We start from the raw sequence: 72,089 nt of genomic DNA on the forward strand, positions 1-72,089 counted from the left end.
AGGTATACATGGCTAACCTCTCTCTTGAAATTTGCATGGTTTTAGATTATTTCTGTTGGCCTCATTTTGGCAATTATGTGTAATTGATTTGGTTCTTTTCACCTCACTATTTTATTAGTGGGACATGATTTTGTGATCACGTCTTCTCTACTTTAATGTTGGGGGTTTACAGTTAGAAACTGTCTAAAACTATATGGGAAAAATGCTTAGAGATAATTTAATGCATGTGTTAATTCCCACGTTTTCATGTTATCCCTTGGTTCTGTGTTTCTTATTCCCTTGAGCATCCCTTGTTGCTCAGTGTTAAGTCCCACAATTATGAATGTTTTAATTTTCACAAGCACTATCTATCCCCTACAATTTACTAACTTAGTAGCTAAAGTAGAGAAGGAAATGGATACACATTTACTTGATTAAGGAAACTAAAGAAGGTTAATGTGTAGTGATTGTAGGTAATGTTGAGATGTGAGACACTAGGTTTGAGAAAAATTCAATTGGAATATGTGAAGGCTTTTAACCTAGAAATTGTCTTGACTAGACATCAACAGCACTCAAAATGACCCAATTTTTTGTTAATGGGGTCATCAACACCAAAGTAGGTAGATGCATAATGGTCCTGTACAATTCTTCATTCTCAAGTACTAGTTTCTGTTAGATTGATGTAATCATGGGCATTGATGTATCATAGTTTTTGCATTGTAAATTGCCATGAGATATACAATTTACAATTCAAAACTATGATAACAGTATCAAAGCAATTTTGTTTGCATCTACAACGAATGCATAAAAGCTTGCTTCTAAGTTACTGCATGTGTTATTATTGGAAACCAGTAGTTGATTTTTCTTACATTTTTTTAATTTAAATTTGCATCAGTTATATGGTACATTTTTTTTCCTGTTGGTTTATTTTTTAATCAATACATTTTCAAATGGACCAAGTATATAGTGCAATAACATTACCAGTTTTAAAATGTTACTAACAATTACTTGTCACTGAAGGTTGTGTTTATGTGCTATTGCATCTTTTTGTTCATTGTAGTGGCCTCTCTATTTGATAGGGGAATCTTAAATTGATTCCACATAATTATGATGATCTCAATTCAGACTAGGAACTATTGCATAATTTGGACTGCGATGTGTGCACCACAGTGTTCAATTGGATTCTTCCTGTATTAGCTTTTCCAATTCATGTGCATAATGTAGTTGTCATTTTTTTGTATATATAGGTTTCATGTTATAAAAAAAAGAAACAGATGGAAACACATGATTATGAGAAGTGGAAATCTTCTGTCCTTGCATCCAATAAACAAGATAAGAAAGGTATTGAGACAGTTCTTGCATTTTTCTTAATCCATATTCGAGCTAAAGACAGACAGTTAACCTTGTTTTTGCTTTATCTCTCTGTAGTGCATAGTAAGAAACCAATACAGACAAGCCTCAACTTTGTCAAGGAAGCTCCTGAGACCCAGAAGTTGGAGGTGTTGTGAGATGGTATTGTTTTTACTGTGGTGAAAGAAGATTACCTGGGAAGTTCGGTACTGTATAAATTAAAGAATGAAAGTAACAGAGAAGTTGTCTAGTTGTGACTATTTTTACATATAAGCTTCTCAGATTTGTTGAAGTTGTCTTTTGGGGAATTTCGGAAGCATTAAATTATAGCAAGAACTGTGTACATACTATCATTTTTTTAAAAACTTTCCTGATATTTGGCTTCAAAATGTGTCACATAGAGGTTCATTTACCTGTACAAGACAGTAATTCTGGGAATCAGGGTGTCTGCAATTTTCTTTGTATTCATACATTTCTATCTATTTAATCAGACCTTACTTGAATGAAACTGTTGGTCCTTACCATTGTAGTTTTTTTTTTGTTTTTGATGAAGTGTAGTTTTCTTGGTAGAAGGATTTAGTTTATAAATTGATTTGGAGAAGGCTTACTATTAAGAAGATCCTAAAAGTCTCACATTGGTTGGAGATAGAGCATTGAAAGAGTATATATAGAGAGACACTCCTCACTTTACTAACCGGTTTTATAAGGATGAGTTAGGTCAAACTCTAATATGGTATCAGAGGCTATCGATCGGACCATGGCCCGCCAATAAAAAGAGTAATGGGTGTGAGGGGGTTTATTAGGAAGATCCTAAACGGGACATCTTCAACAATTTGGGTTCCCTCCTATCATTGTACATCTTATCATGCATTGTGTTTCATCCTCTACCTTGTCTCTTATTTGGAATGGTCATGGTTTTCGTCTTTCTCCCATACCTTGCCCTTGCCAAGGGACCCCCTTTCCCCTATCTTTTTGTTATGTGCATGGAATTTTTATCTCATGCTATTATGAAAGCAATTTATAACAATCAAGGGAAGCCTGGGTATTTCAAAGAAGACCCTTCCCTTTCCCACCTTTTTTTTCCTCTAAAGTTATTGCCACACAAACAACTACTCCCTCCGTTCCTTTTAAGTGTCGTTTTAGAAGAATTTTTTTGTTCCTATTTAAGTGTCGTTTTATAATTTTAATGTTATAATTTGTCATTTATACCTTTATTTTCTCAATAACTCCACCTTAAATTTTTCAATTAGTTATTGGAAAAAGAGAATGTATGATTGAATTTATTTGGAAAGAGAAAATTAAATAAGGGTATAGTAGGAAAATTAACTCTAATAATCCACTATCTTGGTTGAAGAGCTTTTTGCTAAAACGACACTTAAAAAGGAACGGAGGGAGTATTATTGAAGGTGTTTTGTTAGATTTGTTAGCAAGTCTGGTCTTAAGGTGAATGTAAGTCTAGAGCCTTTTTCTCTACTACCACTAGAAGAAGTAAGATTGCTTCTATTAGAAATATTAGACACTACATATCTAAAGAAATACTTGGGTTTCCCTAAGATCCACAGGAGACTTGGTCCTCTGGATTTTGAATTTTTTGTTGACAAGATCCATCACAAGCTCAATTCTTGAAAAAGTAAGATTTTAAGCAAAACATGTAAAGTAACTTTGGCTAAGTATATTTTGACATTGATCTCCACTTATTACATGCACTTGTCCTGGTTGTCCAAAACTATGTGCGTCCTTAACTGAGCATCCTTAATATATATATGCGTTAATAACTTGACCCAAAGCTTATCAGAGTTATAATAAATATCCCAAACCAGTTTTTCAAACATAACTATATTAAATTCCCTAACCATATAGATACCCAAACCACCACCCTTCTTAGGCTTAGTTATTTTATCTTGTCCCATTCCAACTGAAAACATGAAAGCAAATGCAATGTTGAAAGATGATTGAGTTTCGGCTAGGCAACAATTCCTCTTTGCTTTGGTATGCACCTTGGTTTAGCATTTGCAAGTTGAAAAATTAGGTTTGGTGTGTGGACATTCATGATACCTATAATTCCATAATTGATATTGTTTGAAATGACAAATGTGATTTTTCTTAGTTATACCCACAACATTCTTCTAATGTCCTCCAATCCTTATCTAGTTTTCTAGTTTGCCTATATGATAGTGTCCATGATGACTTTTCTTGGAAAGGTAACTCAAGCGATACTTATTCGGCTAAGGCTGGTTATCTTTGGTTAATAAGATTGATGGCTCTCGCGGAAGGAGGTGGTGTCTACTCCTCTTAGAATTGGATTTGGTGTATTCAAACGGTAGCAACAATAAAGTTTGTTTGGGCTGCTTGATATGACTCGTTACCAACAAGACATATGCTGCACAAAAAGGGGATGCTTTAGATGACTATTTGTCCTAGATGTTTGGCTTTATGTTGGTTTTGATGACGTTAGTTTTCCGTCTTTAATAACTTGGTGGAATGACTTCAAAAGGAAATTTAGTCTGTCAGGCCTCACATGTTCATGGCTATTAGTTGGTGGATTTGGAGGGCGAGGAAACAAATTTGTATGGAGAGTGAGAATGTATGTATGTATCTATCTATCATCTTAACATGCAGATTTTCAAGTTTGCGAAGACTCTACTGGATGTATTTCCCTCTCGAGAGGTTGTAGTAGTGAATAACAAATGGGTTTCTTAGCATGCAGTGGTGAGAAAACTATGGTTCTCAATGTAGATGGCAGTAATCAGGGGAACCAAAGTCCATTTGGGTTGAGGGGTGTGATTAGGCAGTCAGCTGATTCTTGGTTAATTGGTTTTGCTGATAGTGTAGGTGGTTCCTACAATCTTTCATGTAGAACTCTTTGCTTTATACCATGAACTCACAATTGTAACACCCCAACTTTAGTTATCTAATTTTAATTGAAATTTATATTAGCTTATTTTATTTAGTTTAATTAGAGATATTTTAGAGTTGGAAGAAAATATATTTTTATTTAAAATTAGAGAGATATGAGTGTTTTGAGTAAATAACTAAGGGTGGGGTGAGAAGTAGTGAAATAATAGAATTATTATTGAATTAACTTTATTAGAATAATTAGATAATTATTTAATTGGAGCATTATTTAATTAAAATAAAATAAATATTTTACAGTTTTATTTATTTAATTGAATAATAGAATTTAAATAGAAAATAGGGTTTTTAGTGAGGGTGTGAGGATAGTTTCGGGGTGGAATAAGTAATTGAAACTTTTAGGTTAAATAAATAGATAATTTAAAAGAGACTTTTAGTCGAAACGTGAATTTGTGGGAAAGAGCTAGCGGAAGAAAAATCTAAGGAGAGCGGTCATATGAAGGAAGAGAGAGGTAGATCCTAAAGGCAAGAAAGTTCAACAAGCTTGATAAGTGCAAATTGTATCTATTTTTGTGTATAAGTTTTATTGCACTTATCTATTCTTTTTGACGATATCGTTTGAATAAACGTCGATTTGTTGGTAAATACGTTTACTTTACGAATAATTGTATTTTAGTGTATTTGTGTACCGTTTGATAGTTTTAATGTCTTTTTGTAGGTATTCTTGCATATTTGGAGTCTCGAGTAATAAAGTGCCGAAGGCACGGCTCCAGATGCACGTTTCAAAGAAATAAAGGACAAAAGTTCTATCAAGCTCGCTAAGCCAAAGTTCTAGCACACTGTGACCCATATTTCTGATCTCTGGAAGTAGCTGAAGCTTCGCAGGCTCGCTTAGCGAGATCATTTCTATTGTTCCAGATATTTTCCTCCAGAGGCGGTTTAGCTAATAAATGAAAGCTAAGGCAGAATTGTATTTATGTTGTAAAATCACAGTTTGTTAGTTTTTATCATCTCTTCGTTGACAAAGTTGAGCTCTGATCCATTCTTTGTAGTTCAGAGGTTCAAGCAACATCTTTGGGTGGCTCATCATGTCGATTGAGCGCGGGTGGTCTTCGATTGTGCCGACAACACGAGAAGTTTCTGCTTGTCCTTCTTCTTCCCTATGACCCATTCCAATGATGGGTGTTGTATGTATATTTTTCTCTTCTTATATGTATATTTGTTGATCTTGGGATGGTATATATATATATATATATATATATATATATATATATATATATATATATATATATTTGCTTTACAAATCATCATTGATGTTGTTCTTGATCTTTTTGCTTAAATGCTTCGGATTTGTGTTGTTGTAGAAATAGACATCATAGATCTTGATTAAGGATGATATCTATTAGTTTCTAAACTGTAGACATAGATTTAGGGCTAATAATCTTTACAAGTATCAGATTTTAATGCCTCTGTGTTGTTTCGATCGGTTGAGACATCGTCGAAAGAGCAATATGGTTGAACTCTCGTCGGTGTTGCAGAAATAAATAAACACTTTTATTAAAATGAATAATAGTTTAATAACGATATATATTTTTAAAATTGATAAACATGAATTTTCATATAATAATATGAATAATATTATATAAATATGTATCATACCCCAATTATTGACCCTAAGATCATACATCATTTGCGTTTCAATCATTAATCAAGATCACAATCTTGAGATTTCATTTTTTTTGGTGTTACGCTCACTTCGCCTCTGAGGGGAACCATCAGGCACTTATAGCTTTTAAATTTGTTTTATACTAACCAAAATCCAAAAATATGCATTTTGTTTCTTTTGTTTTTGTTTTACAGGTAAGAGATCGAGCAAGAATCAAAACAGTGCAAGAAAAAGAATTTTTGAAAATTTTACTATGGAAATCGATTTACCCATATAAGAAATCGATTTCCTAGGACGAAATTTGAAAAAAAAGAGGGAAGCATGACATCATTTTGGCACCAAACACATTTTTCTTGATTATTCTTTGTCATTTACCAATATTCCACCTCACCACAAATTAATTTCTCTCATTAACCTCATTTTAACCCCATTTTACCAGTTAAACACAAATTAATTACCAAATGCACAATGACCAAATTGCCCACACCTCCACCTCCAATTCTATAAATAGAGGCCTTCACCTCTTCATTTTGCAAGCTTGAATAGCCAAATAAACTCTTGCAATTTCTCTCCTCATCCCTATCAAATTCACTCAAAGCTCTCTTTTCTTTCATAAAGTTAGTGAGTTACATCTTGAACCTCACTAACTTTGAGCTAAACCATCACCCATCTCTCTTTTTTTCTTCAATTGTTGAGAGATCAAGACTTGTGTTGGTGTGTTCTTGAAGTAGATCCAAGTTTTGTTCAAGATTTGGTAAATTTCTATATCCTTTTTTTATATTCCACAATGTAATTCTTTTGTGCTTGTGTGTGATGCATCTTTGATGCTATGTTGGTGATATTTGGTGAAGATTTGATGAAAAATTCGTGCACATTGATATATGAGATCATAAGGTGTTTGTGTTTTTGCTTAAACAAAGTTTTATGCTTCCTAATGCTGTTTTTTTGAAAACTGCGCACAGGAAATCGATTTCCTACAGAGGGAAATTGATTTCCACTCTGTTTTTTGCGCCAGATGTGAAAACTGCACTCAGGAAATCGATTTCCTACAGAGGTAAATCGATTTCCACACCCAGGAAATTGATTTCCTGCAGAGGTAAATCAATTTCCTGGCAGCTTTTGTTTTTTTTTTTTTTTCATTTTAAACTTGTTTTTGGTTTTAACTCTTCTTCTACTCCATTCTTTTGATATTTTCTTTGAATCACAAATTAGAGGCCTAATTCCTCTCTAATATCAATGGACTTAGGGCGTCGATAGGATGAAAATCCGAATCCGTAATATTAAGTGATTGAGCTTAGAGATTGAAGGAGCTTTTGAGTGTGGTTCCATATTTTACCTTTTTTATTTTGATCAATGAAAGTCTTTGATACCTTGAAAATTCTTATGGATTCTTGGTAAAGACGAGATCGCTATCTATTTTCTTTTCGTGCGGTATTGCTTTCGGAGAGTGATCTATATATCGTTTCTCTCGCATGCATTAGCACACAAAGTTTTGACCGGTCTCGTTGTAGGGTGATTTCTACATAAATCACTTGGCGATCTGCTTAACATAGCGCAATATTTTGTGTCCAGAATAAAAAGATCAAACATGAAAGAGAATTATATGCGGTTGATTTAAGAATTACAGAATTTTATCGTGTAGTCGCTATGATTTTATCAAGCTTCTGATAAATTTCCATTGAATTTAAATCCGAAAACTTCCTTCACTCACCATCGATCTTCATTACTAGCTTTTATAACATACTTGACAAGTTTCAAGATGGTTATCTTTAACATCTAACAATTGACTTTAATTTCCGCACTTTATTATATTGCTCTTTATATTTCGCTTTACGCTTTATTTTTATCATTTCATCATGTTTATGTTTCCGCCATTTTCTCTTTGTCCATTTGGACGTTTATATTCGGCCATTTTCTATTTGTCCATTTGGACGCTTTGTTTATGTTTCCGCTATTTTCCTTTTACCCACTTGGACCATACTCTATTTTTGCGCTAAAACATTAATAAACAAATTGAAATCTAAAAAACACATAAGGCTCCCTATGGATTATAGGTTACTATCCCGAGCATTTTGGAGACATGGACTTGTTGGACTTAGTACCTCTGGACCCTGTTATTCTGTTGTTACTCTGGTGTTATTCTGTCTTTCTGGCATTGGATTGTTGTCTGTTTGTATGTGCAGGTATTTCCTCTAAAGTCCTTGATGGTTAATTCCAAGGCGTCATGATAAGGATTTTACCCGAAAACAGCTGTTACTCTGCCCGGTTTTTGTCAGAATTTTAATGTGCTTAATGCAAAGTTGTGCTAAAATCAATAAGTTCATCTGGATCCCCAAGTGGTAATGTGTTGGATTAGTGTCGATAGTCCAAAGGATGGGAAATCTACCTTGACTCTTAATGTCAAGCGTTGGCTTCTTTTTGGTTAGATCGTTCTTTCCTTAGCTTTTATTTTATGCACTAGGATAGCCTCTTCATCTCCTCCCCTTCTTAGATTTTCAAAATCTTCTCCCTTTTTCAAAATCTTTTTATGTTTGCAACCTTTTTAAAACCTTTTATTTAAAAAATATCTTTTGCCCTTAGTGGCTTTTCGTCAAAAGTTTAGATACAATTAATTGTTGTAGTGAGTTGCGATACCCCACGATTTTGAAATTGATTGATATAATGGAATCTTTTCCACGTGAGAGAGCTAGTGGCATACTCGTTGATTTTATCCGAGTTGGAGTCCTTCTTTCATTTGTGATGCAAAGAATCCATTTGTTCTCATGATCAAGATCAATGGTTGAGTATTCTCTCCGACGATGATAAAGTGTTTATTCCTTTTAAAAAAACCTTTTCCCTTTTAAGCGGAACTACATTAGCTCTGACTTCTCCATTGCACCGAGGAGGTATATAGGCACAAGGCTTAACGTCTTTCCGAGCTTTGTTTTAAAACAAACCTTTCTTTTGCGCACAATGTCGTTTAATAAACACAGATTTTCAAAAAGGTTCATGTGGAGTACCACAGATATGAGGGGTGCTTAAAACCTCCCCCTTGTATAATCAACACCCGTACCTATGATCTCTTTCTTGTTTTAAACTTTGGCTTTTATTTCGTTCTTTTCCCATTTCCTTTGGAAACAATAAATCGCGGTGGCGACTTTCATTGAAATATTGAGTCGAGTCAACTAATGGCTTCGATATCAGATTTTCCCCGCTACAGAAAAAATGGCGACTTCACTGGGGAACCAGTTTTAAGTTTGTTAAGCCTATTTTTGTTTATCTGTGTGTTTTTATCTGTATATATTATTGTGTGCTTTGTTTGTTTTTTCTTTTCTTTTTGGTGCTCGATGGTTCCTCTGTGATGAGATAAATTCCTAACCCGGACTTTTGTGAGTAACTTGAGATAGGAGGTGGTAAGACCAATAGTTGCATGTCAGGAGCAATCCTTAACATGAGCATCATATGGTGGAGCCCCAATCAGTGGAGGCCTCATGGAAGGTAGTAGATGTTGTTACGAGCCATCATAAGAACGCTATTACTTTCAATAGTGAGTGTCCGTAGAAGCTGAATGACCTAGAACCCTTTTAACCCATCTAAACCTTTTTAGGATGTAGCGCAGAAACAAGTTCAAGTACCAATTTGAGCTTGTTGTCATGCGATGCTACGCTCAGACGAGGTCTTTTTAGGAATATTATTGGCTCCCATGAGCAATTGTGCGAGCCGGTAGTATCCGATAGAAAATTGAAAACTCTGGGAACCTTTGTAGAACCCGTTCGGTAGGTACAAAATTCCCTAGTACATACCTTTGTGGGTGGTTCTTAACCTTGACTCTATGCTCGTGACGTCGAACCTTTGAACTTTGTTCATGCGACCATGTGTGACCTTGATTGTGATTGATGCATAAACCATAAACCATGCATTCCTTTGAATTCCAAGGAACTCATAGGTCTTTCTTTCTAAACATCATAAGTTTCATCAAACTCAATGGATCTTGGGTGTTGATAGGGTGAAAACCCTAATCCACTAAAATGGATGATTGATCTTGATGATAACTTGATCAAAGCTTTGATCCAATCTAGGATTTACTTCCTTCATGCTTTGACATTTACAACTTAATAACTTGAAATTCCTTGAAAATCAAATAAATAAAAAGCGACAACAACAATTGCATCATTTGCATACATACATCCAGGTTGTCTAGAAAACTTATCCTTGTCTGTCTCCATCTTCAGAGTTTGTCTGTCTACCGTCAAGCTGATTCCTCCACACAAGTACGGAACTAGAGCCAACGTCAGATTGAGAATGGAATACCAAGAGCAACAAAATGCAGAGGTCAGAATGAAAATTGATGAATTGAAGTCAGGCATGACCAAGCTAATAGAAATGCTGCAAGTTTTGATTGCTAGAGGAGAACCGCCTCAGAAGACTATCATTGTTGAAGTCCAAAGTGCTGATGTTGACCCTCAACCTACTCAACAACAACCTTCTACATGGCCTGAGTTTGGTTTGCCACCTGGTTACACTCCTCCATATGAGAAGACTCCTGGTATTGGTCAATTTTCGCAACTTGTGATTGGTCAAGCTTCAAACCAAGTTTTTCGTGCTCCTATCATGACTGAATCTCAGCCTATTGTGCACACTATTGCTCAGCCTGCTTATGTGAATCCTCTGTTTGAATATCAAGCTGCCCATTCCCAGAATGGAAGTCAAGGAGATGCTGGAGATATTGAAGATGTTAAAGAGCAGTATCAGATTTTAGAAAAGAGACTTAGAGCTATGGAAGGAAATGATTACTTTGGGGTTGCTGCTGAAAACATGTGTTTGGTTTCTGATGTTGTCTTGCCTGCAAAATTCAAGACTCCTGAGTTTGAGAAGTATAAAGGGAATACTTGCCCAAGAATCCATTTGACCATGTACTACCGCAAGATGGATGCTTATACCCAGAATGACAAATTGCCCATCCATTGCTTTCAGGATAGTTTAAGTGGAGCTTCGCTGAAATGGTATATGGGACTTGAGAAGAGTCACATTCATTGCTTCCAAGATCTGACTGATGCTTTCATGAAACAATATAAGTATAATTTGGACATGGCACCTGATCACCGACAACTGCAAAGCATGTCTCAGAAAGAGAAAGAATCTTTCAAAGAATACGCTCAACGCTGGAGAGAGCTAGCTTCTCAAGTGGAGCCACCTTTAGCTGAAAAGGAATTGACTGACATGTTTATGGACACTCTCTCACCCTTATTTTGGGAGAAGATTATTGGAAGTGTATCCTCAAACTTCACTGACTTGGTTACCATTGGCCAGAGACTTGAAGAGGGAATCAAGAATGGGAAAGTTACTCATGTTGCTGAATCAAAATTTATAATGCCAAAAGTGTTGCTTTGTCTTTTCATAATCAATCTAATATTCCAACCTTTCAAACAAATGCTCAAACGTAACGGGTATTGACCATTGAATTTTCCTTTGTCTCACTTTCACTTCACATGTTTCACTTTTTGCCTCTCTCTCTCTCTCTCTCAAATATTTTCACTTTCATTTTAATTTTTTCTCCCTTAATTTTCTTTTTCCTTTTTATTTTTCTAAACATAAATAATTAATAAATTGAATCTTTTTATAATGGAACGAAGAAAAACACGTAAAAATTTACTCAACCAAAAACATTATTATTTTATAATTATTGAAAATATATTCATAATTATTAAAAAAATTATTTTAAATGTCAAAATTTATACTTTACGCACGGGTCACTATTAACAAAATTCCTTTTTTATTTTAATTAACAATTATCTTTATTTGAGACACAAAATTCTTATTCTCAATTGTCAATTTTTTTTTTCACGGGGCATTATCAGCAAAATACCTATTTTATTTTAATTAACAATTATCTTTGTTTGAGACACAAAATTCTTATTTTCAAATGTCAAAATTTTTTATTTTTATTACGGGATACTATCAACACGATACCTATTTTATTTTAATTAACAATTATATATAAATACAAAAATGAATGACAATTCTATATATATCCATTGCTATATAAAATAATTATTTAGCTTTGTTATGATTTTTACAATATCTATCTCAAAATTATATTATATTTTACTAAATATAATTTTGCACTTGTCCTTAATGTTATGGACACAACAAGTTAGATCCAAGCAACAAAACATGTATAAATGCTAATTTGTACTTGATAAAGTGACATTAGACATGATAAGTTAGATCTAGACAAAAAGACATATATAAGTTGACCTTTTCAATGATGAAATATTTTAAATATTAATATGTATTTCAATCTTTTCATTGTAATATGATTGAAGAACCGATTCATTCTTACTCTCAAGATAATTTGTTATTTAGTGGTTGTTGAACTATCACTCATTTGCACTTGTCTTTAATGTTGAAAATATGAATAAAATACTTTATGAAGTGTCATAGGACACAACTAATAAGATTCTAAACAAATAAACATACATACACATAATTCTCAATTTGCAGTATAATTTTACACTACTAAACTTTTACCGTGCGGACGCACAAGTATATTACTAGTTTTACTTATAAAAATGGCATTATGAAATTAAATTCTTCTTATATTCACTAGGGGTGGCAAAACGGGTCGTGACCCACGCACCCGCCAAAAAATGGCGGGTTGGGTTGGGATTTTAGGCCCGCCGCTCGCCAAAGCCCGCCCTGCCAAAACCCGCCCCGCCAAAGTCCGCCGCCCGCCAAAGCCTGCCCCTCCTCCAAAGCTCACTCTTTTTTTAGTTAATTCTAGTAATTGCAATTCTTGATGGTTTATTTTATACATTTATTTATAAATATATGTAATATTTTTTTAAGTAAATTTGTTAAAAAGTTGCTTTTAGAAAAAATTCTTTTAAAAAATAAGAGAAAAATTTAATTAAAAGGTAAAAAAAGTCTATTAATCTATTAAAAAAATATAAATAAAAATAGGCGGATAAATCCGCCGCCCGTCATCTTTGCGGGATCAGCATGACTTTTATGTCCATTTTACTTGACGGCCATAAGACTGGGCGGGCGACCCGTTTTGCTTTTGCCACCCCTTCACCATAATATCAAAACATTTATTTAATTTAATTAAACGAACATAAAATAAAGAAAAACTCGAAAAACCTAAGAAACAATAATCAGACCGTGTTCATCTCTCCTTTCTGCATATTCTTGTTCATCAACCCCCTCCCACTCATCTCTCAAATACAGACTACCACTGTTGCAGACGCGCCTTAACCGCGCCCTAACCATTGTTGTGTATTTGACAAGGTCAATAATAATCACCTACATTCACTTTTAACAATGCCATCTATCTGTTCGATGAAATGCCCCTATGACCTCATCTCAAATTTTCTACTATTTTTCATTGCAGGATCATTCAATGGCTTTCAGAAAGATGTTCTTGAACGATCTTCTTCTATACGAAAAATTGGGTGGCTATTGCTTTGGGAGCTTCGGTAGATTCTATGCTACCAAAGTGGACTTGAGGAAACTCCGACCCATGATTCTCAAGAGAATTGAGAAACGTGCCAGACTTTACCCTGTTCGTTCCATGGTTCCTGTTGCCAATGAGGTTTTGCTTGCTAGGAATATTCTCGTTCATGGTGTTTCAACTCTCCTCAATTCATTACCTCTCATGGCTTGCAAGTGAGTTTTGATTTTTCATTACACCTATTTTTTGTTTCATCCAAAAAGTATTGTATTTCTGTTTTTTATTAGTGATTTTTTGTTATAATTTTGGCTCAAAGTTGGAGTGATTTATTTGAGCTTATCGATTAATATAATCACTTCTAAGACGACATAGGATAGCTTATCCTTAAACTTAGGAGAAATTGATAATCTTTTTTGAAAACTTTCTATTGGCTTCTCAAATGATCCCTCAACTTAAAAGGTGACACTAACTGTGGGTACCGCTTCCAATCGGGATTTAATTTTGCTTCGACAGGTTGTCGGAGTCTAGAAGAGTTTGCTCCACTGTAGTTTATGAAAACAACTTATAGCTTATATAAAATAGTTAGACTATATTTTGTCTTTTGTTTTAGAAATGAATTATATACAAGCACTAATGTGATAGGTGATTATATATAAATTCTTGATTAATTTGTTTATCCAAATAAATCTTGGTGTTTGTTTTTATACTTTACTGTGTTACTCTGTATATGTGTTCTTAACTTGTTATGCTGTTATATTATAAATAATTATACTCTTAGGGATAATTGAAAAATATTTCGGTGCAAAGAAGTTGTAATCTTGTTATCACTTATGCTCTGTTTGAGAGTTTAGGAGGGGAGTAAAGGATTTTAAAAAAAGGAAGGAAGAAGTGGAAAGAATGGAGGGTTCTGGGAGGGGAGGACTTTGGGTTTTTCTCTCCATAATACAAAATCCTTTTAATTTGGAAGAACTAAAAAATTGTATTGGTGGAGGAATTTGTAAGGCTTGGATAAATCCTCCAAATCTAATCTATGTTGTTATAACACTCTCATCATTAAAAATACATTAATCCTGAGTATTCATCTATAATTTTATACAAAAACACTCAAAAAAAGGAAAATAGCTTATCTATTTTTCCTTCTACTCTTCTCCCTCCAAAGCTCCCCCTCCTCTCCTCCAACTTCCAAACGGTATGTTTTAAAACTTTTTATTTGGTTTCATATTTCCATTTAGGTAGTAAAATAACTGGGGGAAGAAAAATCTGAAAAGGTTTTCTTGGTGAGAAAACATAAGATTGACAGCATTAGTCTGGTCAGCAGTAAGCAAAGACTTGTACTTGTTTTACCGGTGCTTTTTAAATTATGAATGTCATCCTAAATCACAAGTTAGTAATTTCTATATAAACTAATTAAGCTTTTTTCTTGAGTACTTTTCAGCTTTTGATCTTTAACCATTTAATAACTGTCAATAATTATTTTAGCAACAGACTTTGAACCAGTGTGGTCACTAAGCAACTTGTATTTTACTTCTACTTGTGGTCTTCTCGTGTTGTTAGCTCAAATTATTGATAGCTGTGTTATTTTCTCCTTATGTTGTGCAATTACAGATTTTGTCCAGAGATATATATCGGTGAGCAGGGACATTTAATTCCAACTTGCTGGGGTTACAAGCACCGTGCCAAGAACAGGGTTCATGAATGGGTCAAAGGTGGCTTGAATGATATACTTGTTCCTGTTGAGACGTTTCACCTTAACAACATGTTCCAAAGTGTTATTAGGCATAGCCAAAGGTTTGACTTTGATCGCATCCCAGCTGTTGTCGAACTATGCTGGCAAGCAGGGGCTGATCCGCACGATGAAAATCTTAATTCAAGTAGTTGGAACTTGGAGGCTACTAATGGCAATGTCGATGGTACCGAGTCTTTGTCACCGAATGATCTCGCTTTAATAGCAAAGAACACTTTAGAAGCTTGGGAGACTCTCAGGTCTGGGATGGAGAAATTGTTGCTGGTATATCCAGTAAAAGTTTGTAAATATTGTTCAGAGGTTCATGTGGGGCCGTCTGGCCATGAAGCTAGGCTCTGTGGAGTGTTCAAGTATGAGAGTTGGAAAGGAGGTCATTTTTGGACGAAAGCTAATGTGGATAATTTAGTGCCCCCAAAGATTGTATGGAGACGAAGGCCTCATGATCCTCCTGTACTTGTGAATGAAGGAAGAGACTTCTATGGACGTGTTCCAGCTGTTCTGGATTTGTGCACGAAAGCCGGTGCCATTGCGCCCGCAAAGTATAATATTATGATGAAAGTGCAAGGTTTGTCTGGTCCTGTCAATTATAAGATTTTACAGGGGCATTAGAGGTTCAAACAACAACTTAAAACCATAATCAGCCACTCTATCATTTGGGGAAGAAATCTGAGATGATATTGTTTTCATCTGCAATTTCCTGCATAATTTGAAATTGTCTGGGATATCTGATTATGGATCTTTGTGCCTGATCATCGGTTGGTTACAGAAAGAAATTTTGCTCCCGCCCATATCTTGTATCTCCCAAAATCAAAGTATTTCTGCAGAGCAAATTAGAATCCCTAAATTTATATTTTGCTGGATTTAATGAACCCACTCTTCAGATCTGAAAAAGGTTATTTAATGTTCTATCCAGTCAAACATTCCAGGTATTTTTCCTTTTACATTATTTGTGATCCTTGAGGAATCTTAAGTCCAATAATTGGTAGAAGTATCAACATGGGAGATACTACATTGTTGTAAATGTTTGTAAAAAATTCATTGCTGCTAATAAATGGCGGTTTATTGCTGAGATTTCATTTTTCTTGAGATACCACAAAAATAGAAAGACTAGGTTGTTGACTAAAGAGTTTATTTTCTACCGATTATCAACTATTTAGTTTGCATATTTTAATCCTCTAAAGTATTACAAGCACTCAAGAGGGAAAAGTGTAGAATTACGAACGGCGATTGACAAATCAATGAAGAAAATTGTGATAAAATACATGTCTCAATTGTATGTTTGGTCTTTTAAGAGCCAGGCCCAGGTGCTTCTCTAATTGAGATGGATTATGGAAAGCAAACACCCTGCCTTCGTTTGTTACTTATCTAGGGGAGACTTTACTAAAGGCAAGCTATGACAAATAATTTATTGGATAGGGATGATATTCTTAAACAGCTTGCTTATCATTGGCAGTGAATCTAAAGCCGAATGAGTCATTCTTCGAACTAACATATGAGAGATATGTCTAGCATTCGATGGCTAGGCAGGCCTAGGGGTATGTATCGAGTCATTCTGCGAACTAACATATGAGAGACGTGTCTAGCATTCGATAGCTAGGCAGGCCTAGAGGGGTATGTATCTCTCGCTTTTCGCTAAGTATTTTTAGCAGTTATATACAATGACTAAGATAGCAGCAGGGGCCAGCAAGTTACAATTTTTTACAATCACTTTTATTCAATTGAATTGAAAATCTAAAAACATTTCCACAATCCCACAAAATTGTGAATCATCTAACCCATCAGTTCCAATAGGAATATTTGCATCTAATGAATAAGAACTGTTATCTGATATAGTTCTTTTCTGTTTTTTCTTTGGAGATTACTGAGGCTATTAAAGTTATTGAGTGATGTTAATACAAATGTGCGTCTACATTAATGGAATCATTACTATTTTATTTTTATTCTATTTAATTTTGAAGAGTCATAAATTTGTATAAGTAGCAGGTATAACATATTGAGATAGTAAAATCTTAAAATTTCTAGACAAAAAATTCTTTTAAAATTTAAACATGTGTATGTTTATGAGTAAAACAATGAAGTTTAATGTATAATGTTCTTCAACTTCCCATTCTAAATGACAAACAATGCACAAAACAACCTAAGACAAATAAATTCATAATTATTATGATAGCTTCAATCTCAGGCACTGCGACTAACCGTCCCTTTGAACACGTAGAGATAGTCGCCATTTTCAACTCCATGCCACCTAAGACTACAACTATCACGCATGATCCTCTGCCTGTGTATAAAGAGATAGTCATCAACTGGCAGAATTTTTCTGCATAGCAGCAGCTGCTTCAAGTCATTAATAGTGCTTATATCTCTCATCTCCATTGGAATGGTGGCTGCATTAAGCAAACTAGTGGAAGTTTGTACCACAAAGCTAACCTTCCTAGCTGCTGGTTCTTTGGACCGATGCGTCGTCCTGAGGAATACAATAATTTCAGAAAATTCACAAATACCATACTCATTTAGGTTTCGAAAATCATCATCTAGTTCCTTCCCCAAAAAGAAAAGCGACATTCTTTTGATGGGGGCGCTATCAATGATGTGAATTTTTTCCTTCAAGCTATGGACGGTATCGGTCTGGTCCACCTCTATGTTAGTCCGTTTAGCTGGAAACTTTATTGTGATTTGCATTTTGCTATTATAGTTAATGGTATCTGACTCCCCTGGCTTGATGGTGAGATCAACTTTTGTGCCTTCAGTGACTATTGGGTAATCTTCCATGTCTAATCCATCAACTAGTTCCCATCCAGAAACTGTTAGGATTTGGTAAGCCACTGGAACACCATGGATTTGTTCTATTTTTCTTTTGATTTCAACAACTGTTTCTTGGGCACCCACTTCAATGAAAAATTGATTAACTCTTGTGGCAATGACAATTTTCATGATGGAACTATGTTGAAGCCTGATGTTCTTGGATAGGAAAAAGGGAAACAAGAACTGAAAGTTTGAGAGCACTTTTAAAATTTGTACAAACAACTTGTCCAATGTGTGAGTAACAAACTACAACGACTCAATCTTTTAGTTAGGCTCATGAGATTATCAAAGCAAATGGGCATAACTTGATTTAAATCATGTTAAATATATGAGTATTTTCAAACCCAAAAAAGATGAGTATTTGACACATGCCTTGTATATTTATTCTCTTTGTAGGACTCAATATCACCCACAACACACCCCTTTCTGTGTGATTGTCTACATGCATTCTCGGATATATGCATGTCTTGTCACGAAAATTGATTTTATTTGAATGTTAAAAAATTGATTTTATTTGAATGTTAAGTAATTTATATTTGTATTCATTTATATAAAAGTGAGACTAATAATAAATTTAAATTTAAAAATCATGTATGTGGCATCTTATTATCTTGTTTGTGGCGTCTCGTTCTCTTTTCTGAAACATTTATTTCATTGCTGCCCTTGGTATCTCCAAATTTTCTAATTTTTAGATTCTAAAAGATATGAATTTTAGTTTTAAATTAGAATCAATTTTTAAAACAAAATTAATTCAACTCAAAGTCAGTTATTATATGTCAATATTTTTTTAATCTATTTTAATTGTCAATTACAATTATGAAATAAAACATAGACTATATAATTTTAATAAAAAAAATAGATTTGATATATTTATAGTTTTTGCAAATATAATAATTTTTTCTTATTTTATTTAAATTTTTGGTTTGGATTTAATTCCTACAAATTTAGCGACTATTGTTTTGACCCAAAAATACTTTTTGACCCAAAAGTACTTAGAGGAGATGGTAAGAGTCTCTTAAGTAGATGGGAAGAGTCTCTTCAAGTTTAATCAAAAGTCCTTCAATTCAGTTTGGACTATTGTTTTGACCCAAAAGTACTTAGAGGAGATGGTAAGAGTCTCTTAAGTAGATGGGAAGAGTCTCTTCAAGTTTAATCAAAAGTCCTTCAATTCAGTTTTAAATATGTAGTAGTGTTAAATATTTTGAGAGAGTTTTATCGCTTATTGTGATCCTCTTTAATTTAAGAAATTAATCTCTATAATTATGAGTAGATGATACTCGATTTTCTTTTTTTCATCCTTTGTTTTTTTATATATATATTTTTTTAATATAGATAAGCTACAAAGATTTCTAATAAAAAGTGAGGGATACCAATTCAATTATAACAAGACAATACATTATATTTTAAATTAATTTAAATACCAGTTCAATTATAACAAGACAATACATTACATTTTAAATTAATTTAAATATTATTATATGTAATTTTTATATTATTATTATTAGAGTTAATTAAGTTGTTCTTTCTATACATATATTAGTATTATTTTTAGGATAAAATATATAGCATTTGTTCTGTAATGGAATCAAAATTAATGTTGATCGATGACTGTATGACTTTGAATGGGTGGTGTTGATCTCTAGTCTAATAGCGCAAGGTGGACCTACAAGATGAGCACTCTAAGGCCCAAGTCAGTTACAAAGTCCAAATGAGTATAGTGAAAAATGGAGATCATAAAAGTGTCCATTGAAACTCACGTATGTTGACTATTTATGTTGGATAATCTTAATTGGACTTGTGTATGATTGAACTCTTTTAATGAGCTTTTGGCCGACATGTTGGAATTAGACTCTCGAACCTGTGAGTAATTCCTTATCGTTAAAGATGACAATGAAGACAAATAAGAACAAAAGTAGGATTAGGGTTTGCGGAAATTAAAAGAGAAGAAGAAAGTATTTTCTGCAGAGTTTCTCTCTACCCACAAATTGTGGAAATTCTGTTATTCACTTGCAACTGCAACTTATGTGAATACAAGTTATTTCAAAATAGGGGTTACTCCCTCTATTTATAATTTTAGGTTTGTTTTCTCCCTAAGTCAAAGCCCAAAACATAAAAGCCCAAAATACCCATTTTAAACCTAAATCAAATCTAATCAAATCTGTGTGTAACAAACTGTTTCCACACTTTGATAGATTTATTGGACACACCTCGTGTTTGAGCAACAACCTGCTTCGACACAAGGAATTACAATTTAACATACCATCTAATTCATTGTGTCTAAGCTATCTACATTCATCATTGCTCTTAGTCTTCGGAATATTTCGACCAGCACTCCCTTCGCAGCTCTGCAGTGTTCCAGATTCATCTTCTCTTTAGCTAACTGCTCTCGAAGATAGTGGAACCTCATTTTGATCTACTTGCTTCAACCATGTGCTATCGGATTCTTTGCCAGGTTGATAGCTGACATGCTGTCGATCTTTATAGTAATCTCTTCGACCAAGTTAACCATCCATGTTGCTTGACACACACAGAGAGAAGCAGCTATGTACTCTGCTTCGCACGATGATAGTGCCACTACTGGTTCCTTTCTCGAACTCCAAGCAACTGGTGCACTGTAACACCCCCCAACTCTATACTAAACAAATAAGGCATACATTTGCGTAAATCAGAGTAAAGAAGCATGCATCTCACGAGGGCGTTACACATATTTCAAAATAAAACAAACATTTTATCTTTAAACATGCAATAGTCATTTCCAAATAACACGGGATTTAAAACAACATGCAAATCACATCGGAATAATCATCTTATCAAATAAATGGTAAAGTCGAATGATTCCCATACATCATCCACCATATCTCAACATCTCGGCTCAAGGCCATTCATCAACAAAATAACGTATTCAAATACGAAATACAGTACGAGTAAACAAATATCTTATATCCACAAGTCATAAAATATAAAATCAACCCCATGTGTTACATATGACCAGAGCACAAGTGACTACTTAGTCACGACACCTTACAAAGATATAAATCTCTAAGCTAAGCCTCCTTCGAAGCATCACTATCCACGAAACCTGCACGTTACCAACAAAGGATAACATTCAAACAGAAGGGTGAGAATTCAACTTCTTATAGATAAACATAATATGGGAAATGTAAAACACATCAAGAATACATTTCAAGAATTCATCACTCTTCACATAAACATGCATCATATGCAATTAATCAAAATTCACATATTCATGTCATACAACTTAGTTCATTCAATTCCACATAATCTAACATGATTTCTAAACAATGTACATAATCATGTTTCACCAACATGTGGATTCTAAGTACATATCATTTTCGACAACATTCACGAAGTAACAATTGAATTCAAACATAATCATATTCTAAATATATAAGTTATCATCACATAATCACATATACATGTTTTTCCAAATATATAGTCATGTATAAGATTCACCGATATATCGCAAGTATGAACATATATCACCAAATGCGCATATTTATCTCTATCCCATTTCACAAAACATCATAGAATATATTTACATCATTGGAATCGTATCAATAATACTACAAGTATACATGTAACCACCTCTCTTACACATGTATCATCCTCAATCAAACATGATTCACATATCCACACATATATACATATATCATTAGTACATATAAATTCACATCTACATCACATATGTTTCAATCACATATATCACATTCATAACACAACAACTATTCATATCAAATGAATCACAAATCCACATATACGCATATCCACCAACATCATTCCACATAAATCATATCACATAAATCACACCAACAACAACATTTCACACCGACACGTGCGACTCAAGTGTGACTCAATGCGATATGCATGTGGATCCCATCCGTTATCATTTCCGGTCATGCCGATTGTCTTTCCTCTATAGAATAGATAACCACCTCAAAGCTCCATACGGCGTTAAGCTTTCAAATCCCATTCGGCGTTAGATTTGGGACAAGCAAATAATCTTCGCGAGATTACCCGACATTGCCACTTTCAAAGACTCATGCTTGTGTACGTGTGCAACAAAATAAGACTCATGCATTTAAGACGATCTCTCTATCTCTTAAACTACACAATCACATCTCTACAACTTTGCACAACATTACACAACATGACTTCTCTTCCAAACAATGCATCAACTAACACACATCAATCAATCACATGTATTCAAGTCTAGCATTATCATTTATTCAATCCACATCTCGATACATACACATTTAAATGATCATTATCAACAAAATACATTCAAATAGTACATATAAATACATATATTCATTCCAACATATCATGGATATCACATCACTTAACACATCTATGAATATTAACCACAAGTCATTAATTCATAATGCACACATAAGTAATCACATGTTATCCATATATTAACATTAAAATTAAACCATTCAACATCAACCAACTCTATCCTATCATATAGATAATCTCATTAGCTTCCTAACGCTTCGAACGACGCATAAAACGAAGTTACGAATCAAAAGTTATGGTCTTTACAAAATCTGCTCAAAATTGAACCCCTAGGTCGACGCAAACTCATTTAGGTCGACTCAAAACTTCTCTAGGTCGACCTAACTGAAGGAAAAATAGATTTTTGGCATTCTGGACTGTTTAGGTCGACTCAGATTCTGCATAGGTCGACCCAGGCTGCATGAAAACTCAGATTTCACCATTTTTCTTCCCTAATCCCCTCATACAACACCCATTAACCCATACACAATCCATACATCATTTGAAAGCAAATTTAGCACACATATAAGGTTCCTAACCATGGGTCATCCATGCAACACATTGAACATGAACAAATCACAAAATCCAATTGGTTTCACATAAACCTTATCATTTTCTAAATTCATGAAATTGAAGAATAGAAAGCATACACAACATTACCCAATCATATAAACCTATAAGAACTTGGATTCAAACCCTTACCTCTTGAATTTCTCCTTCTAACTTCAAGAAATCTACAATTCCTCTTCTCTTGTTCTTTCTCCTCTCTTCTCTTCTCTTCTTTTCCCCAAATTGTGTTATCTCTAAAACCCTAGTTTTCCTCTTCTTACTATCTTTCTCTTAATGGGCTTAGTTATATTATTACCCACCCATCCAATTATTAATTAGGCCCAATACATAGTATGCTACAAATAGCCTAATTAAACCATAAAACACAACTATGCATATAATTAGATATTTCAATTAATTAGTAATACCACATAATAATTAAATAAACAAATAATTAATAAAACACACAAATAAGCTAATAAATAAAATATCTAATAAAATCGGGCTGTTACATGCACCACCTAGCATAAACACATAACCAACTGTGGATTTTCGATCCTCAACATCACTACACCAACTCGAGTCGGTGTAACCCACTAATTTACATTCTTTTCCCTCATCAACTGCAGGAAACAGAATGCCATAGTGGAGAGTTCCTTTCAGATACCTCAGTATCCTCTTCGCCGCTGCTAGGTGCGATACCTTTGGCTTCTGCATGAATCTACTTATCATACCTACAATGTATGCTAAGCCAGGCCTTGTGTGACAAAGGTATCTCAATGACCCAATAAGTCTTCTGTATTCGGTTGGGTCAACATCCTTTTCATCTGATTCCTTTAACAGTTGCAGTCTTGGCTCTGCAGGTGTCGAAGTCGAATTGCATTCTTCCATCTCAAATCTCTTGAGAATTTCACTTGCATATCTTCTTTGATGCATCATCAAGCCTCTACTATTCTTGTAGAATTCGATGTCAAGGAAGTATGAAATTTCTCCCAAATTTGACATTTTGAATCCCTTGCTGAGATCACCTTTTAAGTCTTCGATCTCTTTCTTGCAGTTACCTGTTATCAACAAGTCATCGACATAAAGACATAGTATAAGCAATTCACTATTGCTTATTCTTACGTATACCCCATGCTCAGTTGTGCACTTCACAAATTCTTTTCCCCTTAGGAAACTGTCGATCTTCTTATTCTAAGCTCTTGGAGCTTGCTTCAGTCCATACAGGGCTTTATGCAACCTGTATACTTTTCTCCCTTCGCCATGTTTCACAAGCCCAACTGGTTGTGCAACATAGACTTCTTCGTCTAAGGGTCCATTCAGGAATGCACATTTAACGTCCATCTGACACATGTGCCAATTGTTCATGATTGTCAGACTAACAACCAACCTGATCGTTTCGATCTTGGAAACAGGTGCAAAAACCTCATCGAAGTCAATTCCTTCCTTCTGAAGAAATCCTTTCGCCACAAGCCTTTCCTTGTGTCGAGTCACTTCACCTTTGGGATTACACTTCACCTTATATACCCACTTCACATCGATTGCCTTCTTGCCTTGAGGCAATTCGACAAGTGACCAAGTGTGGTTGTCTTCAATGGACTTCAATTCTTCATTCATAGTTTTCACCCACTTCAAATCCTTCAATGCCTCAGTTGCATTGACAGGTTCGACATATGCGTAGAAAGCGTATTATACCAGCTCACCTTCATTATTAACTACATCATCTGATGTAATCACACATTCTTGCAACCTTGCAGGCATGTGTCTTGTTCTCTGAGGTCTGTTTGGGCCTGCATCACCTCTGACTTCTTCTTGTCGAACTTCTTTTCTTTCGACTTCAGTAGCTGGTTCGTCATAAAAGATTCTCACTGAATTCTTCTTGACATTTTCAGTCCAATCCCATTCTTTAAGCTCATCTATGATCATGTCCCTACTGATCACTACTTGCTTGTTCACTGGGTCGAACAACTTGTATCCTCCAGTCGAATGATATCCTATAAGAATCATTTGACTCGACTTGTCATCAAGTTTTCTTCTTAACTAATCTGGAACATGTCTATGTGCTATAGATCCAAATACCTTTAGATTACTCAAGCTAGGCTTCACACCAGACCAACATTCTTCTAGAGTAATTCCTTCTAGCTTCTTCGTCGGACATCTGTTTAGAATGTATGTTGCAGTCGACACTACTTCACCCCAAAATTCTTTAGGTAAATGCTTGCCTTTCAACATACTTCTCACCATATTCATGATGGTTAGATTCTTCCTTTATGCAGTTCCATTCTGCTATGGAGTGTAAGGTGGCACCACCTCATCCACAATCCCTTATTTCTCACATAACATGTCGAAGTCTTTCGACACATATTCTCCACCACCATCAGTTCTCAAAACGTTGAGCTTTCGACCACTTTTTCTTTCGACCATAGATTTGAACTTGACAAATACCTTGATCACTTCACTTTTCTTCTTGATCAGGTAAGTCCATAGTTTTCGATTAAAATCATCTATGAATGTAACAAAGTATTTGTTACCTCCATTCGAATCCACCTGGATTGGTCCATATACATTAGAGTATATGACATCAATGATTGCCTTCGACTTGCTTCCCGCATCCTTGCTGAATCTATTCTTGTGCTGCTTCGCCTGCACACATTCCTCATATACCTCGTTTGGAATGTCGATTTATGGCAGTCCTGAAACCATATTCTTTCTTTTCAAGTCTCTGATGTCTTTGAAGTTGAGATGTACTAGTCGATAGTGCCATATCCATTCATCTCTGCTACCTGCAATTGCAAGGCACTCATGCTCCATCACTTTGAGTTCAATCTTGAAGGTTCTATTCTGAGACATATGAGCCTTCAAGATCAACCTGCCACTTGTGTCGACAACTCTCATCATCTTGTCTTTGATCGACACCATGTAATTCTTTTCGACAAACTGCCCAATGCTGAGCAAGTTGCTCTTCCTTCCCGGTATATATAACACATTGGAGATTACTGACCTTTTTCCATCTCTCCTCGTAATCATAACATCACCAATACCTTCAGCTGCTAGGGTATTGTCATTTGCGAATTTCACCATGTTCTTCGTTGAGGGCTTTATGTTGACAAACCAATCTTTCCTTCCAGATATGTGTGATGAGCATCTTGAATCCAAGTACCACTGGTCCTTGAATTTATCTTCATCTCTTGTTGTGACCATTAACAACATCTATTCTTCTTCTTCATGTTTTACAAATTTTGCATCTCTTTCTTGACTCTCATTCTTTGCTGGACAAGCTGTCGAATAGTGACCATACTTCTGACAATTAAAACACTGAATGTGACTCTTGTTAGGCTTTCGACAACCACCTCTTCCTCTACCTGTAGCACCAACTCTTTTGTTGCATTGATATGAGGGTTTTCTCTCAATTGACCAAATTCTTTCTTGTTGATTTCGACTAGTCGAATTGTTGTAGCCACCTCTACCTTTATTTCCGGTCCAGCTTACTTTGCCTTTCTTTTCTATTGCTGACTGAGCCTGCAAAGCCACATCGCTCTTCGACTTGCCTGCAACTCTTTCAACCATTATTTTTTCATGAGATTCAAGCGTCCCTTCAAGCTCTTATTTTGTTAATTTCGACAAATCTTTCGATTCCTCTATGGCTACCACTACGTGGTTGAACTTAGGGGACAACGATCTCAAGATTTTTGAAACAACAGCTATTGTTATTAATACTTCTCCACATGTCTTGGTTTGATTCACTAGTTTCGTAACCCTAGTGAAGAAATCAGTTATGCTTTCGCTATCTTCCATCTGAAGCAATTCATATGTTCTCTTGTGAGTTTGTAACTCACCTCTTTCACCTTTTCTGCACCTCCAAAAGATTTTTCAAGAATCTCCCAAGCTTCTTTTGAAGATTTTATATCAATAAGCTTTTCAAAATTATCTGGACTCAGACATTGATGGATTATAAAGAGAGCTTTATAATATTTCTTCTTCAATTCTTTATGTGCAGCCTTTTATTCCACCTTCGCACCTTCTACAAGCGGTTCTATCCCTTCTTTTACCAGATCCCAAAGATCTTGACAACAGAATACAACTTTCATCTACTTGCACCAATTCTCATAGTTATCTCCTTTCAGAATTGGTAGTGTTGTTGGAAAATGCCCATTCGGATGATTCATTGCCATCACCATTCTTCTTACCTTGAATCGATTGACCAGAGCTCTAATACCAGATGTTGGAATTATACTCTCAAACCTTTGAGTAATTCCTTATCGTTAAAGATGACAATGAAGAAAAATAAGAACAAAAGTAGGATTAGGGTTTGCGGAAATTAAAAGAGAAGAAGAAAGTATTTTCTGCAGAGTTTCTCTCTGCCCACAAACTGTGAAAATTCTGTTATTCACTTGCAACTGCAACTTCTGTGAATACAAGTTATTTCCAAATAGGGGTTACTCCCTCAATTTATAGTTTTAGGTTTGCTTTCTCCCCAAGTCAAAGCCCAAAACATAAAAGCCCAAAATACCTATTTTAGACCTAAATAAAATCTAATAAAATCTGTGTGTAACAAACTATTTTCACACTTTGATAGATTTATTCGACACACCTTATGTTCGAGCAACAACCTACTTCGACACAAGGAATTACAATTTAACACAACCTAGAACAATTGCTCCCCTTGTATCTTCCTTTAACTTCTAATTTAGACTGTTGATTTGCGTCTGATTTCCTTGTAAAAGGATGGTTCCTGATCAAGCGCCCATTTTCCTTAATTTGTTATTCAAAATTTACTCCCACCTCCTGGGTTCATTTTCTTGCTCGCTTGCTCTGACGCCTTAAATCTTTTATTACTTCCTCGTTCGTGGGTCGTTATTCTCTCTCCATTCTCTTTTCAAGGTATGTTATCGTCTTTTTTCACGCGTTGTTATGGTTAACACAAGAGATGTACCCATAAACAATATTTTTTGAGACACTATTTCCTGATGCACCTCATTATAGCAAGGATGGACCACCTAATTAGGCAAGTGCTTTTTGAAGAAAATCTAGCGAACATGATGAAAAAAAGATCATTAAATTCTCTAGATTCAACATCCCATATGAACCACAAAATACCGTCAAAGCCTAGAACTTGGTCGACTTCATCGTGAAAACTACATTCGAAAAACCAAAGATGTCATCCTCATGAACGATATTTGTAAAAGGTTCCTGTAACACCAAGGGCAACGAGGCCGACTCATAGAAAGCGATAACTGTCTCATCCTAAAAGTGATAATGAAGTTCAATTTCCAAACAATAATCTGAAATTCTGGTAAGACAGACTCAGAATGTCATACACAATGTCACGACATCTTTTCTGTCATCAGCTTAGCTGAGGCAGTACATACAGATCCCTCAATTTTTTATTACTTCTAACATCCAGAAGTCTGGAAGTGTTGGGATCACATATCAGTTCAGTTAACATAAACAAATCTGCTTTGCAGAGATTCTGTATTAGCACAGTCATTAAATCACACACTGATGTCATGCACGATGTTATGACATCCAAACTAAACTTACAAATAAACAATGCAGAAACATAAATAACACAGAGAATTGTTTACCCAGTTCGGTTCTAACTAACCTACTCTGGGGGCTACCAAGCAAGGGATGAAGTTCACTATCAGTAGTATCAATTCAGAGTTAAACTCGCCGTTTACCCCTCCTCACTTAATCACAACCCAATGACCCCTCTACCTAGGTCCTCCCTAGATATGGAATATCCCCATTCCACTCCCAATCACCGCAGTGATGTCCAAGCACTCCAGCCCCTAGCCTATGCTTGACAGCTTCTCACCAACAATCACCTCATGTGATAACACACTGACAATAGTCAAAGTAGAAGATCCACTTCCAATACACACTTTGATCTTGCTTCACAGTTTCGATCAAACGACACATCTACACTCATTGCTTCACAGCTTCTGAGTGAGTACACATACCTCTTGCCTACAGGCTTCGAGGAACAAATCAGTGACCATCCCACAATCCAGGTGGTTCACCTACACAACAAACCCTAATGACTACATTATGATCGTTAGATTTACAAGGCTACAAAGATTCCTATTTATAACCTGATCCTAGTTGGACTTGGGCTTAAAATCGCAGCACTCCATGCTGTTACAAATCAGCAGATTTCTTCTGCTACAAACAAGGCCTTTTAATCATAACTTACCTAATTTATCTCCTAAATTAGTAACTGCTGAATCTTCAATCTTCAGATTTGATTCTTCAATATTTTGACTTGATTCTTTGACCTTTAAATCTGCGCCACATAGGATTACATAATATTCACATAGAATATTCTGTATCTTTTAAAACCAAACTGAATCTTCCTTCCTCAGTTCTGCAGGCGCGATGTCATGGTTGAAGTCATGACATTCCTTGTAACATCTTGCTTCAGTACCTGTTTTGTTCTTTTAATATTTGCAAGAGTACATTACATTACATTCAGCTGCTATTATGTTTTAGCCAAGCATGGATGCCAATAAGACAATAATACAGAGCAAAGCACTAACAATCTCCCCCTTTGGCTTATTGTGGCTAAAACTGAACATAAATAAAAATTCCAATTTAACTCCAAGAGCAGCTGCTTCAACTTTCAGGATACCAGGCTGAACCACATCATAACAGGCTGACCTCCAAGAGCAGCTGCTTCAACTTTCAGGATACCAGGCTGAACCACATCATAACATCTTCAGTCTGCTTCTACTTCTGTCTTCAAATCTACCTTTGTTTCTTTGACAGTGGCAAAATCAGCATCAGCCTCTCTCCCCCTTTTTAGCCATAATATGACAAAGATTTATACAATGTCATAATATGCAATGGAAAAACCTGTAACTCCCCCTGCACATGAGGAAGAAGATACAAAAACCAGTTCTTGCCACTGTAGTTCTCCAAGAACTAGCCCTTGTAACTCAGAACACAAATCACAACTAAAATGTCTCCCTTCTCGAAGGCTGAATAAGAAGACGCATTCTCGTTGTTATTGCTGTAACACCATTGGTAGAGTTCCATGATTTCCCCACCCTGTGTTATTCTGAACAGATTTTGGTAGAGGAACCCATCGCAATACCAAATCTGGACGCACCCAACACAAACACACACGAAACACATCTTTGAGAGATTTGATATCTGAAGCCTGCTGCGAAGATGCTAATTTATAGCCATTGGAGAATCATAAGAAGTAACGATAGTCTTTGGTCTTGTTCAATGGTCAAACTATTAATTAGGAAACAGTTCTAAAAGCAATTACTCTTTCCAAAGCAGTTTTTCCTTGTTTGACTCTGCAGAATCAATGTCTTTAACTATGTCATGACATCCTGTCAGACATTGTCCCTCTTTCACCCCTCAAGCACATAGCTTAAGATTCTTTAAGAGACTTTGACAAAGCATCCTATGAACCACGTAATAGACCTCCTACTCCTTTACTGACTCACTAGTCATAGACTTCTGTTGTTCTGATCACCTTGAGACTGTATACTGCAACTGTGAAGAGCCTTCCAACACTTGTTGACATGCAGCCACTAAAACAGTTCAAGATTTGTGGATACCATACGCACATGGTTAGATTCAACCATTCCCAGAAAAACTGACTGTAATGATACATCTTGTTAAATAAACCTTTTCATAAGAAACTTCCTCTAACTAAGTTGAAAAAGCTCCTGCTGACTTGGACCACCTTCATTATGATGATAGAGTATAACAGACCAAGATAATTTTCTAGAATTATATCTTGAACTAAGAAGACACTCCCCCTATCTGAGATAATTTGTGCTTCATACAGGAAAACTTGTAATGATGAATGGAAAATATAAGACGCATCTTCATATCTTCAAGAGCGCACCCTCTGCCCAACTAACTAGCTGACACACTTCACTATTACAAAGTAACTCCTTTACAAAAGATACTCACATCAGAATTTAGATGTTATAACATCTTGTATAACATTAAGATACAGTTGAACAGTTCAGTACATTCAACTAACTCCACATCTCTTTCTTCAACAGATTCAAGTCTACCACCTTATCTCCACCTGAAATAATCAACAAATAACCCTTTGACACTTGATGCTTCCATAGAAAGGTTGCCACAGACTCAACATAAAGAACTGCCACTTCTTCCACTTGTTGATCATAACCCTACCAAGTTGCACTCTGATCATGGTCTGCCAAGATAATTTGAAATCCTCCTTGATATGATGTTTCTCATAATGATTAACATACTCTCCAATTAGAATTAGAAGAATCCTTTTTATCCACAACTATGTTGATCATCTCACCAAACTTCTGTCTTCATAGTCATACTCACTACTGAAGTCTTCATCATGAAAGTAAACACGAATTGCCAGAACATGTTACCATCACCAAGAGCAGAATCTGCTCATTCTAATCCACATTAAGTTAGAACGGTCACTTCAGACTTAATGTTGCTTCTTCATCCTTCACATGCTAGATTCTAGATAATTTTCCAAACCAACAAGATATAGTGATGTTGTGACATCACGCAAGACATTAGTTTATCAGACTTGAAATCTCATCAATATCTCTGAGTGTTCCACCACCTACACTGATTGATGTCTTGTCATACTTCATACTCCCCCTGAGAATTACAACATAAGGATGTTTTGAATAATTGTCCTTAACCTGAAGCATTCTTCATTTGGAACTGCCACACTTTCCAAATTTGGAATCCTTAGTTTGCTTGCTACACAAGATCCAGACTGCCACTTCATGTACCTTGAAATAGAAGAAACTTCTAAATAGCTCTTGAACATCTCTTCAACAGATAGGTCTGAAACTAATCTTTACTGGTGTCTTCAAGTGTTGTGATGTAACATACAAAACAAAGCATCACATACATCTTCTTCTTCTTCTTCCACATAGTTGATGTAAATATCCAGCTCCCATCAAGATACTCACCATCTCCTATATGTTTCTTCTTCTTGAATCAACTCACCAGCCAACCATTGCCTTTCTTAATGCTTAATTGAAGATAACACAGAACTATAATTGATGCATAGTTCAAATCAGACCATGGACACTTCATACACATACTTAGCTCCCGACAGAGTATATGAATCTGTATTCAGGCTGTACATCCAATAAGTACTAAGTCTCCCGTCAAAGCACCTATTAGTCACTCAGATAGAATTTGCTGCTCACACCAGGTCCTTCTAAATGATCTCTTCTTCATACATGAAAGCATTCTTCTTGAAAATGATGTTACAACATCTGTTATGACATCATTCATTTAGACTCTTTGGATTTCTCATTCAACATCTCCTGTATGACACTTGGGGAAAGACAAAGAAAGCACGACCAACATCATCAACTCAGCTACACATCAGTCATGATTAAGGGATAATATATGCCATATCTCAATAAACTTTTCTTCAGACTTCTCTTCTGACTTTGAGATAATGGATGCCACAATCTGTACCCCATGAGGAGATACCCTCAACAAGGTTTCTGGAACAGATTCACTTATGACATAACTCCTGAAAATACCTCAGATTCCACACAGTAATCTGACTCCCTTGAATCATCACACAATATTCAAAACCATATTTCACTATGCACGATACACAGTATTCAGTTTTCACCACTAACTGTTCTATGATTAAGAAAACAATTCACACATCTGGTTCCTTTGATCAAAAGAACATACCAGATATAAGCTCATCTTGAATTTTCATAGAGGTCTTGAAAAGAAAACCTGAATGAATCCTTTCACTTGCACTGAGCTCTACTTCCAACTCCCATAAGCTTATGCCTGAAATAAACTGACATTTGGGATGGAAGGTTCAGTTGATTGTATTCTGACCAATCAACACAAAAAGCAGATGTCTCCTCTTCCAGATCAGGAGTAGGTTCCAAACAAATGTACTCACACTACATAAGTTTAGCACCAGAACATCTGTTATTCAACTGGTAGCTGCATACCAGTATGCCATCAGTTCCTTCTTCTTGGAACACACAATTCTTGACAATCTTGAAGATCATCAAACAACTTTGCAGATGAATATGAGGAACACTGATCATTTGAACCTCTTCAACCTCAATAACCATGCCTTTATGAGTGGACTTGAGAAAATATTTCAAGTATCTTTGACACTTGTACTAAAGTTGAGAACAATCTGCTACAAATTCTGTTGAAAACCATATAACCCTAGAGATCTTCTTTCAAAGATAGGATTATGCATCAGATGCTATGCAGCAGAAAATAGCCATATATCAACAGAGATTACACAATGCTTACTCCCAGAACCAGTTGTAAGCATGACATCCAAGAATTGCAGCTGAACAATCCAACAATATGCTTGCTTCTTCTTCAAGCAACACAACAAGACCTAACCAATATTCTGACCAGAAAGAAACAGATAAGCACAAAGAATACCTTATCATTAACTTCACTCCCGCATGAAGGTTTTGACAATCTTCTTCTCTGTACCTTGCTATATGCTGAATAAAACACCCCAAATTCTTCACTCCCGCATGAATCATTTGGATATCCTCGAAACCAGTAACACCATCTTCCCTTGCCAAGAGAATACACCTGTTTTGGTCAGTTTGGTTCAGTCTTCCACACATAGGTCCATCCTCCACTTCTAGGGACCATACAATATGAACATGAATGTTCAAACAATCATCTACCTCCAACAACCAGAAAGTATCTCCCATGGATCTCATCCAGAAATAGACAGGATGCCTGCTCTGATACCAATTGAAATTCTGGTAAGACAGACTCAGAATGTCATACACAATGTCACGACATCTTTTCTGTCATCAGCTTAGCTGAGGCAGTACATACAGATCCCCCAATTTTTTATTACTTCTAACATCCAGAAGTCTGGAAGTGTTGGGATCACATATCAGTTCAGTTAACATAAACAAATCTGCTTTGCAGAGATTCTGTATTAGCACAGTCATTAAATCACACACTGATGTCATGCACGATGTTATGACATCCAAACTAAACTTACAAATAAACAATGCAGAAACATAAATAACACAGAGAATTGTTTACCCAGTTCGGTTCTAACTAACCTACTCTGGGGGCTACCAAGCAAGGGATGAAGTTCACTATCAGTAGTATCAATTCAGAGTTAAACTCGCCGTTTACCCCTCCTCACTTAATCACTACCCAATGACCCCTCTACCTAGGTCCTCCCTAGATATGGAATATCCCCATTCCACTCCCAATCACCGTAGTGATGTCCAAGCACTCCAGCCCCTAGCCTATGCTTGACAGCTTCTCACCAACAATCACCTCATGTGATAACACACTGACAATAGTCAAAGTAGAAGATCCACTTCCAATACACACTTTGATCTTGCTTCACAGTTTCGATCAAACGACACATCTACACTCATTGCTTCACAGCTTCTGAGTGAGTACACATACCTCTTGCCTACAGGCTTCGAGGAACAAATCAGTGACCATCCCACAATCCAGGTGGTTCACCTACACAACAAACCCTAATGACTACATTATGATCGTTAGATTTACAAGGCTACAAAGATTCCTATTTATAACCTGATCCTAGTTGGACTTGGGCTTAAAATCGCAGCACTCCATGCTGTTACAAATCAGCAGATTTCTTCTGCTACAAACAAGGCCTTTTAATCATAACTTACCTAATTTATCTCCTAAATTAGTAACTGCTGAATCTTCAATCTTCAGATTTGATTCTTCAATATTTTGACTTGATTCTTTGACCTTTAAATCTGCGCCACATAGGATTACATAATATTCACATAGAATATTCTGTATCTTTTAAAACCAAACTGAATCTTCCTTCCTCAGTTCTGCAGGCGCGATGTCATGGTTGAAGTCATGACATTCCTTGTAACATCTTGCTTCAGTACCTGTTTTGTTCTTTTAATATTTGCAAGAGTACATTACATTACATTCAGCTGCTATTATGTTTTAGCCAAGCATGGATGCCAATAAGACAATAATACAGAGCAGAGCACTAACATAATCAATTAGTCAATTTAATTATTTAACAAATCCAATTTACAATGGTCACGTCAAAGCAATTAATTTTTTTTTATTAAGTCAATTAATCAACTAAATTACTTATCAATTTTATTCATTAAAAAAACATTTTTTTAATGTTAAGTCGACTTGTTTAGAAACTCACTTATGAAATGTTGAACTAATTTTAAAATTGCCATTGTGTTATGTCAAGCTTAATCTAAAACGAATGTTTTTCACTAGTGAGTCAAATGAAATTACTAGGAAAAGATAGAATCATGTAATAATACTTGACAAGTGTAAAACCCATCATGCCTAGGTTCAACAAGGAATAAATCCTCCGTATCTCCATGGAGATTTTTTTTTAAAGAAAACCTCATGTCCAAATTAGGTAGTTCTAAGGTTGCAATAAAATCCTAAGGGCCAAATATTACAAGACAACAATAAACCAAGATAGTAAAGAACACATTCAAAAGTGTTAGAGGCACATGGACATGCACATCGCCCTGCTGGTGGGTACGAGTGCTCTATCCCCTCTCTATTAACTTGTTTGGTCGAGGATGATTTATATCTTCAAAATAAATAAAAAAAACTATAGTACTTTCCAATTAAATAAATTAAGACAATAAAATCATTAATTAATTAAATAAAACAACAAACCAAAAATTAGTTTATGTTATTATCCTATATACGAAGTTACCGACCGGCACACATTGAATCCAAATATAATTTGCCCGGTCAAACTCGGCGTCGTTTTGAAAATTCCATACCTAAAAATATCAAATATCTCATCAACGGTTTCAATCTTCTACAAACGCGACTACAAAAATCCCCTGCACCTCACCAATCTCAACCTTTCACTCAAACTCAACGAAAAACAACAACAAACAATCCACCGAAACTTACGAATAAACACGATAATACCATACACCGTCGCACATAGGATTGTCAAATATTTTTCTTCTTGTTCTCATCATGAGTCTGAAACCTGCAAAAACAATTTTCAACATTCTCTCTCTTCTCTCTCTTCCTTCTGTGGAAACCTAATCCAATATTCAATTGACTTGTGATTGGTTTTGGGTTTGATTCAATCATTAGGGGTTAGAGGAACAAGAAGAGGGAGAGTTTCAATTTCAAGTTTTTTTTTTTTGAAATTTTCCCAAAAGGGATTAGGGTTAAGGGTTTCTTTGGGTACTTTGAAATTGATGCAAATTTTTGGTTTTGTGGGTTGTACCTGAATCGAATCGGAGAAAAAATTTGATTTTTTCTTCTGGGTGTGTGGGAAAATGGATTTTGAGATTTCTGATGAGATGTTAGGGACTTTTGCTCCACTTTTAGTTTATTGGATTTATTCTGGTTTTTATGTTGTTTTGGGGTTGTTTGCGGAGGATTATAGGTTACATACGATACAAGATGAGGATGAAAAGAATTTGGTGTCTAAGTTTGATGTTGTTAAAGGAGTTCTCCTTCAACAAGCTGTTCAAGCTGTGGTTGCAACCCTCTTATTTGCAGTAAGTTGTTTTTTATTTGAAATTTTTTTCTAGTTTTCCTTTAGTTTTGGTTTATTTCCACATTTAGATATGATATTAGTTAATTTCATATTGCCAAAGCTGTGTTATTGAGGTTTAATTGCTTAATAAACTGTCCTATCTGGTTCCTTCATGTTATTGGAGGAAACTTAGATCACAAACAAATTGCGGTAAGACATGTGATGTTGGACAGTTAAGAACCAACACAAGAATAAAATTAGTGTAGCATAGATGAGGACGTTGTGTTGGATGTGTGGTAAGAGTAGACAATATAAGATTATAAATGACAATATTAGAAAGAGTGTTGGGGTAACACCTATAGTAAAAAAGATGGTGGAATGTAGACTTTGGTGGTTTGGACACGTAAACGTAGAGAGAAGACCTGTAGCTTCTGCGGTAAAGAGAGTAGATTAGATGAAGGGGAGTCAAACACCTAGAGTTAGAGAAAGACTTTGAAAAACTATTGAGAGAAGTTATTAAGAAAAATCTCGAAATTAACGATTTGGATAGAGCATAATCATGAATAGAACATTATGGCAGAAGTTGATCCATGTATCCGACCCAATTTATTGTGATTAGGTTTAATTGTTGTTGTTGTATCACAGTTTACCCTTCCAATACTAAGAGCTTTTGATTTCGTTTATTTCAGTTTATCTGTTGACATAAGCACTTATGAGACTTTTTGAGAGAGCTTACGGAAACAACGTATGGCACATCCATAAGTTGTTTCCATGTTTGCATAACCCTTCAGGATAGCTTATGAAAATAATTTATAGCTTTTATGAAAATATTGACTTTATTTGATCTCTTGTCATAGAAATAGTTTATACATAAGCACTTATATGATAAACATATATGTTATAACTGCTTAATTTAGTTGTTTATCTTAACAGGACCTAAGACTTAAAGTATGTTTTGCCAAGTTGTTTAGAATTCAGATGCAAAAGTGGGTTCATTTTTTGTTTTTTTATACAATGATTTCGTTTTGTTTTATTTTGGCATATGTTGCCTAATTACTTAATCTCTTGTGTCTAAGTATTCAATACATTTAGATGATTGAATTGTGTAAAGTCTGTCTTGATCATAGACCACCATTGCACCCAAAGTTTCTTTTCCTCAAAAAGGGGAAGAAGAGCTTGGAACATCATTGCAGAATTGTGTCGTGGTTTCTATAAGTTTTTCTTTGGTTTAGTTAATTAGAAAAAAGAAATTGTGAGTTCTTACTAACACTGACTTTTTCAGTCAGTTTAGAAGCTTTACATTTCCTGTATATGAAATGTTTTGTAGATAAATCTTGAGTAGAATAATATTTTGGGAATTCATTGTGTTATTATAACATCAGTGTTGTCCAATTGTGGTTACAGTGTGCAGTAGCAGAGTTTAAACAAATCACCATTGTTCTGCGATACACTAGTTAGTACAAAGTATTAATCAAATAGCATTGCTATATCACCGTAGCGTAGTGGAATTTGATTGAACAAACTGCTATCTCTGAGATTTATGACCGACAACATCGTATCACCCTGTAATTTTTTTGTTTACTTTGTGCGTGTAGGTGACAGGAAGTGATACCCAAAGTAGTACCAATGAGAATGCTTCTATTCTTGTTTTAGCAAGACAATTTGTTACTGCTATGTTGGTAATGGACACATGGCAATACTTTATGCACAGATACATGCATCAGAACAAGTTCCTATACAAACACATCCACTCTCTACATCACAGACTCATCGTACCCTATTCGTTCGGAGCTCTTTACAATCACCCCGTTGAGGGTCTTCTTAACGACACAATCGGTGGAGCTTTGTCTTTCCTCCTCTCTGGTATGAGTCCTCGAGCATCCATCTTCTTCTTCTCCTTTGCCACCATTAAAACTGTAGATGATCACTGCGGGTTATGGCTCCCCGGAAACCTGTTCCATATGTTTTTCAATAACAACTCTGCTTACCACGACGTACACCATCAACTCTACGGTAACAAGTACAACTTCTCCCAACCTTTCTTTGTTATGTGGGACAAAATATTGGGTACCTACATGCCATACTCGCTGGAGAAGAGGGCAAGTGGTGGTTTTGAATCTAGACCTTGTAAAGATTTCAAGGCTGAATGAGAAATTAATCTTTTTGCTTGATGAGTATTCTTTATGTGTAATAGTATTGTTTTTTCCCACGTTTTGACGATGAGCACTGCTACCCTAATGAGAGTGATTGTGCCTGTGTATATACATATGATGTGTCCTATTCTATATTCTTCTTTCCTTAATGTTCATACTAGGTAGGTTAAATAAAGAATATTGGGGAGCAATGTTTACTATGTGATTTTTACCCTTGTATTACTGGCTGCTGAGTAATTATTTTGTATCCTTGTTTTTAACTTGCTTCCAGTGTTGTTAAATGCGGTGTTGTCAAATAGAAGGTACTTTATTGTTGTAGAAATTTAGCAAATCTCTATTTTGTGATGGTGTATTGTAACATAGTGGGATATGAACAAACTGTTATTTTCTGCTATCATGACGCCACTGGTTATATGGCAGAATGGTATGGCAAATTTTGGACACTGCCATAGACAACTTGTGAAGGATTTCTACCTTGGTTGTTCCATAGGTCACACAATAGTGTGTTAATATGGCAGAGTTTGGGCTTTAGCCATATTCTGCCATTGACAATACTGATGCAACAGGAACTTCGATATTATTATTGTAATTGTAATTGGACTTCCTGATTCTAGGACTCCTGTATCTTACCTTGTTAAACTTGGTTATGAATGCAATTTTTGATATTATAATGCAATTTTAGGACTCCTCTATTCTATTTTATAAAGAGGTCCATTTATGTTTGAAGCTTGGTCAGCAAATTTCATTGTTGTAAGAGTTAATGGACGTGTTTGATTCTGAACATGTGCTCCTTTAACGAATAAAATTTGTTTTAAAATGAATGTTATTCTTATTTTTCAATGTAGTAATGGTTTTTATTTTTTCAATTATGTCTTTTAATTATTATATTATACATTACTTTCAATATAAAGTTAATTTAATAAAAGTGCAATATTTTATAACAATATGATTATATTCTTTAAATGACACTCATTTTAAATAGGAGGGAGTATTAAATTGGTGACAATCAGATCTCCTGTTCCCATAGCTTGAGAAATGAGATACAAAAACACTAAGCCTACGAAATTTTGGCATTCCAAGTGCCTGACTGAAACTAATAAATTTTGGCATTCCAAATGTCTCGTATGAAACTGTAGCACATATCTTATTGAATCATTGGCGCGTGTTTGGTTCTATGATGTTCTCCGACTGAGTTAAAACTGAGTTAAAGATTAAATGATTTATGTTAGAAAATTAAAAAGAATCTAATAGTAAATTTAAGTATATAAATCAGACTCAAGTTACAACTACTAACTTCAAGCATGTGGAATCATGTTTTGCAAGTTTAGTGAACAAGGAGGCTCTCGAAAATATACACTTGGACATATTTTTGATGATGATAACTAACAACTTAAGTGAAAGCATATTAAGCAGTTAAAGATACAATATACACTTGGACATATTTTTGATGATGATAACTAACAACTTAAGTGAAAGCATATTAAGCAGTTAAAGATACAATCAGGCTAAACTACTAAGCCAAGGTTTAATGATCATTACAAAAGTCTTCTCTAATGATGACACCAAACAAGAATACATCTCAAGCCTCATCTTCAAGAAGAATTCAAGAAAGTGTTTGACAAATCTTGAAGCTTCAAAGTGTGAAAGAGAAGAAGTGTGAAAGCTCTCCCTATCACGTCCGAGTTAATAATATGTTGTAAAAACATAAGGGTTTTTTTCCCGTAAAGTTATACGGCTAATCACAAACAACACTAAAACAAGTTTTATAGCTTATTTCTATTAATAAAATATTTCTAAAATGTTTTATAGCAATTCTAGTTGAATCGGGAGATGTCAGAAAAGTTTTGAGAATTTTTTTCTGTACTGGCCAATCGATTGGCATTTATACCCAATCAATTGAGTTAGTGCAACAATAGGCCTAAACGTTTAGGACAATATCTTAATGAATGATGACGACTATATATATTTTCCTTCCATTTGAAAATTTCTAAACGATTAATTTTATGCCAACTAATCGATTGGAGCGTGATGCCAATCGATTGGCTTATCAATTCTTCCCCTAAAAATGTTCCTTTTTGTGCCAACCTTTAGCCTATAAATAGAGGTCTATTCCCTCATATTTCACATCCAGAATCGTGAGCTTTCATATCTCACTCCTTACTATCTCTAAAAATATTCTTTCACTTTCTCTCATTTACTAATTTAGCCGTAGTGCTTTTGAGAAAGGTCTTTTATTTAGTGAGGTATTTGTGTAATTCTAGAAGAGTAGTATTGTAAATTCACCAGGGAACATTTTTTACCTTGGTTGAATAATTTCTCCAATTAGGGATTGTATCTTTTGTTTGTGAATTTAGTTACTAAGTCGCCAGTTTGGTTCGAAGGCTCAACCCGTTCAAAAGCTTTCATCAATTCGAGATCTGCCCGCTATTAAGATCACAAGTTGGTTTGTGGTTATCTTATGTAAAACCTCAGTTTTATTTGTAAGCCCATCCCGATTTAAAAGCTTGCTAAGGTTAGAGATAAGCCTGATATAAAATCTCATAGGTTCGTGGTCAGCTCGTCAAAGCGCCGGTTCGATTCATGTGCTAAACCTAATTTAAAAGCGCTCCTTAGTTTGAGATAAACCTGTGTAAAATCTCGATTTAGATTGGGGACTAACCGCTTCAAGTTGCTGTTTGGAAAGAATACTAATAACTTTAATCCGTTGTTTGGAAGTCAGACTAACCGCTTCTCTCTGTTGTTCATTGTTTGGTTAGAATTTACCAAAAAACTTCATTTTTCCTGTATTACGGGGTTCGAGAGTTCAACCTACAAAAAGCTCTTAAGTTTATTGGATACTCTCAAGATAAAATCTCAGGGACATGACTAAGTCTTCTTGACTGAACCTGTATAATTCCTGACGTATTCTCTTTTCCCTGAACTTTTACTTTCTGCATTTTATTTTTGGCTGCTAAATTCTAAAATCCTTTAAAGTGATTTTAAACTCTAGAAATAATCCTTAAGTTTTTCAAACTAATGTTTTTCTGAAACACACAATTCAACCCCTCTTGTGTGTGGAGTTAGATGTCCAACAAGTGGAATTAGAGCCTAACTTTTGTTTAAAGACTAATCGTCTCAGGAGGAAGATGACTTCCAACACAATTTGAAACAATAGCTCTTTCCTAAACACCCCCCCACCATTTAATAGTGTTATGTTTGAAATATGAAAAGCTAGATTTAGATTTTTTTTACAAAGTATTATGAATTGTGGGAAACTATAATCAATGGCCTGTTTATCCATACTTACCAAGTAAATGGAAAAGTAACATATAAACATGATTTCCTTTGGATCAAAGGAGAAAATAGAAAATTTGAAATAGATTTCATAACCAAGAGTTTAATTGTAATATCCCTATATGATAAGAAATTTCTTTATGTTACAATTGAAAAACCCCCAAGGAAAGGTGGGACACTCTTGAAATGATATATGCAATTTCTACAAAAATTGAACATGAAAAGAGATGAACTCACGAGGCGAAGAAGATGAAGATATTACCCATAAATGTTTTTCAAAATTTAGAAATTTTAGAAATCATATTGGAGCGTTTGTCACTAACTAATATCTAAGAATTAAGAATTGGAAACTTAATCCAGTCCTTAAATTGAAAGATGGGAGTTCTCATGAATTTATGGAAAAATCAAATAAGGAAATTATAGAGAGATGGAACGAAATAGGTCAATTACTTAAATATGAAGGATCAAGCTAAAAAATTGAAGAATCATCAACTTCATCAAACTCCTATCAAACAACTCCCATCATTTCCTTCGAAAGAACGTTCTCAGTGCTTGAATGATTTTTAAAAGATTCAACATAAAATGAAGGAACCTCGTGTGTAAGAAGCTGTGAAGAAGTATTTTTTAGTGGAATAGTCAAAAGTAGAAAAGGAGATGAGACATCAACCTCGGGGATAACCATAAAAGAATCTTCTCCCAACGAAGAAGATGAAGTTTACTTAAAGATATTCTATGAGGAAGATGATTTTGAGGTATCTAAACCATCCTATAAGCAATTGTTTAAAATTAGTGCCAAGTTGGTTGATGAAAATGATAAACTTTAAGAACACAACTTAGATCTTAAGGAGTATTCAGGGTTTCTTGAAGAAAACAATAAATCGTTTAAGTTAGAAACAACTAGTATTAGAAACTTAAGAGAAACCTGTGAGACTTGTGTCTCTTTGAAAAGGGAAGTAACAAACTTGGATGAAACCCTAGGTAAATTTACCAAAAGGAACAAAAACATTGACTTGATCCTATCAAGTCAAGGTCTTCCTTAAATAAAAATCGATTAGGATTTAAAGAAGATAGAAAAGCTAATAAAGGTTTAAATCATAAGAAAAGGAATCGTCCAATTTATAAATGCACACACTATAAGAAATTTGACCATTTAGACTTTTTTTTTTGTTTTAAAAAATTGAAAAGGTCTAAAGGTTAGAGACCTTCCGGAAAAACTAGCTCACTTAGACCCAAGTGAATTTGGGTACCAAAGGTGAAACCTTAGTTTGTTTTAGATGTATGCTTTGCAGGTTGATGTCTTAGCTAATATTAAATGAAGCTATGCAAAGTAAGAAGTATACTCTTAAGTATACAATGGTTTAAGTCTCTGATCCAAGAACGTACGATGATGGCGATTATCAAGGATAATGGTCAAAGCAAGTGTTTTCTGAGGATATCTAAATATTTATGATCCTTAGTGATCAATTAACCTCATAGTAGGTTGAGTGGATATGTATGTGATGAATTTACCCATATCTTTGTTTGAAATATTTAAGGGAAGTTTTATCAAGGCTTATTGATAATTGAGGTAGTACATTATTTTAAGGTTGAAATAATTGGAAAACTTTGATTAATCTTTTAAAGTAGTGGATTTAATTTTTACCAACCAAAAAGATGAGCTTCATAGTCTTTATAGAAAGGAGGTGAAAATAAGACTGAATAGAGGTGTAGGAAATCCAACACAAGGCCCAATACCCAGAAATTGGAAAATGTGTTAGCCAATCGATTGGAATTATGACTCAATCGATTGGATCATCTTAATACTCAGAAATTGGAAATTTGGCGAACTCCATAACGACTAGTTAGGTGTGAAATTAATGCAACTGCTATTTGCAACGACTGATTCTTAAAAATTGAAGCTTCCCATCAATTGGCATATTCATCCAATTGATTGGACAAAGGCTATAAGTAGATGTAACTTTCTCTCTTTTCTCAGCGCATCTTACATTCTCTTGTGCATTGCATTAGAAATATTTTAGCTCTCTCAATCAACAATCGTCTTATCAAATTGACACCAAAGAGAACTCAATCCTCTCAATCATCACCGTCCCCTTTCTCGAAGAATTCTCCACTCAAGAGCAAGAGAAAAATTTTAATTGGTACTTTCTCGATAGAGAAGTGTACATCTCACACTACTTGGATGAAGAACTCTTCAATGATTTCCTCTTTGTAGAAGCCTTCAACTTTGTCGGCCTAAGAAACTTCCTCTTTGAAAAACCTCAAGAAAGGTATCCCGAGTTGGTGAGAGTGTTCTATGAAAACCTCACCTACCAAAATGGTATCATTAGCTTCAAAGTCAAGAAGCATCTCATTTCTCTATCTATTGAAGAATTTGCACAAGCATGCAACCTACCCTTCACCCAAAAAGACTATGATCAAAACGACGATGAAGGTAATGATTTTAACTTTGATCTATATGCTCAAACCCTTCTAATTGATCCATATTATGGAATTCCATCTCCATTCAATGTCGGCCTTCTACGCCCAAACAGTAGATTGATTCACTATACAACGAATCATATTCTTTTCCCAAGGAAAAACAACTTTAGCACGATCCTAAAATCAAATGTTTATGCGGTTTGATTTTTGAAAAATCAAGTTGTGAAAAATTGGGTAGATGCTATGCTTCATCACATGTCAGATAGCAAAAAGAAGAACACCATTTTATTCTATGGTGAATTAATCAAAAAAATCTTAGTTTATACCGGCTACGACTTGGAAGAAGAACATAAAATTATGCAGTCCAAGATAGGAAAAATGAATTTTGAGAAAAATGAGATAAACTATTCAAGGAAGAGAAATTAATCCATTACCTCCAAAAAAAGAGGAAGAAAAATAAAAAATAATGAAATTCCTCCATCCTCTTCAAACATTCTCAACGACATTCATGATGATCCAATGAGATTATACATGAAAACAAAAAAACTCATAAAAAATGGAGAAATCAAGATTCATATCTTCAATGGTGTCTAGAGAGGATAATGTTGAGATGAACTAATTGTTTATTATTTTTATTGCTTATTTTTATCTTTCCTGTAATTTTTTTTGGTACTTTCCATTGAATTAAACAAAATGATGTCTTTCCTGTGAGATATTGGATCAAACTCTAGTATGGACGAAGGGTAGCTTCTTGGTTCGATAGGATTAAGCATGAAGTCAAAGGTTGTTCACATGCTTGTGTCGAAGATGCTAGGGTTGTTAGCATGTTAAATTAGGTTTAGTGTTTAAACCCTAATTTGTTAAGTTAGCTTGTTTATTAAGTTGGCTTGTGTAATGGGCCTTGTGGAAAAAGCCCATTAGTTAGTATGTTAGGTTTTATTGTAAATAGCATAATAGTCTCTCATCATTGCTAAGCTGCAAATCCTAATTTAGGGTGAGAGAGGATATTTGTTGTTCTTGTAAACTTGTAATCTTGTTTTAAGAAAAAGTAAAAGAATAGCAGTTATAACCAATTCCTTGTGTTCTTCTTATCTTCCCTAATTCCCTATTATATTTTGTTCTTTACATCGTTTTTCACAACAAATTGGTGCGGTGAGCGTGGAGAAGGTGCCTTCAACAAAGTATGAGATTGAAAAGTTCACCGGAGTGAATGATTTCGGTCTGTGGCGCTTGAAGATGAAAGCCCTACTGGTTCAGCAGGGTTGCTTGGAAGCGTTGATGGGAGAGGCAGCCATGAATGCAGAATTGACGGCAGCAGAGAAGACGAATATGATCGAGAAAGCACACAACACAATTTTGTTGAGCCTTGGTGATAAGGTTCTCAGACAGGTATCAAAGGAGACGACAACATCAGGGTTATGGGTGAAACTTGAAAGTTTGTACATGAAGAAATCGCTGGTAAATCGACTCTACCTGAAGCAAGCTTTGTATTCATTCAAGATGATGGAAGACAAAGTGTTAGCTGAGCAGTTGGATATGTTCAAAATCTGATTCTTGATCTTGAAAATATTGATGTGAAGATCGATGATGAAGATCAAGCGTTGTTACTATTGTGTTCTTTGCCTCGATCACATGCTCACTTCAAAGAAACTCTCTTGTATGGAAGGGAGTCCCTGACGTTTGAAGAAGTTCAATCAGCCTTGTATTCTAAGGACTTGAATGAACGAAAGGAGCAAAAACCTTCGACTGTTGGTGAAGGTTTGACCGTTAAAGGAAAATTCTTGTGAAAGGATGGTAAGTTCGACAAAAAGAAAGGAAAAAGTCAGCAAAAGTCTTATAGTGGCGAAGCATCATCTGGTATTCGATGCTATCATTGTAAGAAGGAGGGTCACACAAGAAAGGTGTGTCCTGAACGCCTGAAAGATCATGGAGGTAAGGATAATGGTAATGCAACCATTGTTCAAGATGATTTTGAATCATCTGATGTCCTTGTGGTTTCGAGCAGTTACTCTAGGAAGGAGTGGATTATGGATTCAGGTTCCATTTGGCATATGACTCCAAACAAAGACTTGTTCGAGGAATTATATGATCAAGATGGTGGATCAGTACTGCTGGGAAACAATAAAGCTTGCAAAATTGCAGGTGTTGGATCTGTGAGATTTAAGCTCCATGATGAGTCAATAAGGTTGTTGACTGAAGTAAGGTATGTTCCTAATTTGAAGAGAAATCTACTTTCTCTTGGTGAATTCGACAAGAAAGGATATGTTTTCCAAGGAGAGAAAAATGTCCTAAGACTCATGAAGGGGTCGAAGGAAGTCTTGAGAGGCGTGAAGAAACAAGGCTTGTATACCCTTGAGGCTGAAGTTGTAAGTGGTTCGACAAATGTTGCATCCACGAAACCTTTGTCGAAGACAGAAATCTGACACATGAGATTGGGCCATGTCAGTTAAAGGGGCCTGGTCGAATTAGGGAAACAAAATCTGCTTGGAAGAGACAAAGTCGAGAAGCTGAAATTTTGTGAACCCTGGAAAATATTGCAGAGTGAAGTTCAACAAAGGCAAACAAAGAATACATGGATCCCTTGATTACATCCATGCTGATATTTGGGGCCTGCAAGGTGTCCATCACATTCAGGAGCAAGGTATTTTCTATCCATAGTTGATGATTATTCCAGGAAGTTATGGGTATTCATCCAGAAGACTAAGGATGAAATTTTTGAGAATTTCAAAAGTTGGAAGACTCTGGTAGAAAATCAGACTGGCAGGAAGGTCAAGATGTTGAGAACCGACAATGGCCTTGAATTTTTCAATGAGGCATTCGATAGGTTTTGTGCGGCCTCTGGTATTGCAAGGCACAGAACTACTGCAGGTACTCCACAGCAAAATGGTTTGGCTGAAAGGTTTAATCGAACTATTTTGGAGAGTGTCAGATGCATGTTGGCTAGTGCGGGGTTAAAGAAGGTGTTCTGGGCTGAGGCTGTTTCGACAGCTACATATCTGATAAACAGATGTCCTTCGACAGCGGTAGATATGAAGACACCTGAAGAAGTTTGGTTGGGACATCCACCAGATCTCGACAAACTGAGAGTATTTGGCTGCATAGCCTATGCTCACATTAGGCAAGACAAGGTCGAACCTAGAGCTCTGAAATACATGTTCATGGGATACACTGAAGGAGTCAAAGCTTATAGGCTATGGTGCCTATAGCCAAGTCACAAGAGGTGTATCACAAGTCGAGATGTAGTTTTCAATGAAGTAGAGATGGCCTTCAAGAAAACTGATGATGATGGTCGAAGTGCAGAAGAGCTGGAACAAGTAGAGATTCATGTTGAGGTGGAGCAAGCTGATGCTGAATTGCATATCCCTGACGAAGTCAAAGAAGAAGCAGAAGATGCTGAGGAAGTTGAGGAAATTGTCGATGACTACCTATTGTCAAGAGATAGGTCAAGAAGAGTCATCAAGCCACCTCAGAGACTTGGGTATGCAGATCTTATAGCTTATACATTAATCTCTGTCAGTGAAGTTCTTGATGATGAACCTAGAGATTATAAGGAAGTTATGAGGAGTCGAAATAAGACTGAATGGCTGAAGGCCATGGATGATGAGATGAAATCTCTTCATGATAACCACACTTGGGAACTGATCAAGAAACCTGCTGGAGCCAGGTTAGTCAGCCGTAAATGGATTTTCAAAGTTAAGGAAGGAATTGAAGGAGTGACATCGAAAAGATACAAGGTAAGGTATGTGACAAGGGGTTTCACTTAGAAAGAAGGTGTCGACTTCAATGATGTGTTTTCTCCTGTTGTGAAGCATAGGTCCATTCGAATGTTGTTTGCCATGGTGGCACAGTTCAACCTTGAACTGGAACAGATGGATGTGAAGACTACGTTCTTATATGGTGATTTAGATGAAACGATCCTGATGAGGCAACCTGAAGGGTATGTCGAAAAGGGAAAGGAAGATTATGTGTGCAAGCTAAAGAGATCTTTATATGGGCTGAAACAATCTCCTCGACAGTGGAATAAGAGATTTGACAAGTTCATGACACACATAAGTTTCATTAGAAGTCAGTTCGACCCTGCGTTTACTTCAGATTTCGACCTGGTAATTAATTTGTTATTTTGTTGCTTTATATGGATGATATTCTCATAGCAAGCAACAATGTCGAAGATGTGATGAGGGTGAAGGCTGAACTCAATAAGGAGTTCGATATGAAGGATCTGGGAGCTGCTTCTAGGATTCTTGGAATTGACATTCGAAGAGATAGAAAGAAGTCGAAGTTATGATTATCTCAAGAGGCATATCTACGAAAGATTCTCGAAAGGTTTGGTATGTCGAATTCGAAGCCAATTGTGACTCTGACAAACCCTCAATTCAAACTGAGTATTAATCAGTGTCCCAGTACTGATGTCGAAAGAGCTTATATGAACAGCATCCCATACGCTAACATAGTTGGTTCTTTGATGTATGCTATGGTTTGTACTAGACCCGACATAGCATATGCAGTAAGTCTTGTAAGCAGGTACATGGCGAATCCTGGAAAGGCTCACTGGCAAGCATTGAAGTGGATTTTAAGGTACATAAATGGGTCTCTGAACAGAGTCCTAATTTATGGTGGAGCCTTGGGTGAAGATAGTAAAGCAGCAATCGAAGGATATGTCGACTCTGATTATGCAGGTTGTATGGATTCTAGAAAGTCTATTTCTGGATATATTTTCACCATGTTTGGCACAACAATTAGTTGGAAAGCAACACTTCAGAAGGTTGTTGCTCTATCAACCACTGAAGCGGAGTATATTACCCTAACTGAAGCTGTGAAAGAAGCATTGTGGCTTGACGGTTTTGCTAAGGAGCTGAAACTTCAAGGTAAAGGTATCACTGTTAAATGTGATAGTCAAAGTGCAATACATCTGTCGAATAACTCAGCCTATCATGAGCGAACTAAGTACATTGATGTGAGGCTGAATTTTGTCAGAGGAGTAATCGAGCATGGAGAAGTCCAAGTGCTGAAGGTTTCGACTGAGGACAATGCTGCTGATATGATCACAAAGACATTGTCGAGTTGCAAGTTTTTCCACTGTATGCAGTTGATAAAGCTGCATGTAGAAAGTTAGTTTGTTCCCTTGATGTTGCAGAGTTAGGTCCAAGGTGGAGATTTGTGAGATATTGGATCAAACTCTAGTATGGTCGAAGGGTAGCTTCTTGGTTCGACAGGATTAAGCATGAAGTCGAAGGTTGTTCACATGCTTGTGTCGAAGATGTTAGGGTTGTTAGCATGTTAAATTAGGTTTAGTGTTTAAACTCTAATTTGTTAAGTTAGCTTGTTTATTAAGTTGGCTTGTGTAATGGGCCTTGTGGAAAAAGCCCATTAGTTAGTATGTTAGGTTTTATTATAAATAGCATACTAGTTTCTCATCATTGCTAAGCTGCAAATCCTAATTTAGGGTGAGAGAGGTTATTTGTTATTCTTGTAAACTTGTAATCTTGTTTTAAGAGAAAGTAAAAGAATAGCAGTTATAACCAATTCCTTGTGTCTTCTTATCTTCCCTAATTCCCTATTATATTTTGTTCTTGACATCGTTTTTCACAACATTTCCTTTCTTAAATGTTTAGTTGTCGATACATTTGCATATTTAAATTATCGTAGTGCATATTTTATTCGCCTTTTTTATTGACAAAAAGGAAGTATTATACTCTCAATGAGAGTAGAGTATATTCTCTACTTAGTTGAGGGGAAGTTTAATCACTCCAACATATATCTATATACATATGTTTTTAAATTTTAGATGTCGTGATATTTTTAAAGACCGAATTATCCGTTTCGATCGATCTAATAATTAAATAGTTTTATAATATAGATATGTTTATTCAACTGAATTATTTAGTTTTATTCGATTTAGTTACATGGTTGAACCAATAACTCAATAGTTCAATCAAATAATTTACGATCTAATATCCTCATTGATTCGATGATTGGTATGATTTTTAAAATATTAGTTCAAACTAACCCTTTCAATTATTATCATATCAAAATATTCACAAAATTATCGAACATGATCAACTTGTTTCACCTTCTCACACGTCCCTCACTAGTCACAAATATAGTTATATCACATTATTATAAAAAAAACTGGTAGTTTATCCTAGCTCTGCCATTATCTATAAAATAAGAAAATACAAGTACCTGGTTAATACTATTATGCCCTTTGCCCTTTTGCCAACACCTACCCAATTTTGCTTTTTTATTGTCTTTTCTCATTTTTTGGTCAGATTTTATTATTATTATATTAAAGTGATCATTTTATATATGCATATTTCAATTTTCTACTCATTTCCAATTTCTTCTCTCTCACTTTCTTTTTCCTCACGCTCTCTCTCTCAAAATTTCCCCAACAACCTTCTTTCTCTCTTTTCTCTCTACAACATCCTCTCTTATCTCTCTACAGCAACCTTCTTTCTCTCTTTTTTCTCTTTCTGCTTCTATCTTGCTTCCATATCCCTCTTCGTTTTGCTCTTCTTCTTCTTCTTCTTCTTCTTCTTCTTCTTCTCCCTTCTTTCTCTTTTGTTATCTGAAACAATAATGGTGTCTAAATCGGTTTACGGTGTGCGAATCGATTGGATTCAGATTTTTTAGGGTTTCAAATAGTGATAATCGGTTATAAAGTTAGGGTTTTTAATTTGTAGTTTGGGTTTTAGTGGTTTATTTGATGATTTTGTGGTTTGTTTTTCAGGATATAGACTGGATCGAGTTTTACCGCTGAGTTATGAAGCTAACTAGGTATGGGTTCTCTTTGGTTTTCTTATAAACTTAGGCTTTTGATTTTGTAGTTAGGGTTCTTATAAACTTATGGTTTTGAATTTGTAGGTAGGGTTTTAGTGGTTTATTTGATGATTTTGTGGTTTATTTTTCAGGTTATAGACTGAATCGAGTTCTACCGCTGAGTTTGAAGCTAACAAGGTATGGGTTAACTTGGACATTGTTTCTATTCTAATTATTTGAGTATTTTAGGATGAAGGTTTAGACATTGTTGTTGTTTTGTTGTTATAGTGTCCAGAAAATAAACTTATGGTTTTGTTGTTGGCCCTTCGGTTTGCTGATTCAAACGAATCATATACTGATTTTGAGATTCTTTGTTGTTTATGTTGTTTTGAATGAAATGCAGGTCTGAATAAACACCAGTTCAAACGTAACAACTGTTATCGCCTTTGTGAAGTTAGCGCTGACCAATTTCTTGCAGAAATTGAAGAGAAGCTGAGGAGTTTGTTTCCAACAAGTGGGCTTTTTCCAGGTATATATGGAATTATTGATTAATGGTGTAGAATCGTATTTTAATGTTCTTCTATTTGATGCAGTTTTTTTATTATTGCTTCTCTACATACATCTTGGATATGGTTCATCACTTCCTTAGTTTTATTGTTTTTGTTTCTGCTGTATGGCAATGCTTCTTAGTTTTGGAGAGGCTGTTGCCAGAAGCAATAGGTCACCTGAAAAACTGCTTATTCTTCTCGACATGTACGAGATAATGAGAAAGGTGGGGAAGATGCTTTTTTGTGAGCAACTATAATGGAGGAGTTATTGTTGTTGCCGATGGTGTCTCTGGGTAACTTACTTTCTCACTAACTTCAATTTTATAGAATTAATTGTTAGTTTCAGCTTTGCTATTATACATCATATTGAGATATCGTTTTCGGATAATTTGTTTCAACATGTTTTTGTGTTATCCTTGGCTACCATTTTTTTCTTTCTTCCCATTTTCTTTCTATACTTCCCTCTGTTGGAATTAGGTTTGGAACGAGAATGAATATGAAAGAGCCGACGGGAACGAAAAGTTTATTTTTCAGTAAGTTTATTTTTTTCTTTATGCATTAGTTTCCAATCTCTTTTCTTCTCCCTGTGAATCTTTGGTTTTGAATGGATTTTGTGTGTCTCATGGATTTCAGAGGACTCTTCATTGACTTAGAGAAAACAATTTCAGACAGGTTGAACAAACTTGAAATTTTCATATGGACTCAGATTGATGCTTTTGTGTACTAAATGATTATTTGGATGGAAGAGAACTAAGCACTTGAAACTTGGTAGAAACTGTGATTCTGCATTTCCCTGTCTAATAACAAGCAACTGTTCTAATAATAATATATTTCTTATTGGATGTGAACTTGATCATACGCAGGCTACTATCAAATTGTTGAAATCAAATGCAGCTCAAGGAAGGAAAAAATTTAATCATGAAGTTGAAGTTTTGAGTTATATAAGACATCCTATATAACGATGGTTAGAACCTTTTTGACAATTGTTATTATGGTAAGAGCTGAAGCGATTCCGTGTTCGACAGCGAGACGATAATAATTCTTATTGGTTTTACAATTCAAGACTGGTTTGGATCATAAAGTATATTACCACGACTTTTTATACTCTTGCTTTCGTGTTTCTTAACAACTTGATGTTATTGGCTTTATCTAAAAGGAAATTTAAATTATTTCTTGGTTGACAAAGTACAAGTCCAGTGTTTTGAAAAATCATTAGGTGCGGCAGAAGTTATTGATACAAGGTGCTGCAAAAGTTATCCCAAAACATGTAGTTTATTATTTACTTACCTTGAATGCCAATAAAAGAATTTATAAATATCTTAAGTTTTCCTGCAAGTAGCTGAGGAATAAAGACAATTTCACTTGGTTTGTATGAGCTGTTGTGTTCAAGTACAGATTAGCAGGGAAAACAAAACAAAACCTGTTGATTATACACACAGGTTGGACATTTTTGTTTGCGGGGATCAGATTCGCAAGGTAGCTGCACTAAACGCAATCCAGATCGCCGAAATGTTGATGTGAGTTCTAATATGTCAAAGTTTTGGTACTTCAAAATTATGCTGCCACCCGCTTTTGAATCATCCAATCTGCAGCAAATGGTATTTTTGTGACTGTTCATTGTTGGTAAACATTTTCTGTTTATGTAGACTGGAGTTGTGTATGTAGTAGAGTTCTCCCACCAAAGTGAGCTCAATTAAATCATGAAACTTATTTGTTGTACAATCAGACATGGGCGTGAGGAGTGATGAATGCCACATTCTTGGATATGAAGCCCTTAACAATGTAAGCCTAAAAATTTCTGAAGTTGGCAGAATTGGCCGAACTTCGTTAACAAATACCGTGTTTATTATATCTTTATTTTTTTTAGCGGAGTCGATGTTCTAACGTATACTTTATTTTTTGTAACAGATGGATAAAACAAGAATAGGAGTTCTAGTGGGGACAGGAATGGGAGGTGTGAGCAGTATTAACAATGCTGTTGATGCTCTGACTCATAGAGGACATGAAAAAATCAATCAATTTTTCATTCCCTACACCATTAACATGAGCTCTGCTTTGTTGGCTATAGACACAGGACTAATGGGACCAAATTACTCCATTTCTACTGCTTGTGCAACAACAAATTACTGCTTTTGTGCAGCTTCTCATCACATTAGAAGTGGTGAAGCAGATATTATGGTAGTTGGTGGTACTGAAGCCTCGATTATACCTTCTGGTGTTGGAGGATTCGTTGCTTGCAGGGCTTTATCTCAGAAGAATGATGAGCCTAAGAAGGCTTCAAGACCGTGGGACAAAAATCGCGATGGTTTTGTCATTGGCGAAGGCGCTGGTGTCCTGGTAGAATCTTAAACTTGCCGTTTTGTTTCATGAATTTGCATCCTCTATAATGAATGAATAGTTCGTAAAGTGAGAAAATCAACAGTTGATATTACTTTACTCGAGTTTAATCCTTATTTTTACTAGCATTGTGTATTTATAAGTTTTTCTTTGAACTTGATTTTGTATCATTGAGTGAAGATAATGGAGAGCTTGGAGAGTGCAACAAAGAGATGAGCAAGAATTATTGCTGAATATTTGGGTGGTGCCGTAACATGTGATGCTCATCACATGACTGATCCAAGATCGGATGGATTTGGAGTTTCATCTTGCATAAGCAAAGGTTTACAAGACGCCGCCGGTGTTTCCCCTAAAGAGGTAAGAAAGAGAGCAGTGACAATGAATTTGACAGAATCACAGTTGTGATTTAAGCAAAAGTTATATCTCGGGTTTTTATCAAAATCAGAGTGTCGGCGTGATTTCATCAAACTCAATCCGATTCAAATATATGTAAAATTGATGAATATTAATTGGTTAATTTTTAAATTGTTAAGGTGAACTATGTGAATGCTCATGCTACATCAACACTAGCTGGTGACTTGGCTGAGGTTAATGCAATCAAAAAGGTTTTTAAGGTTACATCAGAATTAAAAATGAATGGGACTAAGGTAACAAATTTATTTACTTTTAAATATTTTAGCACTCTAACAACTTCCTCTTATTGATCTTGAAGCTTATGATTATAGATTTTCTTTTCTTTTTTACAGTCAATGATTGGCCATTGTCTAGGTGCTGCTGGTGGTTTGGAAGCTATAGCAACTATCAAAGCAATAACTACAGACTGGTTGCATCCAACCATTAACCAAGATGTACTGTCTTAACCTAGAAACTCATCTTATTAATCAATCTTCGGATAAAAAATTGACTATCACATAGTCTTAATGAATAATAAATCTGATTTTTATTTTTCATTTTTCTACAGAATTTGGAAGAGGATGTTACAATTGATACTGTCCCTAATTTCAAGAAAAAGCATGAAGTTAGTGTTGGTAAGTAGGGTGTTGTTTTGGCACTATGCCAAATTTGTCTTTTAGCAGCACCCCTACGAAAGCGCTTTTGGAAAAAGCGCTGGCATAGGCTTCACTAAAAACAAATTTAAAAAACACGCTAAAAAAACATTAAAAAAGCGCTGGTATAGCCCATGTCTACAAAAGCGCTTTTCAAAAGCGCTGGTATAGCCCACCTTACGAAAGCGCTTTGTAAAAGCGCTGATATAGGGGTAGATATGAAAGCGCTTTAAAAAGCGCTGGTATAGGTATATGGTACGAAAGCGCTTTTAGCGAAAAAGCGCTGGTATAGGGGTACCTATGAAAGCGCTTTTGAAAAGCGCTGACGTAGGTCATTTTAAAATTAAATTTTTTAAAACAAATTAAAACAGACGCGTTTAAAACCTTTCATTATTTCATCGTTCTCACTGTTTCTTCACTGCGCCATCAGTATTGTTCTCTCCTTCGTTCATCGCCAACCTCCACCGTCTATCGCCGCCGCCAACCTCCACAACACCGACCACCACTCAACATCTTCTCGCCGCCGCCGTCGTTCTTGCTGAGCAGTTTCACTTTGTGAAGGTTAGCGAAATTCACTGTTGTAGTTTTAGGGTCTGTAGTAGTTTTAGGGTTTTGTGTTAGGTTTTAATGAATGGGTTTGCTGTCATTGCATTGTTGCTGCCATAGGTCCGGTGATAATCTGATTTTGTGTTTTGCTCTTAAAAATCTGAAAATCTGAAACTCTGAAAATCTGTGTGATTTAGGTTTTAATTTATAGTTAATATTATTGGGGCTTTTTTAATTTATCAGTGATTTAGGTTTTATCAGTGTGATTTAGAGTATTGAAGACAAAGTTTGTTAGGTTTTTATCAGTGATTTAGAGTATTGAAGACATGTATCAAGTAAGTAGAAGATGTTATTGATAATGAGACCTACAAGGGATTATATTTATTAGTGTGATTTAGAGTATTGAAGACAAAGTTTGTTAGGTTTTTATGCAGAAAAAAAAAATTCAAGTAATTTGTTTTTGGAATAAAAGTTTCATTAGATCCGTGAAGTTAGTATTTACATCTATAGATGTATTATCTATAGTTTTATACACTTTTTAATTTAGTATGAATTGATTTAAAGGGCCTCCAGGATTGATCGCTTTTTACATGATCTTTTCTGGACATAAAGCATAGGACTTTTTGTTTTATTAGCCACTATTACGAGTTCCAATGTGGAACGTGTTGAGAACATTCATTTCTAGGGAACTTTTGAACTCTTTTAGCTTTCACATTCTAATTTTTTTTCAATATAATGTATCTGGAAATTAACATGATTCAAGATTTTCTATATGTAGTTAGTAATAATCACGTTTTTCTATTGTAGGTTGAGCTTCAAACAGTGGATGAACTGGTAAAGGATAGAACACAATGTGCCCCTGCCGATTATGTTCCACAGAATATGAATCAAGTATTGTACCCCGAAGTCTTCTGTGGCAGGATCCTTCGGGGTACAGTTATTTGATTCATATTCTGTGACACAATACAACTTGGATAGAAATGAGGCGATGCAGGTTAAGTCCAACAAAACCTTCAAATTTCTAGTCCAACAACCCCTTCTCATTATTGCAACATTTATTGATTGAGTAAACATACACCCCTAGCTTACACCAACACCGTAATTTTCTACATACAAGGTATACAATTCATTTTTTATTAATTTATTCTATCTTAATTTCTGTGCACAAGTATCTATCTGTGTTAAAATATACGGTGTAATATACAAGTGTAGGAAAATAAGTGTAGATATAGCATAGCTCAAATATCTGTGTTAATATTCAACTTTTATTTGTGTCTAATTTTTCCTGTCAATTGGTTGTGAACTTTACATTAATTGTTGTTGCAGAGAAACTTCTTATATTGCTAAGAGATAGTAGAAAGCTCACAAGGATACTGGGCTCTTTTGATCAATTTGGTAACAACTTCTCAAATTCTGTAATTGTTTGACATGCTGTTGGTTGAGTTTCTAATAGTGTTCCTATCAATAACATGTAGCTAATGTTGTTCTTGAGGGTGTCTGTGACAGGATTATTGTTAGTGATCTATATTGCTTTATCCCTCTGGGCTATATGACGTGGCTGTGTTAAATTTAAGGTAAACTTTATGTACAAAATTTGTTCAACTAATTTACAATAAATGATATTCCAAGTAGAGGATTGAGATCTGAGTGAACCTGATAGAATTGGGGCTAATTTTCTTTCTTCTTTGGATTATTAGAACAACAAGGTTTGTCTATTTGTTTTTGTTGATTTCATTGGACTTTGTTAAAGATGCCTACTTTGAGCCTTCTATTACCCCAAGTTTGTGATATGCTTACGGTTATTCTACTCTCAATCATTTTGTATTAGTTAAATCTTGGTTCTTAGTCCTGTATACCTACTTTGTTTTAATTATTGCAATCAAAACTTTGTCTAGTTATTGCATTCAGTTTCCAGCATCTACTGTGTCTTGGGTAAATTTGTACTTTATTTTAGCTTAAGGGAGTCTTTTTCTTTTCTTGTTTTGCAGATTCAGATGATGATTGAACAGATCAAGGATTTGCTGAGTTTTCTTTGTTCTTGCTGGTCGGTGGTAGGTAGGTCTGCATATATTGCTTTGGAGTTGTCTAATAGATTGATTTCTAGAAGCTCAGTTAAGCTGAAGTAGGAGAACCATTGAGCATAAGTCATGTTTTTGCTGTATAAATCATTGAAATTCCTGTACAATTTTCCTCCCAAACATACCTATTCTTAGCATTCATTTAGATTGGAAGCAAATTAAATCTATTTCTTTTTTAATTTAATGTGTTAAGTTGATTAGCAATTTCTCAATTGTTTTATCACTCTCTACATAGTTATAAATATGTAAGTTCTTCATCTATTATTTTCCAATTTGAAAAATTATACACATTTAGTGAAAAAGATTATGCTTATGTTTATTAAGTGTATCAGAACACTCTGTTTTTATGCATGGTCGTGATTACATAGTTTGTGTTTGGTGCATTATTAGGGGTATATATTTTAAGACTGTTTTGAAACTTTGTGGGGATTGTTTTAATTGACCGTATTGTTCTGTTCATACTTTGCAGGTCCAGGATCGTGCGCTCGGTGGATTTTGAGAATTTCGGGCATATATTCCGTTGATGATTTAATTATATATGTATCTGTTAGTAAACATGTGATTATGCAGAGGACACGAATTTCGGGCTTATATTAATTGTGTATATCTTTTATTTTGGTATATAATGGTATTTTATCCATGGTATATATATATATATATACTTTATTTTGGTATATAATGGTAAAAAAAAAGCATAAAAAATAAAAAAAATGCCTAAGATAAAAAAAACATAAAAAATAAAAAAAAAGCATAAAAAAAATGCGCAACCTACGAAAGCGCTTCTTGAAAAAGCGCTGCTATAGGGGGGGGGGTACAAGAGCGTTTTCTGAAAAAAGCGCTGCTATAGGGGGGGATACGAGAGCGCTTTTCTGGATAAAAGCGCTGCTATAGGAGGGGCTACGAGAGCGCTTTCAAAAGCGCTGTCGTTACCTACGGCAACGCTGGCTTTGGCAGCGCTTTTAAGCGCTTTAGTAGCCCAAAAAAAGCGCTGTAGTAGCCCTTGGCCGTTGTAGTGTGGTGTGAATATTGATAAAAATGAAAAATAAAAAAACTATATGTTATTGACCTTTATTTATTATCCTTTTTGCAGCTATCTCCAATTCATTTGGATTTGGTGGACACAATTCAGTAGTTGTCTTTGCCCCATTCAAACCCTAAATGGAATTCAAGCTCAAGCAGATTTTGTATTAGTGTTTTTTTTTTTTTCACATTTCTGGATGCAGTGACTATGGAACTTTAGTTAGTTTATATGGACTTTATGTAAGGAATTTGAAACATCCTATTTACAAGTAAAAGTTTCTAGTGTTTGTCTAATATGAATCCTTTAACAAAACTTTATAGACTCATTGGCTTTTAAGTAATAGCACATACATTCCTCTCTTAATTTAATACAACCATGTTACAAAAATACTTGAATCCATATGAAAATGAAAAAAAAAATACCATAACAACAAATGATGAATGCCACATTCTTTTTTTTTTCAATCCATCCTTTCATCTCTACTTCCACCATTTTGAAGATTTTTTACAAATTGCATCAAGTGAAGTTTCAATGCAATGTCAGATCCACTTTGAGCAAGTTTGTCAGATCCCAATTGAGCAAGTTTCAATGCTTGGAGTATTTGATACATTTTTAGGAATGGAGATTTCATAATTGCAGCAGATTCAGGTTCTTCAACTACACTTAGAAAATGGTCCCCAACATAAAAAGACCCTGACGATAAAGGTCCATCGTATTAAGAAAATGAACTTTTAACACTAACCTCTCATACTTCTTGTAATTCAATTAGAAAAACAAATGGTAAATGGCTTTTATGTGTATTTATGCGGCAAGTTTCAATGGCTTTTAAGTGTATTTATGTCAGTGTAGTTTTAAACGTGATGACATCAATATAAATACAAATATTTGACCAGTATATGATATATTAAGTGTCTTAGTTCAAATTCATATAGTTTAATTTTCTATTCAAAATATATTGACTAATTTAAGAAGTAGATTGTATAAGAGGTTTCATTGATATCATTCAATTGCCTCTTATTCTTATTCATGTTTAGCAAGTAAAATCTAAACAATATTTAATATATTATTTTTTTTATTAATATTAAACCATATTCTATAAATAAATATTATTTTTGATTTTTTTTCAATTTAATAGTTTTGTTTAAACAATATAACTTCTATATTTCAATTTCATACAAAAAAATAAATTCTTCATTTTTTAACTTAATACTATATGTATTTGATAAATTCGGTCCAACCCACACCAGAACCCGTGCGGACGCACGGGTTTCTCACTAGTTGATATTATATAAATTATAATAGGTGGCCAACATGTTTTCCCATCCATCTAGTTCAACAAACCTAAGTCCCTAACCCTAAACCGTGTAGAAAAATAATTGCTTTGTATTTTAAATCAATCATGTTAGGTTACTATTTTAAATAATAGGTTTCTATTAGATCAACAATAAATTAACATATATTTGCAGTGAACAGATGTATATGTTGAATTGTTTATATTGCTTAATAACGTGACAACTATAAAGTTTCATTAAATGATACAATTAATAAAGAATAACAAACAAACATTAATGTTGAATGCTTAATACTCCCTCTGTTTTTTATTATAAGTCATTTTGGAAAAAAAAATTGTATTTAAATATAAGTCATTTTACAATTTCAATGAATAACTAATGCTATTTTTCCTATTATATCCTTAAATATTTATTATTCTCTCTTCTCTCAATTATATAAATTTATCTTCCACATATCATTAATGAAGGATAATTTTGTAAAAACCTTCATAATTTCTCATTTTCATACAACAATTATTATTTTTCTTAATTTGTGTGAAAAAGTCTAAAACGACTTATAATAAAAAACGGAGGGAGTAATTTGAAAGGACCATAATTTGTTACTAATTTGCACCACATACAAAAGGTTGTTCAAAGCAATAAATTATGACATTATATTTTGGGACAACTTCACTATCCATCACAAAAAGTTGGGTAGTGTACCTTCCACCAATCACATAATGTCATCTAATCTTAACATATTTAATTATTTATTAAATATTATAATTATTTATTGTTTTCAAAATATTTTACATAAGAGATAACATTATCCAACTTTTTGAGTTGGTTAGATAAGAATTCACCTTATATTTTACGTATAGATAGTATCTAATACTGCATTAATGCCTTATCCGCTTTTTCTTTCTAAAAAATAAATAGCTTATTGACCCCATTATCATTGCTGCATGATTGGTCACCATCCAAAGTATTGAATGCAGCTGGCTTCATTCCTTGGTGGTCATATTATAATGTCCATTTTGATAGTTGAATGTAGCTGTTAAGGACATTCTATCCTTGAGATTGAAAGTTATCTCGTATACAGCTGTTTGATAAACAACCCCTTTATTCTTTGGTTGAATAATCAATAAGTTTTTTTTACTAATAATACGTTTTGTCACTCCTTTAGTTATGAGTTTTATCCTTTAGTTATGAGGTTTTTTCCTTTAGTTCCTCTAATATAGATTATTTCATTTTGTTTTTTTAATAATAAACAGATTATTTATGTGTCTAACGGATTATAACATTAATTTTTGACAATTTCTTTTTTTATCTCTATGTCTTCTCACAAATTTTTGGTAAAATCTCAAAATTGTTCATAGAATTCGAAGATGCATCTCCGACGCATCTATTTCTTATTATATTTGATTTTAGTTCGGAGATGTATCTCATAAATTATATCTGATATAATTCAGAGATGTATATCCAAAAAATAATTATGATACTTTAAATGAAAAACAAAAAACAGAGACAATATGCTCATGAGCAAGCTCTACAAACCACAACAACTTGACATTAAATTAAAACACTAAACATTACATATATAATTGATCATCCAAATTTTAACATTACATATCCTTATAAATAGGTAGTTCATGACGTTGCAACATGTTGATAATATCTTCAACGGATCTTGGAATCTTCGTATCCACTTCAATTGGATCCTAATTTGTTGCATAACGACGAAAAGTATTCAACATAATCTCTAAAGCTGCATCCGTCTTTAGTTCGTAATTGGTGAAATGTATCTTCCTGTTGCTGTCAAATGAGGGTGAATGATACTTGAGCTTGACAACTCGTCGATTTTCTAGATATTGCAGGAGAGTATTCAGTTTGGATATCAGGTCGGCGGGAGTTAATTCCTCGCAGACCCTAAACTGATGTGACAGCTTCTGACCATTGAAATACACAAATGCAAGGTGGAGATATGTATTCATTTTCTAATTTTGGATGTTTTGTAGAAAATATGGGATGAGATATACCCTATTTATACAAGTCTTAGATCACTTTGGATCTTAGAAACCCTATCATGTCATCAGATCACTTTTCGGAGATGCATCTCCGTATAAACACTATTATTTTACAAAAAAATGGTTTATTCGGATATGCTCATCCAAAATTTCCTTGTTTTAAAAAAAAATCAGAATAGGGTTTAGCCAGATATGCATCTCTAGAATCAATCCCAAACCAAAAATCGACAAAAAACTTAGAAAACAGAAACAATAGTTGTAAACCATAAAACATGTAAATAGAAACAATCAAAATTTACGTCATAATTACTTAATATATATTACTTATGTATTAAATCTTATCAAGATTACATCGTTGACGATAATACATTAAAAAGTGCATCAATTACAATCTAAAATGCATCAAAAGATGCATCACCGCATAAATCTACAATTGATTACTCCTTTCACTTTTCTTTATATGACTATTTTTCAAACTCGCTCAATTTGGTGAACTCTTCCATTCTTTTCAAAAATTGATCCAGTTAATATTCTGCCTCTTTTATGGAATGTGTCATTGTTAGCCTGGAAATTCCAGCTAAAAGGAAGATATCAAAGAACAATGCGTTCAGAAACACTAAGTGTTGAAAGCATTCATTAACAAGCTTCGACATAAACAATCGTGTCGACTGAGAAGTCCCGACCAACACGATATGTATGGTTTGGAAGAATCACAAAATTACATCCACAAGATTGTGATCACTCGTTTCTCTAAACATGTCCAAAATCTTGAAAAGGACATTCAACAAAGTTTGGTTTCGACAAGACGGTTGCGTTTACAAGGTCATTAGTTATCAAGAGGGACTTAATATTCCTCTAAGTCAAAGAGTCAAGTGAAGGAAGAGGCACGTTGAAGAGTGATGAATCAGATGCGCATGAGAAGCATTTAGTGGTTCTTAGCAGATACGAATGTGGGATGATGGGCATTTCAGCAGTTTTTGAGGTCTAACGATGTGGAAGTGGTTCAGAAGGTTAAACAACATGTTTTGATACATCTATTCCTTTTTTTTGAAGAATAAGTGTTGGAGACGGTTATTGTTGGGGTACTATAAGTAGTCGGCTCATACTTTGTAATCAAGGTCGCAAAGTTTCACACATTCTCTATAAAATTGGAGTATCCAAGTCAAAGAGCGAAATTGTGTATGAGAAATATGTATGGGTCTACGCCCTTCTTTTCATTATCTTTTTGTTTCCTTAAATGAAACATTTGTTTTTGTTGTCTTACTTTTCCGCTTTTGTTTAATGTCATTTATTGCATTTTACATACTTTTCATTTACCAAGACTTTTCTTTAGTTAAGAGTTGCATTTATTTTGTCTTTATACAACCAGTTGCATTTAATTAATACACATTGCTTTTTACACAAATACCTTGCACGAATTGATCTTGATATTTTTTGAGTTAATCTCACAAGCACAGTAAACTCGTGATTGTTTATCGAAAACACCGATAAACAAATTGGCACGCCCAGTGGGACCTTTTGTGCAGATAATTCTATTTTTTTTGCATGAAGGTGATCTCTTACGTTCATTCATTTGTTTATTATTCATGCATTAAATGGTTATGAGTTTCGAGCGTATATGCGTCAGAGGAGTGGTAAAAACTTCTTGAAATGTATCGTCTGGTAAGAAATCAATCCCCTCCCTAGAATAATGCTCTGAACCAAGGAAAACAATCAGTCGGGTCAACCGTTGGCACTTAAGGGACTTTGACTTCTATTGGACAAAACCCTACAATCATAAGCAAGACAGTGACCTCAACTGTTTCACCCGAAGTGGTGGCCTCGTCACCACAAATGTTGAGTATTCCAATCACTCTTAGGTTTATCTAATGCTCACAGATCCTTATACAATATAGTTAAGCTAGTGAACTTAAACAAACGCTTTATAGGAGGCAAAATTTCATTTTTATTTCCCTTGCAATTTAGAATTTTAGTCAGTTAATTTTCATTTATCAGTTAATGTGTGTTAGTTGTGTAGCTTGTTTTGAAGAAAGAAGAAAATAAGGCCAAAGTAAAAATAAAAGGAAGAAATGGAAAAAGAGAAAATAAGAAAGAATTAAAGGAAAAGGGGATTGGACTGAACATGGAAAAGAAAACCCCTGCTGTGGCGCGATACACCAATTCAAGCATGAGATAATGATGTAAAAGAGACGTCAGAGCCAACAAAGCTACTAGCAACTATAAATTCCACTTTAGAAACGACATCCATACAATTTTCTAATTTCCCCTCTTCTACTCATATTCTATTAAATTTCTTTAAATTTATGTGCTATTGGCGTTGTTGAGCTTGTCCAGATGGCACCCAAGAAAATATGCCAAATTCAAGATTTCTCATCATTCAACTCACCTTCCTCTAACGCCCCAACCTTTTCATCTTACCTATTTGCCTCTGAAAAGCACCAAGAAAAATGGAATATGGTCTGACAGTACAATTTAGTAAAGGAGAGAGATTTTGAGGTTTATAACTTGAAAAGCTACGAGGATTTGGTTAATGTGTTAGGAGCAAGAGGTTGGAATTGATTCAACAGCTTGATCAAAAAATTCCAATCAATCTTTTGGGATAAAGTTCTACGCAAATGTCACTCACTATCAATTCAAAGATTGCAATCATATGTGAGAGATAAACACATTAACTTTAGTCCTACTAGAATTAACTCTCTCCTTCATCTTGAAAATCCTCCTATGTGTTATGTTCAAGAGATGAGATGTGTTGCTTTAAGTGAGAGTATGCGGGAGAGAATGTTGGTTGAATTTTATAACCCTTAATCTCAATGGGTAATTTCTCAAGGGAAGATGTTGTGATTGAGCAATAAAGACATGCATGCTATTCCTAGAGCTTGGGCATCATGTATTGTCTAAACTTTAGAGGCTGTTTCCAACCAAACTCAGTTTATTGTGAAGAGATACCATATTTTTCTGGCAATTTTGAACAATGAACCAATTGATGTTGGGATGTTGATTGTAGAACACATCAAATACATGGCTGATGATCCATAAAGAACTTGTGGACACTTGTGTGTTATTAATGAATTAGACTTGTTAGCTGGAGTGCAAGCCCAACTTGGTGATGTGATGGTCTGTCCAATATTACCAATCAACATAGGTGCCATGAGACGAATCCCATCATCTCCACCATAAGAAGAAGATCCAAATGTCTACATTCATGAAATCAACCAACTAGAAGGAGCCCCACATCAACAACAATAACCTGATCACTTGCAGAGGCTTGAGAAGTATGATGTGGGCATGACAAATTGGGTAAATGAAATCTCCCACTATTTTATGCTAAACCACTAAGATTTGGAACAAGCTTCCAAACCTTCTATGAAGATCAGACATAGCACATGTCGGTCCAAAACTTGCGGGAGAATTTTCCCACATCTGATGCTATGGAGACCTACTTCATGGATCAAAACCAAGCTCTGTAGAAATGGTGAGCTGAAATAAGGAATCTATGGGCCATACATGATTAAAGATTTCAAGATGATGTTCAGGATCTCAGCGAGTACTTCAAATATAACAATATGTGACTTAGGAGTTTTTTAGTTTTAGTTTATGTTTTATTCCCCTTTCATACTATGATCCATAGAAGGGTACTATCTAGGTCTTTAGAAGCTCTTGCCCTTGTACTTTTCTTTGCTTGAAATTAATAAACTTGTTTGCTGGTGTTTTTCTTTCAGTTTTTAATTTTCCATCTTACTAGTGTGATCATAACAAAGAAAAGAAAAAGTCACCAGTAAAAGAAAAGAATGAAAGATCAACAGTGAAGTTCCCTTGCAGAGTGAAGGTTGGTAGAGAAAAGGGAACCCGACTATTTATACTCAATATCCAGATACCCTCCCTTAGTAAAGTTTGAGCCTAATATTTTCCATTGTTTACTTTTCCTTCTTATGAGAGTATCCATGCATTAGTCATTTTTTTGGAATTTGCATTTTTTTTTATTTTGATTCTATTGGTTTGATAAATATACATTGAGGCATTTGTTTGTGAAAACTTTGAGCCTTTTTAAGCCACCCTGTGTTAATATGATAATATTCATTGTTTAACCACTTAGAGCCTAAAACCTTTTTTTCGGTAACATAGCCATATAATTTAGTCAATTGACTTGAAAGATTAAATACTTTCACTCTCTTGGGAGTTAGGTATAAATTTTTAGTTTCCTTATTGATTTTAAAAGAATAAGTTTGATGTTGCTCTTTGAAGTTAGCAACGAATAAGTTTGGGGTTGGGGGAACTAGAGAAATTGATCAAAAGAAAGTAAAAGAAAGAAAAATAAGAAGTTAAAAATAGATTCTTCAATTTTGTTTTAAAAAACAGGACCAATAATATGCAATTTTCTAGTATCAAGTGCATTATAAAAGAGTGAAATGGAAGGAACTCGATAACATCAGAAGAATTAGGTATCTAATTCCAAAGGTTTAAGCCTTTTATCCTAAATTATCCTACCTTGACATAAGTCATGTTACAACAAAAAAAGACCTCAAAAGTGAGTGTTCAAATATGACTTTGATTAATTCGTTTCGAAAAATTTCAAAATTCATGGTGAAATACTTTTGTATGTTAATTGAGTGATAACCCTATCAAATTGAATGATTAATTGTGAGATGAAAGACAAGTTGAGTATTTGTATGTCGGAAGAAATTTTCTGAGTTAGTTGGATCGAAGCAGTGAACCGAAGCGTTGATAAGTAAAAGGTGACTTTCATTGGTAAGGGTAAGCATTTTAATTATGATGAAATGTTCAGTGTGCAGACAAGGTACATGAGGAAAAGTAATGGTTCAAGTTTGGGGTTATGATGACAGATGTCATTACGTGATTTTTATGAAAAATTGGGGTGCATTCGGAAGAAGAATGATCAAAAGCCATATAAAAATGTGAAGAATTGAGCAAAACGTTAATGTAAGGAAGATACGAAGACTTAGTTCAAATTGTGAAGAAAAAGCAGGAAAAACGTGGGTTTCTCTACTGGAAATCTCACGTCCGTGATGCATCCTATCACGACATGATGAGGTTTGCATCGCGGTGACTGACTGTCGCGAACGCGATGCTACTTTTTCAGCTGATAAGATTTTTGCTATTTGAAGCATCTTTTGACCCCTTTTTCAAGGATTCTGAATCAGAGATAGGAAGTGACAACTATGGTCATCCAAGGAGATATTTTGAAGCACATTGGATACTTGAGATCAATTCTTCCATATATTTTGGTGAAGAATACTTCTCCACTCAAGGTATTTGTATATTTTTTAATGACTAGCTGAGTTTTTTTATATTAGGGCTTTTTGAGATGAACCTTATTTTTACTCTGTTGGATCATATGGTTGTTTGTGATTTGTTGAGTACTTTTAATATTATTATCTTATTTAAAATGTTCTTGTGTTTAATTTTTTGTCTCTTATGGTCATACGAATTAATCTAGATGATTAGGGGTTTCTGACCGTTAGTCTAGTTATCTGAACTAGGAAATTTATTTAACTTTGTAATGTACTAGGAATAGGAATTTAGAAGTTGTTGCTAATAAATGAACGCGCTTAGAACACCTAATTTGTCTTTGAATTGGCCTAAGGATTTAGGAAATTACTGTATAAATTAGCGAGTTACACACCAAGGAATTGCGTGTAGTGGTTATGTTAATTCGCAGTGAGATAATAATATGATTGGAACTCAACAGGTACATAGTTCATTAACATGTAAAAATAACAGGATTCGATAAATAGTCCTAATCTCCTTCGCAATCTTGAATTACTTCTTTTTAATTTCTCATTTAGAACCGCTTTTCAAGCAAAACCCCCTTTTTATTACTAAATTTTGCAATTAATATTGATCTTCAAATCAAAGATATAATTACTATTGAGGGAGATAACCTGCAAAATTGAATTTCATAAACCAAAGCTCTCCTAGTGGACAATGTCAATGGTAGTTGGATATGGAGTCATTGTACCTCAAATGTGTATTCAGCAAAGTCAATGCATAATTGGTTGAATCGGGGGGGGGGGGGGATAGTTCCTCTCTTACATACAAATTCTTAGAACTAGTTATGGAAGCCTAAAGTCCTAGCCAACATCCAATTCTTCCTTTGTCAAGTAATGCCCCAATGCGATCCCCACACGAACTATGTTGAATCATAGAGATAAAGAACTTGAATCCTTGCTTCATTATTTGTTTAATTGTAACCGGGCACAAGCTATATGGAACTTAATTGCGGGTCATAACTTCAATTTTCTTGAGGAGGATAACTTGATTTTTATGTGGTCTCGTGACAACATTGAAAAGCTTGACATTGTGATACCCATTACCATGTGTGTCACTTGGTGTGCTCGAAATAAAAAAATCTTCGATCATAACAATACGCCTATCGTTAGGGGTGGCAAAACGGGCCGCCCGGCCCGCCATATGCCCGCAAAAAAACAAGCGGGGTGGGCATTCCCGCCAAGTAAAATGGACATAAAAGTCATACCCGCCCCGCCAAGATGGCGGGCGGCGGGCTTACCCACCTATTTTTATTTATATTTTTTTAATAGATTAATAGGCTTTTTTTTTTTTACCTTTTAATTAAACTTTTCACTTATTTTTTAAAATAATTTTTTATAAAAGCAATTTTTTAACAAATTTACTTAAAAAAATACTACATATATTTATAGATAAATGTATAAAATAAACTATCAAGAATTACAATTATTAGAATTAACTAAAAAAAGAGTGAGTTTTGGAGGAGGGACAAGCTTTGGCGGGCGGCGGGTTTTGGCAGGGCGGGTATGGCGGACGGCAGGTTTTGGCGGGGCGGGCTTTGTCAAGCGGCGAGCCTAAAATCCCAATCCAACCTGCCATTTTTTGGCTGATGCGCAGGCCGGTCCGGTTGGCCACGGCCCGTTTTTCCACCCCTACCTATCGTGGCTTCTTTGTCAATAATCAAATCTATGAATCATGATGTTACTCAAATTTTCAAGGATATGCATAAAGAGACTACTAACAGCCCTTCTTGCCTTATTGCTTGGAAAATAGGCTAATCAGATTCACATATCCTTAACGTGGATGACATTGCTCAAACTAAATCGGGGATGACAACTTTGGTGGCCTAATAAGAGACTCCAATGGAGAATTTGTGTGTGGCTTCCATGATATAACATTGTGTGCAATACAAATTTCATGCTACTCACATGGGATCCAATGGAGAATTTGTGTGTGGCTTCCATGATATAACATTGTGTGCAATACAAATTTCATGCTTGCTACTCACATGGGATAGCATGCTGATTTTCCATTCATCACTTTGGAAATCAGATAGTCACTATCACATTCTTGAAAATGAGAATATGTGTGCTGACTATTTAGTCAAACTTAAAAACAATATTTACTAGTGATATGATGATTGTTCTTAATCCTTAAGCAAATATTTGTTGCTTCTTAATGCGGACTAGATAGTTTTTTTTTCTTTAATTTTTTTTAAGATAACCAAAATTTTTATCCAACCGAACAAAAATAAGCATAAATAGTAATCACAATAAATATGCCTCCCTAAAAGGGTAAATAATAAATAATTGTCTATGTTTGACCTTTGTTGTAAGTATTAATATTTTTTTTTTGGGTTTAGTCAATAAGTTTTGATCCACATAGTTAATCGACTAATCTGATTTCGTGTTTCAGAGGAACGACTCACTGACCAAACTTTATTTCCATCAAGAATTTAACTCGTGTAGTACCCAAACGATTCGTCCTTAGTGAAAACTTCTTTCCCACTAGAGACCAGATACCTGATTAAGAATTAATACGTTTATAATCACTTTATTCCCTCTTTGTTAATTTGGACACTATAAAGAAGAAAACCAAAATATACATGTCACTTTTTCTTTTTCTTTTTTTGTTGTAATTTTTCTCTTATGATCATCTAAGAAAAATATCATAAAAAAACTCTTGAATATATATATCCTCAGTTTCCTCTGAATCATACCCAACAATGCATAAAAACAAAACTTTAGGCAACTAGCAAGTACTTGATGAGAAAGAGAATTTGAATAGGCAGTTTCCAAAACTTTGACAATACGAGGATCACCTTTCACGTCCTAATTAAAACCAAATACATGAACACAAGGAATACATTCTTATCGAGCATTTTCTACCAGAAAGTGCATAAAATTATATTGGAAGTATATATCGAAACAAACAGAAGAATACATGGAGCTCAGTTAGAGGGAGACATAAGACACTGCCCATTTGAAGTGGGGGTTTCATGCCTATGCTTTCTTTGTATAACAAACACAATTAAGTGTTTTTTTATTTTATTATATGTATTGGTTAGAATATGTAGCTTCACTTCTAAAGTGGGCCAACGAGATAGTCACTTGTGTGTTATAAAGGAAATGAATTCTCTATCTTTTTAGAAGTAGTATTAATGATTAAAATGATTTATTTGAATAAGATATTAAGAGAAAGTTTATCAAAGTTAGAGACTTAAAATGTGGATAATCTTGATTTATTTTAATTGAGAGTTAGCGTGAATAACTTTTCCCCAATTTTCTTTTTAAATGGGAGATTATTGTTAAACTAATTTGGCATTGCAAGTAGGGGTGGAAATAGGTTGGGCCGAGCTAGGCTTTGCCAAGCCTGAGCCCGGCCTGTAAAAAAAAAAAAGAAGCCTAAGTCTGGCCTGTAGCCTATTGTAGGTTTATTTTTAGGCCCGAGTCTGACCTTATCGAATGCCTGATTAGCCTACATAAAAGCCTATTTATTTTATACATATGTAAATAAACATTTAAAATAATGTTTAAATAGACTAACTAACTAAAAAAGCAAGAGACTAAAAATTTGTTTGCATTGACTTATTTTAACTTACCTATTAACATTAATTATGTGAGACTATTTGTTTAAGAGAACTTATGAAAAAAATGTTCATGACGTGTTTTCATCTTATTTTCACTAGGTCTTCAAGATAATCAAGTTTTATTTATGTATTTTAATTCAAAGTACAAAACATAACATAATGATAATAAAAAATTATTCATATTTATTTAAATAGGCCGGTCTGGTAGGCTTAAAAGACTTTGTTTATGTCCTGAGGCCTAGCCTTTTTAACTATATAGGCTTATAAAAAAGCCTAGGCCATCTCTATTTAAAAAAATGTGTGGCCTGGCCTGAGCCTGTAGACCCCTGTTATCGGTCTGGCCTATTTCCACCTCTAATTGCAAAGAAAATAACGATAAAAAATTGTTGCAAAATAGGCGTGACAACATGACAGAATGTAGAAGAGTTAAAGTATTACTAACCCCGTCAAACTCCGTCGCTGTCTCACAGTATCAGTCTTATTTACCTCCGCCTTCAACGGAAAATGGATTTTCCCACCCCGCTCGGCACTCACATGAAACATTATTATTTTTTAAAATGCATGTTTTTTTTCTATAGCAACAAAAATTAACATTTAAATTGAATATTTAATCATTTTAATAATAATCATACTATTTGGTCATTATCATTTAATCTGTATTTTTTAAATAAAATAAATAACAATTTTAAAAAAATATTTAAAAGGATAACTTGGTGATAAAGTTATTAAAAATAAAGGTAATAAAATAAATATAAAGTTAATTAGTTGTGACATTTTGTTGCTACAAATTGTGCCAATTGTACCCCAGCTATAGTTAAAGTTATTTCTTTGAACACCAAGAAAACAACCCTAATCCAAAACTAAAACAATAACCTGATGTTCTTCTCATATCATCAACTATCAGAATAACCAACAAAGTTTAAATTTTTTATAATATATATTTAATGTCATAATTAGTTGTCCCTTTGATATATATCATTATTCTTTTCAGATCTTGATAATGTACTTCACTAGTGATTGTTAGATACATCAAGCAACCAACCAAGTCTCTCTATATTTGTTTTCATCAACTTTTCTAATTCCATCATTTTTATTAAATTTCTCCATTTTTTCATTGGAATAATGGTGCTTTTACAATCTCTCGTGGAACATATTTTAGGTGGAAAATACTTAGATGGACACAGCTATAACATCTGGATTTACACACAACCAATCACATTTTTTTATTAATTAAATAATAAAATTAAAATTATCTCTCTCCTCTATTATCACAACCACCATCCATGTTGGCAATTAAAAACGAAATTAAATTTTAAATAAATTTAAATTCTCTCTCTTCTTATTAGTTGTTCCTAAATATATGGATTTAGGTTCGTGTCCATGCAAAAATTGCTCATTTTAGGTTTTCATTTATGTACGTTTTTTTTGGCATATGAAAACTCCATCACAATCTTGATTTACCTCCATGCCCAAAAAAATAAGACATCATGCCAAGATTTGACATCTCAAAAATACTTTTGAGTATTTTAGTATTGAATTCTTCCACCAAGATGATAGGCAGCCCATTAGGCCCAAGAGAATTAAGAGAATGCCAG

The 72,089-nt window shown here is 34.7% G+C and overlaps 4 protein-coding genes, 1 long non-coding RNA gene and 1 pseudogene across 8 annotated transcripts in view; 5 read left to right on the forward strand and 1 right to left on the reverse strand.

Moving 5' to 3' along the window:
• Positions 1–2,365, forward strand: part of LOC131646424 (origin of replication complex subunit 6-like) — a 3,739-nt gene extending 1,374 nt beyond the window's left edge. Inside the window, exons 7-9 of the mRNA XM_058916456.1 lie at positions 1–2; positions 1,227–1,320; positions 1,408–2,365. The exon at positions 1–2 is cut by the window's left edge and continues 69 nt beyond it. Of these exons, the coding sequence (XP_058772439.1) occupies positions 1–2; positions 1,227–1,320; positions 1,408–1,487 (176 nt within the window). The 3' untranslated portion in view covers positions 1,488–2,365. The remainder of the gene's footprint in view (positions 3–1,226; positions 1,321–1,407) is intronic.
• A 10,594-nt stretch (positions 2,366–12,959) lies between these two features.
• Positions 12,960–16,148, forward strand: LOC131651638 (APO protein 4, mitochondrial-like). Its single transcript, XM_058921306.1, has 3 exons — positions 12,960–13,117; positions 13,221–13,495; positions 14,886–16,148. Exons 2-3 carry the CDS (start codon positions 13,230–13,232, stop codon positions 15,631–15,633), a joined length of 1,014 nt encoding a protein of 337 aa, XP_058777289.1. The 5' UTR covers positions 12,960–13,117; positions 13,221–13,229; the 3' UTR covers positions 15,634–16,148.
• A 1,054-nt stretch (positions 16,149–17,202) lies between these two features.
• On the reverse strand, positions 17,203–18,040 carry LOC131649586 (uncharacterized). The gene has a single exon (XM_058919340.1). It carries the CDS (start codon positions 17,953–17,955, stop codon positions 17,203–17,205), a length of 753 nt encoding a protein of 250 aa, XP_058775323.1. The 5' UTR covers positions 17,956–18,040.
• A 17,614-nt stretch (positions 18,041–35,654) lies between these two features.
• On the forward strand, positions 35,655–38,576 carry LOC131651639 (sphinganine C4-monooxygenase 1-like). Its single transcript, XM_058921307.1, has 2 exons — positions 35,655–36,185; positions 37,759–38,576. Exons 1-2 carry the CDS (start codon positions 35,961–35,963, stop codon positions 38,311–38,313), a joined length of 780 nt encoding a protein of 259 aa, XP_058777290.1. The 5' UTR covers positions 35,655–35,960; the 3' UTR covers positions 38,314–38,576.
• An 11,969-nt stretch (positions 38,577–50,545) lies between these two features.
• Positions 50,546–51,729, forward strand: LOC131646425 (uncharacterized). Of its 4 annotated transcripts, XR_009297481.1 has the most exons (4): positions 50,615–50,784; positions 50,919–50,964; positions 51,170–51,295; positions 51,457–51,729. It is a non-coding gene; the product is annotated as an uncharacterized LOC131646425 (long non-coding RNA). The 4 variants fall into 4 exon arrangements; XR_009297483.1 differs by lacking the exon at positions 50,919–50,964 and adding an exon at positions 50,546–50,608 and having other exon boundaries at positions 50,738–50,784; positions 51,170–51,728; XR_009297480.1 differs by having other exon boundaries at positions 51,170–51,728.
• Positions 51,730–51,766: 37 nt separating this feature from the next.
• LOC131646427 (3-oxoacyl-[acyl-carrier-protein] synthase I, chloroplastic-like) lies at positions 51,767–58,543 on the forward strand (annotated as a pseudogene).
• Positions 58,544–72,089: the final 13,546 nt, after the last annotated feature.

This window comes from Vicia villosa, linkage group LG2, assembly GCF_029867415.1.
Source record: "Vicia villosa cultivar HV-30 ecotype Madison, WI linkage group LG2, Vvil1.0, whole genome shotgun sequence".
Taxonomy (NCBI): Eukaryota; Viridiplantae; Streptophyta; class Magnoliopsida; order Fabales; family Fabaceae; genus Vicia; species Vicia villosa.

What these genes read in the sequence shown, in the direction of transcription:
- LOC131651638 (XM_058921306.1), top strand. Translation starts at nt 13,230, where the DNA reads ATGGCTTTCAGAAAGATGTTCTTGAACGATCTTCTTCTATACGAAAAA. An exon ending in TTACCTCTCATGGCTTGCAA is followed by an intron (nt 13,496 to 14,885) that starts GTGAGTTTTGAT and finishes GTGCAATTACAG; the next exon opens with ATTTTGTCCAGAGATATATA.
- LOC131649586 (XM_058919340.1), bottom strand. Translation starts at nt 17,955, where the DNA reads ATGAAAATTGTCATTGCCACAAGAGTTAATCAATTTTTCATTGAAGTG.
- LOC131651639 (XM_058921307.1), top strand. Translation starts at nt 35,961, where the DNA reads ATGGATTTTGAGATTTCTGATGAGATGTTAGGGACTTTTGCTCCACTT. An exon ending in TTGCAACCCTCTTATTTGCA is followed by an intron (nt 36,186 to 37,758) that starts GTAAGTTGTTTT and finishes TTGTGCGTGTAG; the next exon opens with GTGACAGGAAGTGATACCCA.